Raw genomic sequence first — 72089 nt, 5'->3', positions numbered from 1 at the left:
CCTACACGGACAAACGCGAAGCGATCAACAAGAAACCTTTTGGTTACGAAAACAAATCCATCCAGCTGCATATTGGGTGGAGAGACACTAGAGATTTACCACTACTTAAGACAGTTGAAATTGACCAATTCATTCCAGGTATGCTTGAAAGTAAATCATGATTATAAGAAAATGTGAAGAAAGTGATGGACTGCCGAGTGCCGACTGACCTCACCGACAATCTTGGCGGATCTAACACCGGTTTCTTCCCTCAATTCCCTAATGGCAGTTGCTCGCGGCTCTTCCCCTAGGTCTATCCCACCCTGTGGCGACACAGAACACTCGGAAAATCAACAACGGTTCGATATCACGCGTACCAGGATGCAGCAGCAACGATAGTAGTAATTGATAACTAGGCTGACAAACAACGAGTTTCACTAGCCGTCAGACTGTTGTTTTAGTACTAGTACCTGAGGCATCTGCCATGTGGTGGGGATGTCAATCCTGGACGCGGAGAAGATCTGCGGGAGGAGAGAAGCGATCAGTGAGAGAGGGGCGTGGAGGGTTGTCAACGGGGACTGCGAGGGGGAGGGGAGGGGTGCCTTGGTGAGGGAGGGGTCGGCGAGGCAGATGCCAACGTTGGTGTGGTAATCCTCGGGCGGCGAGTCCATGGAGGCGAACACGGCGAGCGGCGAGGCCGAGTAGGAGGGCGGGCGGCGGCAAGTGATCCGGGGGAGCCGGAGGACGGCGGAGGAGGAGGAGATGGTGGGGTGAGAATGAGGCAGCGTGCGGCGGCCACCATCATCGGGTCCACCCGGAAACCCAACCCAACCCAATCGATTGGGGAGACAACGAGAGTGGTGACGGACGGCTCGCAGCGGAGGTCTGAGGAGGGCGTAGAGGTGGCTGCTCCGGATCTGGGAGGAGGAGGAGAGCGTGCAGCGGCGCCAAATCTGGCAGAAGATTGGGGTGGCGGCTCCGGATCCGAGGTGGGGGGATCTGGTGGCTCTGGAGGAGGGGAGAGGATTGGATCGGGAGGAAGGGTGCGATGGGGGAGTGGGGGTGAGCTAGGGTTTGGGCTGCGGGTGGGGTATGTTTTTTCCTGTAGATAGATGGATGAATGGATGTGGGTTAGAGATATGGATGGATGGATGGATGGACGCCATGTCATCGATCTGTAGGAAGATTTCTCATTGGTTCAAAAAATTAATGATTTAAAATAGTTTTGAAGTACTAAAAATAGAGGAATTTTATGAAGCATCTATCAAAATTATTTTGCAAAAGGGCACCACACAAATTTTCACTAGACCATATTTTTTGGATAAGGACCAATTTGTATGCATTTCCGATCTTTCTAGCTTTTTTAATCATTTTCCGAGTGGAAAATGGGTTTTTTTGTGAAGAACCTACCAAATATTTATTGCAAAACTAGATTCCATCAATTTTCTAAAATATTAGTCCATATTAATATACAATTGACCAAATGGTTGGGTGTCAAAAACTTTTATCCACCTCTCGTGAAAAAGACAAATTAATGCCAATTCAGCACGAAGCTGGTCAAATTTGAAGTAGAGGTACCTCATAGTTTTCTCATGATTTTTTCAAAAAATCATTTTTAGTTAAATAAGTATCTATTTAATCAGAGATCCAACAAAATTTTGGCAAGATTCAACCCCTAGCTATGAACTATCATGCCCGCCGTTTCGACCGCATTTTGAAACAGGCATAACAAATTCAAAAACAAATCAAAAAAATGCAAAACCTTCACGTTGTGTCATCATATGTGACCAAGTTACGAGGAAAAAATTCAACTCATTATGATATTCCTATCTAGTACTTCCATCACAAAGCTGTTAGGTGGACACAAACTACGGACATTTGATGAGAAAGATTTACTAGGAAAATGGTTCCCAAAGTTTTCATGAGGAAATGATTTGGATAGGAAAGAGTGCCCAAAAAATATGAGGGTAATCAAATAAATAGAAATAGCACTTCCTTCACAAAGTGCTATTCTGAACAGAGTAGGAAAATGAATATTGCTGAATTATTTTTGAACTATGGAACGAAGTGTTTTCACATATTTGAGGAATATTTGATCCAAAGTATTTATGAGAATTGTTCGAGAATTTTTGGAACAACAGAATAGTAGGTTGCTTCACAAACTAGGTGGGTTTGGCGCGTGACATAGAATGGACCCACGAGTGACATGTCAACATAGTTAGAACATGTTACGGCATTTTTATAATCGTCGTAAAAGTTATGACGATCTTATCTTATGCGGTTACGACGTTTTGGACTCACATCGTCGTAATTTATATGTAGATTTGATCCCCTCAAATGGTTTACGACAATCTCGGATGAAATCGTCATATATTTATGATGAATTCATCAACGTCGTCTTAAAAAACGTCATGTATGAGCATATTTCTTGTAGTGACTCCACTTTCAGTGCTTTTAGCATCAAGACAAATAGACTCCGAATCATTGGGGCGTTTCTCAACCAAAGTGGATTCATATCCAGCCCCATCATCATTAGGTTTGACATTACAAAACAAGGATTCAATGGGAGTCACACGAAGCACTTTAAGATCTTCGTGATTCTCATCACGAGAACACACCTTTTTAAGCCATTCATGTCTAGCACAAATTTGGGCGGTTCTTTCTTTACTCTCATTCATGGAAACACGCATAGCTTTCAAAGTTTCATCCATATTAATCTTGGTAGGAGCACATCTCAATTTCAAAGCATCAATATCAAGAGACATTCTATCAACGGTCCTAGCCAAGTCATCAATTCTGAGCAGTTTTTCTTCTATGGACGCATTGAAAATCTTTTGCGAGTTGATAAACTCTTTAATATTACTCTCAAGATCAGAGGGTAATTTATTGTAATTTCCATGAGTATTGTTGTAGGAATTGCCAAAGTTATTAGAGGGATTACTAGGAAAAGTCCTAGGAATAAAGTTACCTCTATAAGCATTGTTGTTGCCAAAATTGTTCCTACCAACAAAATTAACATCCTAGCTCTCATTGCTATTCTCCATCAAGGAAGACAAAGGCATATCATTTGGATCAAAGAGTTAATTTCTTCTATATCATGCACTTTTTTACTAGTAGGTGACCTTTCAGTGTGCCATTGAGAATAGTTTTTCATGATATTATCTAGGAGTTTTGTGGCTTCTCCTAGTGTGATTTCCATGAAAGTTCCACCGGAGGCGGAATCCAAGATATTTCTAGAAGCAAAATTCAAACCAGCATAGAAGATTTGTATAATCATCCAAAGACTCAAGCCATGAGCGGGACAATTTCTAATCATCAATTTCATTCTCTCCCAAGATTGTGCAACATGTTCATGATCTAGTTGCTTAAAATTCATGATATCATTACGAAGAGAGAAAATCTTATCCGGTGGAATATACTTAGATATATAAGCATCTTTACACTTGTTCCAAGAATCAATACTATTTTTGAGTAAAGATGAAAACCAAGTTTTTGCTCGATCTCGTAATGAGAACGGAAATAGCTTCAATTTAATCACATCATTATCCACATCTTTCTTCTTTTGCATATCGCATAACTCAATGAAGGTATTAAAATGGGATGCGGCATCTTCACTAGGAAGGCCGGAAAATTGCTCTTTCATAACAAGATTCAGCAAGGCAGCATTGATTTCATATGATTCTGCACTAGTGGCGCGAGCAATCGGAGTTCTAATAAAATCATTATTATTAGTATTCGAGTAGTCACACAATTTGGTGTTTTCAGTCATGGTGACTCAGCAAGCAGACAAGCACACAAGCGAACAGAAAGCAAGCGAAAGAAAAGGGCGAACGAAAAAGGCAAATATTTTTGTAATTTCTTTGTTTTTCAGAAGTGGGGGAGAGGAAAACGAGAGGCAAAAGGCAAAAAAAATTAAATGCAAGAGATGAGTTTGCGATAGTTAGTTGGATATGCTTCACTTAGAATAGTCCGACAACGACGCCAGAAATTGGCAGGTTGAAGGGAGACTATTCTTGACTTGATACTCCCCGGCAACGGTGCCAGAAATTGGCACGTTGACGGAGACTATTCTTGACTTGATCTTCCCTGGCAACGGCGCCAGAAATTCTTCTCGCTACCTCTTTAACTTGCGTTGGTTTTTTCCCTTGAAGCGGAAAGGATGATGCAGCACAGTAGCAGTAAGTATTTCCCTCAGACTGAGAACTAAGGTATCAATCCAGTAGGAGTATCAAGATCAAGCACCGATGTACGTGCGCAAAAACAGCAAACTTGCACCCAACCCTACAAAGGGGTTGTCAATCCCTTCACGATTGATTGCAAGGTGAGATCTTAAGGCGGAAAGTGCAACAAAGTAAAAGTGTAAGGCTGAATATATGATGTGAAGTAGACCCGGGGTCAATAGTGTTCACTAGAGGCTTCTCTCATGATAGCAAATATTACGGTGGGTGAACGAATTACTGTCGAGCAATTGATAGAACTGCACAAAGTCATGACGATATCTAAGGCAATGATCATACATATAGGCATCACGTCCGAGACAAGTAGACCGATACTTTCTTCATCTACTACTATTACTCCACACATCGACCGCTATCCAGCATGCATCTAGTGTATTGAGTTCATGACGAACAAAGTAACGCCTTAAGCAAGATGACATGATGTAGAGGGATAAATTCATGCAATAGATATAAACCCCATCTTTTTACCCTTGATGGCAACAACACGATGCGTGGCTCGCTACCCATTTTGTCACTGGGTGAGGTCACCGCACAGTATCAACCCAAAACCAAGCACTTCTCCCATTGCCAGAATCATAGATCAAGTTGGCCAAACAAAACCTACAACTCGAAGAGAATTACAAGGATATGAAATGATGCATATCAGAGATCACAAGAAACTCAAATAAGATTCATAGATAATCTGATCATAAATCCACAATTCATCGGATCTCGACAAACACACCGCAAAAGAAGATTACATCGGATAGATCTCCATGAAGATCATGGAGAACTTTGTATTGAAGATCCAAGAGAGAGAAGAAGCCATCTAGCTACTAGCTATGCACCCAAAGGTCTATGGTGAACTACTCACACATCATCGGACAGGCAATGGTGTTGATGAAGAAGCCCTCCGTGTCCGAATCCCCCCTCCGACAGGGCACCAGAACATGCCCCAGATGGGATCTTGCGGAGAAAGAAGCTTGCGGCGGCGGAAAAGTATTTTCGTGGCTCTCTCTGGCGTTTTTGTGTTTTTGGAGAATTTATAGGCGGAACAAGTAGGGCAGGGGAGCCACGGGGGGCCCACAAGCCTTCTAGGCCCGCCCCCCTAGGCCGGGGCTAGTGGGCCTGTGACCTCCTCCGAGGTCCCGTGCCTTGGTTCTCAAGTCTCTTGCGTATCTTCTGTTATGGAAAAAATCATTCCACTTTTATTCCGTTTGGACTCCGTTCAATATTCTCCTCTGAAAAAGGTCAAAAACACGGAAAAAACAGAAACTGGCACTTGGCACTGAGTTAATAGGTTAGTCCCAAAGAAGATATAAAATAGCATATTCATGCATACAAATAATCCAAAGTTGACATGATAATAGCATGGAACCATCAAAAATTATAGATACGTCGGAGACGTATCAATAAGCATGAAAACTAAGTGCTAAGCATGACAGTAGCTATGGAAAGATAAAGAACACACAAAAAAAGATAAGCATGAAACCTATGTTGTGTTCTAGGGTGGAATGGAGCGTGTTTTTCTCCCAAACAAGGTAGGCTAGGTTCCGACTTGTTATGAACAGCAAGAAAAACTAAAACAAACTAAAAAGTAAATAGCGGGACGCTCCAAGCATAGCACATAACATATGAAGTGATAAAATATAGCATGGAGATGGACGAACTGATGATTGTTGATAGAGAAGGGGATGCATGGGGGCATCCCCAAGCTTATACGCTTGAGTCTCCTTGAATATTTCTTGGGGGTGCATGGGGGCATACCCAAGCTTGAGCGCTTGACACTCATGTATCTTCTTTCATCATCTCCCATCGCATACTTGAAAACTCCCTTCATACGAAACTCATCATAGGCTGATTAGAGTGGTTACTACCCTTAATAAAATAATTCATTACCTGCTGGAAAGAAAGATTTTCATGAAAAGCTATTGTTTCTCATGATTGCCAAAAGGTTTTTGCAAATAACAAGTAAGCTTAGGATTTGCAAAATAATGAAAACGCAAAACATGGCAGAATTTGTGAAAAACAGACCAACACGTAGTAAATAATTTACTCGTGGCACTTCTGCAACTCAAATCAAAAAACTCAGAACAGATGCCAGAAAGGCAATTATATATATAGAGCATGCCTTCAAAAATATTCAGATTAAAAAGATGATCTCGTGATTTTCTGTGAATTGTTCCGTCAAGCAGACAGAATGTGTTTCTGGACAACATGTCACAACTTTTGAAGTATCTTGCAATCAGAGGCTATAACTTGGCACAAAGCTTGAAAATAAAGATTCAATGATATTGCTACAGTAGTAACAAGCATCAAGACCACTAAAACTGAAAGTAAAAACAAATTGGGTTGCCTCCCAACAAGCAATTTCTTTTATGCCTTTTAGCTAGGCATAATGCAAGAAGATCAAGTATTATCAACTCCAAAAGAATAACTTGCCCGAGTGACGGACTCATAAGGTAACTTAATCTTTTTCTAGTGAAGTGTTCCATTCCCTTTTTAAGGGGGAAATGTAATTTAATGATTCCCTCTTTCATGTCAATGATAGCACCAACAGTGCGGAGAAAAAGGCGTCTCCAAATAATTGGACATGAAGGATCACATTCAATGTCTATAATAAGAAAATCAACGGGCACATAATTATCACTAACAATAATAAGGACATCATCAATTTTCCCTAAAGGTTTCTTTATGGAAGAATCAACAAGACGAACACCAAAAGAACATGGATCATAAGGTTTCCAATCAAGCATATCATGCATTCTTTTGGGCATAACGGAGGCACTAGCTCCAACATCACACAAAGCAAATAAAGAGATATTATTCAATCTGATCTTGACCATAGGATCCCAACCATCTTCTAGTTTTCTAGGAATAGAAGTTTCTAGCTTGAGCTTCTCCTCCCTAGCTTTGATAAGAGCATTGGTAATATGCTCGGTGAAGGCAATATTAAGTGTACTAGTGTGGGGGTCTTTAGCCATTCTTTGCAAAAAAAGGTGATAACTTCGGAAAGACTACAATTGTCAAAATCAAGATTACTACCATTAATTAAAGTGGTAGTGATGTCATCTCAGCTATTCCTTTTAGTAGTCTCTAAATTCAAAGGACCTTCTTGTCCTATAGTTGAGGTGTTAGCATCACCATTAATAGGTCCATTGGGACTAGGAGTGTGATGGGTGCTAAAAGTTTTGAGATCCTCAACAACTTGTATAGTAGCAATGGTAGTGTGTGTAGGAAGGCTCTTAATTGTCTCTTCATCTTCCTTTTCTCTATCCCATCTATCTTTAAGTTTGGCTAGCATTCTTATGTTCTCATTAATTTGGACTTGGGTAGCATTCATGGGTGTGGTGTTCCTTTCCTCAAGTGGGGAAGTTCTAATTTTAAGCATCTCTACATCATGAGCTATGTTGTCCACCTTGAAAGAGAGACTATCTATTTTTTCTAGTTTCTCTTCTACATTATTGTTGAAGGCTTTTTGAGAACTGATAAATTCTTTAAGCATGCTCTCTAATTCATAAGTGGAGTTTTTGGTGCTAGGATACTTGTTGTTGTTCGCATAGTTGTTGGATGGAAACGGTATAGGATTGCCACCAAAATTACTCCTATAGGCATTATGACTGAAGTTGTTCCTAGAGATAAAATTAACATCAACTTGCTCTCTTTCTTGAGCAACCAAGGAATTTAAAGGAACATCATGAGGATCAATAGGAGATTGCTTAGTAAGTAGAGTCATGATCATGTCAACCTTATCATTAAGGGAGGAGATCTCCTCAACAGAGTTTACCTTCCTACCCGTTGGAGCTCTCTCGGTGTGCCATTGAGAATAATTTACCATCATCTCATCCAATAGATTTGTGGCAACGCCAAGTGTAGTTGACATAAAGATTCCTCCCACTGCCGAGCCTAACAGATTCCGCGAGGTAAAGTTCAATCCTCCATAGAAGGTTTGGATAACCATCCAAGTAGTCAAACCATGTGTAGGGCAATTCTTAACAAGAGATTTCATACATTCCCAAGCTTGAGAAACGTGTTCATTATCCATTTGCCTAAAATTCATAATGTTACTCCTCAACTGGATAATCTTAGCAGGTGGGTAATACTTCCCAATAAAAGCATCTTTGCACTTATCCCAAGAATCTATGCTATTCCTAGGCAAAGATTGAAGCCACACTTTAGCTCCTCCTCTCAAAGAGAAAGGAAAAAAGCTTAAGTTTAACAAATATCACCATCCACTTCTTTGTATTTTTGCATATCACAAAGCTCAACAAAATTGTTCAAGTGCAAAGCAGCATCATCTCGAGCACCGGACAATTGATCTTTCATAACGAGGTTCAGTAAAGCAGGTTTAATCTCATAGGACGTAGCCCCAGTGGCGGGAGCAGCAATAAGAGTGCAGATAAAGTCATTGTTGTTGTGACTAGTGAAGTCACACAACTTGGTGTTCTCAGTGGAACCCATAGCAGCGGCAACAAGCAAGAACAAAGCAACTAATTTTTCTGTGGTTTTTGGTATAAGACTCTAAAGCAAAAACTAGAAAGCAAACTAACAAGACTAAAAACAAAGGTAAAGGATAGCATGCAACTCCCCTATCTTGAAGACTGGAGTCCTCGACAACGGTGCTAGAAAACTTTGCTTGATGACAAGATGATGTATATACTTCTCGCTCGTCGTTGGTTACCCCAAGTGGAAGGTTCAGATGTAGTCAGCAGCAAGTTTTCCCTCACACAGAGACTGCAAGATTTATCGAACCAAGAGGACTCTAGGACCAACAAGTAGGTGTCTGCTGCCCTGGCTAGGAGAAGAAGTAGACCTGCACACACACAAATAACTTTTCTCCCGGCGAGTATAGAGAGGTTGTCAATCGCTCCGGCCTTGTAGTTTGCAAAGGATCAAAACAATGATGGTGATATGGGCCGGAGTCACATGATGTTCACTAGTGATGTCTCTCTCCCAAAAGACGATAAAGAACTATGCTTGGGTAAACAAATCCCAGTTGGGCAATTGACAGAATTATGAACGCACCGCAATGCTAATTATGCTACTTGATAGTTAGAGGTTTAATAGTAATGGGCAGTATGCCAAGACAAGTAGACCGTTTATTCATCAACATCTACTTACTAATCATCAACCTTGAGATATCTATCCAGAACATCTCGCCGGTATTAAGTTGCGAGCCCCACCTAAAGTGTAAACTCAAAGCAACAGACAACTGCATTAGCGCACTATGCGTAAGGTAAACAATCCTTGCAACCGTGGTCACAAGAACCGTTGTTTTCTCCCTGGTGGCAATAGCACATCCCCTAGTCTCATGTTTTTGTCACTCAAGCTAGACATCGAGGGGCATGAACCCACAACATGCATAATGCTCCCTCTTGGAGTTACAATCTACTACTCGGCCAAAGCTATAAATAGTAACGGAGAACATGCATGAATCACTAAGGAACATAATATAAAAGGATAATCAAATATATAACTCATAACAATCTGAACATAATCTCATAATCCATTGGATCCCGACAAACCGAGCATAGCAATAGCAAGAGAATTACATAGATGCCTTGATCATGTAAGGCAGCTCACAAGGACTAACCATTGAAGCACACGATTGGAGAGAAGACATCACATAGCTACTGGCCATGGACCCATGGTCCAAGGAGGACTACTCGCGGCAGGTCCGGGAAGCGTCCATGGCGGTGGAGAAGCTCCCGGAGGTCAATCCTCCCTCCGGCAGGGTGCCGGGAAGAGGTCTCCTGACGCTCTCGATCTCGGAAGCGCTGCGGTGGCGGATCGATGGATAAATTCAAGATTCTAGATGTGATGGAAGGGTTTTATCATGGAGGAGTAAATATAGGCCAAAGGAGGGCACCGGAAGAGGTGGGACCCACCCAGACGGCCTTTTGGCGCGACCAGGGGGTAGGCCGCGCCCACAGGTCGCCTGGGCGGCCCCTGGCCCCCCTGGCCCATCTTTGGTGATCTGGAAGCTTCCGGTACGCTGATTTTTTATATATTTTTCTTGGGATTTTTCGGGCATTGGAAAATTGGGTAAAAGCCCCTGCAAAAAAGACATCAACAGACAAGAACTGGCACTGGGTGCACTGAGTTAGTTGGTTAGTCCAAATATGTGTAAAATGATAAACATATAACAATGTCACCCAAAACATCATGGAACAAGCAGAAATTATAGATACGTTTGGGACGTATCAAGTACCGCAGGTTCGGTCGGTGAATACCGACCCTAGCCCACGTAATGGGGCCGGCTACCGAGGGTCCGACTACCGAGGAGCCGACTACCGAGGGGCCGTCGACAGAAGGGGAAGCTGCACAGGGTCCGTCTGCTGATGGGCCGGCTACGGATGGGTCGGCCGCAGGGTGACCGGCTACAGCTGGACCGGCCGCTGAAGAGCCGATTATGGAGGGGGCGGCTGCAGATGGGCCGGCTGCGGAGGAGCCGGCCGTGGAGGAGTCGGTCACAGCTACGGAGGAGCCGATCGACCGGGAGTCCGAACCCACGGTTGTTGAAGAAGCATGGTCGGCAGGCCGGTCCACAGCGCTAGAAGCGCTGAAACCTGGCGGTGTTCCAAGGGCCAACCAAGAACGTCCACCAGAGGGTGGTGTCGAAGGGCTGCCGGTGATCGACGGTGATGTGGCAGCTGCAGGTACCTGCTGAAATGGAAACACCTTCTCGTGAAAGTAAACATGCCGCGAGGTGAAGACACGGTGGGAGACGGGATCATAATAGTGGTATCCTTTGGTGTTGGGTGGGTAGCCAAGGAAGATGCGCGCAAAGGAGCGAGGAGCTGCTTATGGGGCGCGGTAGCGGCGATGCTAGGATAGCAGATACAACTAGAGATGTAAAGCTCAGCATAAGAGGGTGGGGAACGAAAGAGAAGATGATGAGGTGCAAAGTTGTCGCGAGTACGGCAAGGCGTATGTTAAGGAGAAGGGATGCAGTGGCGAGGACGTCAGGCCAGAAGCACAAAGGTACATTGGCATGAAAGAGAAGCGTATAAACATAGTCGTTGAGAGTGCGTAGGACGGGTTCAGCCCAACCGTTCTGTTGCGAAGTATATGGGCAAGTGAGACAAAATATCGTGTCATGTGTGGTGAGGAGAATACGAACAGCCGGGTTGTCGAACTCCTTCCCATTGTTTGTTTGGAACGCAAGGATGGGACGCCCAAACTGTGTAGAGACATAGGAGTAAAAGGCAGCAAGGGTGTGATGGCATCGGACTTGCGCCGCAATGGGAAGGTCCACACATAGTGCAAAAAATGATCAAGGATGACGAGATAGTAAGAGAAGCCTGTATTACTTGCAACAGGAGATGTTCACACATCACTATGAATTAACTCAAACGGGTATGAGGCAACATGAGAAGAAGTACGAAAAGTGAGACGAGTATGTTTCCAAGGCGACAAGCGTGACAAGAGTGATTCTCGTTCTTATTACATGTGAAAGAAAAACTGTGAAGAATATGACGAAGGGTGGCCGGGTTGGGATGACCCAAGCGAGCATGCCAATGGTCCAAGCCGGTGGCGACTGCAACAGGGGTAGCGAAGCTGGAGGAGGCAGTGGAGCCGACCGGGTAGAGGTCTTCAGGACTGTCACATCGGTGAAGCACCATCCTGGTACGAGTATCCTTGACAGAAAAACCAAACTCGTCAAATTCAACAGTAACGGGATTTCACGTGTAAAGTAGCGAACGGAAACAAGATTTTTGATAAAGTCAGGTGCAACTAAGATATTGGATAAAGAAAGTGGGATGGAGGAGGAGGGAAAAGAAGCATGTCCTATATGAGTTGTGGGGAGAGACAAACCGTCACCGACGGTGATGTGAGTAGAGCTGTTGATGGGATAGGAGGTGTGGAGATTACCGGGATGAGCAGCCATGTGGGCCGTAGCGCCGGTATCCATGTACGTGTCACCACCGCCATTGTAGTTTGCTGGTGTAGGCACGGAGTACAGCGTCGCGAGCAGAGACGGCTCCCAGGGGGCGGGGAAAGCTCACCTGACTGCGCCGGCTGCCCGCGTGACTACGTCGTCTGGCCGAGTGACAGAGGGTCGTACGGCGCTACAAATGTCTGGGGTGCGGTGTAGAAGGCATGATGCGACGGCGGCCGGGGGCCGAGGAGACCGGGAGTAGGAGCACAGGGAACCGACATGGAATAAGCGTGCACGACGCCGGTCTACGGATTCTTCCCGACGTACCATGGAGCCGGCTGCTGCTGTGGAGGGCGGGCGGTTCCACACGGAGCGCCGTTTGGCTGCTTCTGCTGACGCCCACTGCGCCAACCGCCATGACGACGACCATTTCTAGATGGGGTCGGCTGCGGGAAGACCGGCTGCTAGGGAGCCGGCCGCGGGGGAGTCGGTCCACCGCGAGTGGTGGTGGTGAGAGCCGTGTGGGTGGTCCAGATCCACGGCATCTTCAGACGGCGTTCCTCAAGCTTGAGGCACGCCACTACCTTGGCAAAGGTAGGCTCCGGGATAAGAGTTAGGTTGGAGTCGGCGTTCCCGAAATCGTCGTTGAGGCCGACGGTGAGAGTGCTGATGAGGAGATCGTCGCTGATCGTCTCACCAAGATCACACAGCGCATCAGCAAGCTTTTGAGGCGCATGCAGAAATCATCAATGGGTGAATCAAGCTGCTGGCACCCATTAAACTCGTCGTGAAGGAGGACCTTGCACTAGAGTTTGTTGTCGGTGAAGAGGCCGTTGAGCTTGGTCCAGACGGTGTAGGCGTCATCCTCATCACACACCACCTTGTGAAAAAGATCTTTGAACATGGTGAGGTAAAACCAATGGATGATGGAGGCGTCGAGGATCATCCAGTCCTCGTCGTTCACCATCAGAGTCGAGTCCACGGTGCCATCGATGTTGTCGTGGAGGAGGTACTAACGGAACACCAATGAGAAGTACCTCTTCCAGGTGGAGTAGGAGACGGTGGGCTGGTCAAGAACCACCGGGACGCGGTCGAATATGTTGAGATCGCGAACGAGGGTGACATCCGGGTTGGCAAACGGGTTGCTCCCGGAGGAGATCGAGGAGCGCGGAGAGGCCATAGCAGCAACTCGGGATGATGGGGTGTGGTGGCGGAAGCGGTGTAGTGGTGAGGTGACGACACGAAGCGGCGGCGGTGGCGCCGAAAAGAGCAGTGGCGGCAGGTGTGGCGATGGTGGCGGCGGCGGGTGCGCAAGAGATGGCGCGACGACGACTGGGTGAGGATCATGGAGGAAACTGATACTATGTAGAGAATTAGGTTTAGGATGTGGAACACACAATATTGATTGGGTGAACTAGACACGTATATATAGGTACAATATGAGTCGTTACCTCAACTATACAAAGAACCATGGGCGGAGACAGGCCCCAAGCACCTAGGGCCTGGGCCCGGGGTGTGAGGCCCAACTACTTTGTTGACTATAGTGTTACCTGAGATTGTGAAGCCCAAAACTAGTGGATGTGCTTGAAGGCGGCCCGGGGCATGCTGCCACCCTGGCTCCGCCCCTGCAAAGAACAAGGAGGTGAACTCAATGACACAATATACATTCACAAATATATATTCAACAAAGTGATCAGAAATATGAGAAAAAAATAAAATGTATGGTTATACGAACGAACAATAAGAGCAACTCTAGCAGACCCCGCATCCGACCGGCCCGCAAAACGTGTTTGCAGTTCGCGCAAAACCGCTTTTGCAGGCCGGCGCAGGGTGGCACAGAGTCAGACCCCGCATAATGGACCCGTAAAAAAGCATATTCGTGGAATATACTTTTTTTACGGGTCGTCTTCTGCGGGTTCTGATCTGGCGCAGCTCCTCCTGGCCCATAAAACTTAGATTTGCAACTTAAATTGATCTAGCACAATGCTTTTCTTTGCCTTTGCAGCAACATTAGATACAAAAGATATTACCAAATCTTTGCTAGAATAGCAAAACGAAAATGAGCATCCATTGTCCTACACTATTAAATTTCTTTCTATCAACAAATCAATGTATTGACCTTCCCAAAACCAAAATGATCATCCATCATCCTACACAAAAGAATGAGCAAGCTCTAAGTGAGCTATGGAACGAGCTACCGCAAGTGCACGTACCCCGTCGTTTTCGCATTTGTAGAACACCCATCCAGGGTGCTTCGGCGTGCCCGAAGTGAGCCGCAACACTTGGGGCGGGTAGTCGTCGTACTCTATGAGCGGCATCGACAGGCCACAAAGACGTTGCGCGAGCGCCGAGCCTGGTGGACGGTCGGACGAGTCCATGCCCGCAAACCTTCGGCGGCGGCGGGCGGACGAACCCATGCCTGCATGCGGCGATGCGCCCTTGCCTGGGCTGCGGGAGAGGCTCCCCGACCACTCCATCGCATGGGGCAGCAACCGGCGTCCGGAAAAAGCCAAATCTGGCGGCCCGCGATGAAGTGCCGCAGATCTGCAAATCCGGTGGCTCGCCCACGCAGGGGGGAAAGGAGGGGAGGCCTCGTGCCCGTGACGGCCTTCCGGCGTGCTCCTGCCGGCTGCTGTCGCCGGAATCTTGGGCGGCGGCCGGTGGCGGCGCGAGGGGGAGAGGAGAGATGGTTGGTGGGAGAAAGCGCAGGATGAAATGTCGCCCCACCAACCGCTTCCGCTTATATGCAGGGCACCGCGGCCGCGAGGGGGAAACCCGCGTTTTGCCTGGTTGGGGTCGGGATTTTGCCGCGCCCCCAAATTTTTTTTGCGGGCCGGGACGGGATGCGGGGTCTAATCGGGCTGGTTTTCCGCCCCGACCCGCATTTTGACGGTTATTTTACGGGTCGGGATGGGATGCGGGGTCTGCTAGAGTTGCTCTAAGAGACATACTCAACCACTAACTGGACGCCTGTGTGACATTTGAGTGAAATTCTTGGAGAGGGATGACAGGGTGATATCGATCGTCGAACTGGAAATAATTATAGGAAAAAGTCTGAAAAAACCTTGAATTCATACCCCAAGTCTGAATCAATCCCTGAATTGAGAATCCCTGAAATTGTTACCTTGTCTTTCTTAATCCCGGTTTATCCCAGCCCATTAGTGCTAACAGCTAGTTTGGGGCGTTGGGATTGATAGCGTTGCTAGGATTAGAAGTTAACTGCACGAATTGTGGACGGACTGTGGGCCTCTTCGGGTATTCACGTACTGTAAGTTGCAGAGCTGGAAAAAACAGAGCTTCATAACCCCCACTACGAACCTGCTGCCTCCCCTGTTTCTTTACCTGGACACCTCCCCTCATAGAGCCAATGGTGATTGGCGGTGATTGATCGCAGAGGCAGCAAGACAATCATGGCGGCCAGAAAAATCTTCGGTAATCCCGTTCCTTCTTGTATTCGTCTTCTTGTCCTTACTTTTATCACCAAAGATTGTCTTTGGTTAGGGTTTCTAGGCGTGGAAAAAACTGGTTATTAGGGCGTTATTAGGGTGTTTACTTTATGCAGAAAAATAGATTATTTTGTACACCTAGTTCGTAATAGTTGTATCAGTCGTTGGTTTGATCAAAAAATCTGTGGCAATGCAGTTTTGTGTTGTCATCATGGATCCTTGGGACAAACTGAATGTGTGGTTTCATTTCGGTGGACAGTTTGTTTGCATTGGGCCTATTTTAGACTATGTCGGTGGTGATGAGGCAATTTCAGAGATTGAAAGGGATAAATTGTCTTTGCCAGAGATAAAAAGCTTTCTTGGTGATCACATACCAATGAAATAAAGCATGAAGATTCACTTCCTGATGCCTGTAAAGAACTAGTGGATGGCTTATTATTTTTGTGTAATGATGCTGGTTGTATGAAGATGTCTGAATACATAACTGGTGGAGGAGTGGCTGAGGTCTATGTGGAGTATTTTGGGAAGCAAGATGATGAAAGTGCAAGTGACAGTGGTAGTGATTTTGAGAATGAGATGGGTAATGAGTCAGAAGGAGAGAATGATGTAGAACCAGATGCAATCATAACTGCAGAGGATGATGTTCACATAATTAGTGTGGATCCATCATCATTGACTGTAACAGAAAATGTGGCTGTACCAACCGAGAGTGGTCTTATTACCCAGGTGATTAGCAGCCCTACAGAGCACAATTTCTATAGGAAACAGAGGATTGGAAGTTCACAAGTTCGGGTACGGAGTTCTCAGTTTCAGACACAAAGTTCCCAGGTTCATATATAGCTCTCAGGTCGTTAATCCAGGAACACATAGTGGTAATGCAGAAGTTCAACAAACACATGAACATGAGGGTGATGACAATGGCTCTGTAATTTCAGACAGTGAGGAGGATGATAGTGATTATGTGGCAGGAAGTGATGACAGTGGACTAGAAGAGGAATATGTGGAACTAAGGGAACAAGCTAAGGATTTTAAGAAGAGAATTAGAGACTCAAAGAGATGGGCTCAGACAAATCCATCTGGTGTTGTTCCAATAGATCTAGTGGCAAATGTGGAAGAAGTGGTAGGAGTGGTAGGAGAAAACCACTTTGACTCAGATGATGAAGATTACTCATATGATGAGGACAGTGATCACGAAGGACTATTTGTTAGGAGAAAGACTAAGTTTCCAAGGTATAACCCTAAGGTAGATATTCCATTATTCTGCTTAGGAATGGTGAAGACCTTCACCTGACTACGACGCGCGCGCGGGAGGGGTGGGGGAGGAAGACATCGCCGGCCGACGGACCAGTCCTAATATGATTCCCCTACTCAAGCTCTGTTTTTTCCACCGCTGCAACTTACAGTACGAGAATACCCAAAGAGACCCACAATCCGTCCACAATCCGTGCAGTTAACTTCTAATCCTAGCAACGTCAGCAATCCCAACTCCCCAAACCAGCTGTTAGCACTAATGGACTGGGATAAACCGGGATTAAGAAAGACAAGGTAACGATTTCAGGGATTCTCAATTCAGGGTTTGATTTAGACTTGGGGTACGAATTCAAGGTTTTTTTCAAACTTTTTCCATAATTACACCCTACCTGTAGGATGCGAGGTTCGACGCGTCACGCAAAATTTTGGATTCTCCACGGAATCCCAGGGCCCGGGCTTGCTCACGCACGGACGCATGCACGTCTGCCCGCTCGGTAACCCACGCCTGGACGGTTAACTCCGTTGTACTGCTACTGGTAAGCACGCCGGATCCTCTGTGCCCTACTCCGCTCCTTGTGATCCTCCCACTGGCGATTCAGGCACTATCCGAGCCACAGCGGAAGAGACCCACCCACTTCTATCACGTACTCCAGTTTGGTTCGACTCGTGTGGATTTAATTAGCAGCCTCGCGTCTCGGCTTGTCTACACTGCATGTGTGTTCTGTGCTTCATTAGGTTTTTTAGAAAAGGAGGCAAAGTTCCGGCCTCTGCATAGAGAGATGCATGCAGTCATATATTAAAATTAAAGCCAAGTATTAACAAAATACATCAAGGTCTAGCAAATAGTGAATAAAAAGATATAAGACGTCTGTCACGTCATAACCGGAGAGACCTAGATGACTAAATACCTATCCTATTAATATGTCGTCATCCAAACCGATTGAAGATACCCTGTGCTACCATCTTTCATGGACACACCCAGTAACCATAAGCTCCATGGCTTCCACAGGAGTGAGTAATGACCACGTGCGGATCAGTGCGATAGCCCTGAAGATAACCTGCAAGAAGTGAATATCGCGTTGTCTGTTAAGCACTAAGTCATTTCTGCAATTCAATACAACCCAAAATAGTGCACATGACCCCACACGAATAAGTTTAGCAGTTTGAACATCAACCCCCTGTAACCACATCCTAAATAACATGTTTATACTATTAGGGGGACTGATGTTGAAAGCAATATGAAGCGAGCGCCGTAACAATTTAGCCATAGGACAATCTAGAAATAGGTGCTTAATAGTTTCTTTATTCTGACAGAAGCTGCATCTAGGATTGCCTTTCCAATTTCCCTTGGCTAGATTATCCTTCATTAGAATAACCCCTTTGTGAACAAACCACATGAAGATCTTAATTCTTAGCGGAACTTTGATCTTCCATATATGCGCTGATTTTGGAATAGGCGTTGAATCTATGATATGCATGTACATAGATTTGACCGTAAAGACCCCATTTGTGGTCAACTTCCAATGCACACGATCGGGTCGATCAAAGAGGTTAATGTCCATCAACCTTCTGACTAGGTGCAGCCAGCTAATCCATCTGTCACCAATTAAGGATCTACGAAATTGAATATTTAGAGGTGTCTCGCAAAGTATTGACGCAACGGACGCCTGTCGATGTTGTGCAATATGGTACAACTACGGATACTGAATAGCTAAAGGTATCTCCCCTAGCCAAGTATCTTCCGAGAATCTAGTTGATTTACCATCGCCTATGATAAACCTAGTCCTGTTGAAGAATCATTTTTAGACCGCATCAAACCCTTTCAGAAAGGAGAGTCAATTGGTCGTGTTGTAACCTGAGATAAGGTCTTGTTTTGTAAGTACTTGTTCGTCAGAATCTGTACCCACATACCTTTTGTTTCCATAGATAGTCTAAACAGCCATTTACTGAGTAGACATCTATTTTTGGTCTCTAAATTTTTGATCCCTAAACCCCCTCGTTCTTTTGGTCTACAAATGATGTCCTATCTAGTGAGCCTATACTTGGTCCTGACCTCATCGCTCTGCTAGAAAAAACGAGATCGATAGAAATCCAACCTTTTTCGCACCCGACAGGTACTTCGGAAAAGGATAAAAGAAACATAGGCATGCTTGATAATACTGAATTAACAAGTACCAACCGTCCTTCATAGGATAAAAGCTTGCCTTTCCAGTAGCTTAATTTTTTTTTCAAATCGATCCTTGATGCATTTCCATTCCTTATTTGATAATTTTCGGTGATGAATAGGAATCCCTAAACACGTGAAAGGTAAATTCCCACTTGCACAACCGAACAATTGATTATAAGTATGTTGTTCATTTTTGGCCTTACCAAAACAAAACAATTCACTTTTATTAAAATTAATCTCCAGCCCAGATAGGTGCTCAAATAAGCATAGGATGAGTTTCATATTTCTAGCTTTGTTCAGATCATGCTCCATAAAAAGAATCATGTCATCTGCATACTGTAGAATAGAGACACCCCCGTCAACAAGATGCGGGATTAGTCCTCCTACCAGGTCCTTCTCATTGGCTCGCTTAATCATATGTGCCAACATATCAGCAACAATGTTGAATACAATAGGAGACATCGGATCCCCTTGTGTGAGACCCTTCAGTGTGTCCGGAAGAAATGACCCACATCATCATTTACTTTAATACCGACACTTCCTTTTTTTTATAAAACAGTCGACATGCTTTCGCCAAAGCTCGTCAAACCCCTTCATACGCAGGGTTTACTGCAGAAATGACCATTTAACTTTATCGTATGCTTTTTCAAAATCCACTTTGAAGATAACACCGTCAAGTTTCTTCGAGTGTATTTCATGTAAAGTTTCATGCAAGACAACGACACCTTCTAGGATATTACGCCTAGGCATAAAAGTTGTTTGCGTAGATTGCACCATCGAATGAGCCATCTTAGTTAGCTTGTCCGTTCCCAACTTTGTGAAAATCTTGAAACTAACATTTCGCAAACATATTGGACGAAATTGTTCAATACGTGTCGCCCCCTCCTTCTTTGGTAGCAGTGTTATTGTACCAAAATTCAAATGAAAGAGTTGTAGGTGACCACAGAACAGATCATGAAACATTGACATGAGATCATTCTTGATAATATGCCCACATTTCTTATAAAACTCAGCTGGAAAACCATCTGGACCGGGAGCTTTACCGTTCTTCATATCCCCAATAGCATCAAGCACCTCTTTCTCCGAAAAAGGAGCGGATAAAATCTCATTGTCGGCCTCGCCAACTTGAGGAATATCCGCTACTTGATGCTCATCCATAGACACAAAACTATGATCAGGAGCACTGAATAACTGTTTATAATAGTTAGAGATGTACAATTTTAGATTCTCATGACCTACTATTGTACCCTCATCTTGCTCGAGCTGCAGAATTCTCTTTTTCCTATGCTTTCCATTTGCAATCAAGTGGAAAAATTTAGTGTTGTTATTCCCATGTATGATTGCCGATACTTTTGCTCTCAGCGCCCATTTCATTTCCTCTTCTCTAAGGAGTACACGTAGTCATTGTTCAGCCTCATCCTTCAAAGACTGTTCTTTCGCGTCCAAAATACAGGTCTCTGCCTTACAATCGAGATCATCTATAAGTTTGATAAATCTGTCATGCTCATCCTTATAAATCCCGGATATGTTCTAGCCCAACCTCTAAGGTCTTGTCTAAGATGTCGAATTTTGTTTTGCCAACTATCAACGTTGGATGTCCCACCCAACTCCTTGTTCCATTCCCTAGCAACCATATCCATGAATCCCTCCCGTGAGAACCAACTTGATTCAAAGAAGAATCCATGTTTGTTACCCATATGGTTTGTATTACCAGAGTCCAGCAAAAGTGGAGTGTGGTTAGAGATAGCTCTTTGAAGCGCACGCACAGTTACTAGTGGAAACTTCTGTTCCCATTCAATACTAGTAAGAACCCGGTCCAATTTTTCAAAAGTTTGGTTTTGTAGGGAATTAGCCCATGTGAATTTCCTACCAGAGAGATCAATCTCCCTTAGGTCCAGGCTCTCTATAATAGTATTACACATAAATGGCCATCTGCCATCAAAATTTTCATTGCTCTTTTCATCGGCCCGCCTAATAATATTGAAATCACCCCCTGCCAAAAGTGGTAATTTCTCATCACAAATCCGAACCAGGTCAGCGAGAAATTCAGGATTAAGCTCCGGCTGAGCAGCCCCATACACAGTTACGAGAGCCCATTGAAATCCATCTCTTTTGGATGTAATCCTGAATTTAACCGCATAATCTCCCAACACCAATTCTATCACTTGAAGGGTGTCACATCGGACTCCAAGTAAAATCCCATCGGACCTTCCTCTTGGAGGGAGACAGTGCTAGTCAAAGTCGACACCCGCTGATAAAGAACTTAAGAACTGTGAAGTAAAATTATCCCGCCCTGTCTCCATAAGCGCGATAAAATTAAGATGATGCTCTAAAGTCGCCTCTGCTAGAAATCTTGTTTTAGACAAGTCTCGAAGACCTCTGCTATTCCAAAAAATTCCTCTCATCTTTCATCATAATTTTTTTAGCAGTCTTAAATCTAGCGCTTCTACGAACCGCAGAAACCGAATATACTTTCCGTTTCTAAGGTCGTTTTGGTTTCTCTCCAAATCCTTGGTCCATATAACTAGGTACTTGTGAGTCGACAAAAAGAGATTGCTGATCAGCAATACCCTGATCCAGTGCATGATCATCTCCTTCCTCCGGATCAGCCACAGGGGCCAAATTATCACATAGAGAATTCAGGCCCCCGAGATTAGTGATTTCAGATTTTTCATTGGTTTCACGGCAGCTAAATTCCGAATAATATCTAGAGCCCTATCTACCTCTAAGTCTAGTAGGTCATTAATAGATTTCAAAATTTCTCTACCCATGTTACCCAAGGAAACCCCAACAGAGGCAGCATTATCTATAATTTCATGCGGAGAAAAATGAAGAATGGAATTGTCTTTATTAAAAGACATACTTGTGAAATTTTCCGCACTCCTCATTTTTGCAGCACGCATTGCACGCCCCAACTGCATGTCATCCGCATCTGGTTGGTTCTGAATACGCTGACTGGACCTCCTCTCTGGTGTCATCGGATTCGGTATACCGCCAAAAGCTATGACTTCATCAACACAGAATTGTGCAAGGCCCTGCTCGGTGCCCCCATCATGCTGTTTTTTTGTCACCGGCATCGCTACTGGAACTAAATCCTTCGCCGCGACAGACTGTAGCGTCTTGGGGATACACGAGAGAACTCGATAATGCATCGCCCCTGAACCCTCGAACCTTGCATCAGAAAGGTATTGGTCAAGCGTAACAGCCGGCAGCCCCTCCAAAGATAGAGACGAACCGAGAGAAGAACTGATAGGCTGCTTCCCACGGATCTTGACGTTGACAGACCGAACCTGCCCCTCCAATTCTGCTGCCCGGCGGTCTCCTCCAACCCTGGCAGGCACCGAAGCAGGTTCAAAAGAACCAAATCTAAGCTGTGCCAAAGGAGCTGAGACAGAATGAGTAGCACCTCCAACCGACGATGCTGCATGCGGGAGCTCCTTATCCTTTATGGTCTTGGGCGATTGGATCCTTTTATCCGACTCCCTTGACCCCGACGCATCATCCCCATCCGTCATATCCCCATCCGTCATATGAACATCTTTGTCTTCAAACAGAGGTGGACTCTCGATCTCAAGCTGAAGGGTATATCTCATTCCCGCATGAGTCCATACCACTTCATCTGGAACAAGCTCGATATCAATGACACTAACCAACAACCGTGCAACTCCTTTAGCTCGGGTAAACACCATATCCACCTTTCCGGTCTTGCCTATCAATGACCCCAAGCTCCAAGTGACCAGAAAGTCATTAATAGCCTTGGACGGGGCGCCCGTAAAGCGAACCCAAATCTGAGGAAGAGGCACACCTTGTGGCTCCTCACTCTTCCACGCATCGAACTCTAACAGACAGCTAGTGCTAGGCACTCTGCACATGCCAAACTTGAGCAACTGTGCTAAATCCTCCTTGGTAGGAAAGACAACTTTGAACACATTCTCTGCAATCAAAACTGGCTCCCACCGAAAAGTCAAAGAAACTAGCTCCCGAAGCTGCTGCACCACCTGCTCAACAGTCATAGTCCCACGCGCCATGGTAACCGTCCCAGTAAAGGCCACATCTGGCGCATGAACCGATGTCGTAGCAGTTGGTGACTCAAAAAACATCAGTTGCTGGCAACAAACGCCATAGATAGTCACCACCGACATCGGTCCAACCGTAAGAGGGCACTGAGCCGAGCCATGTTTGGGCTTTAGAAAAAACTCACAAAGATCCGCCTTGCATTTGGAAACAAAGTGACCCGTCTCTCCGTAACGATAACAAATCATCTTCTCTTTCTTGCGCGCCTATTTGGAAGGTCGATCACCCCCCCCCCCCTCTAGCTTCCCGTGAGCGTTGCTCTTATCAACCGTGGAGTCCACCCCAACATCTTGAGCCTGAGTCTGAGTTTGTGTTAGAGACATCCTTCGGCGGCCCCATCTTGGACTCAAGAGAAGCATCGGCTGCAGCAGGAGCATCCTGAGGCGGAAGAGGTGGCCTCGGCTTCCTGCCCCCTCCTCTGCCACCCCAATTCTGCCTGAAACCTCCGACGTGGGGGGCCCGATACCCCCGACGCAAACTTCCGAGGAGGACCAGAGAAACCAGTACCGTTTCCAGCATTGCTTTGCCACGCATATCCGCGCCCACCCCCCGAGGAAGAAGAGCCACGATACTGCCCTTTCCCGTAGGCATTGAAGCCATCATCTCCCCAACGACCGCGCGGTTGTTGCCTATTGCATCAGCCACCGCAAGAGCGCCGGCCGCAGCGGTAGAAGCCGCCGTCCTAGCAGGTTGGGTAGGAGGGCGCTGGCCCTAGCCTGATGGTCAGCAAGGAGGTTGCACCGGCCCCTGGTTCTAAGGGGCACCCCTCCCCGCCATTGCCGCCGAGGGACACAGAGGAGGGACGCGAGCAGCTCGTCCCGACCTCAACTTTGGAAAACCCGGCGTCGATCGTGAAGGAACCCTAGCTAGCGGCGGTTGTAAAACCTCTGACAGCACGTCGGTACTGCATGTAGGCAACATATCAACAACATGGGCTCCTTCCTGGGACATATACCCAGGTTTTAGTAAGCCCATATCGTTTGCATTGACCTCAGGCCCAACATCCACTAGCACAGCATTCAAAAACTCCTTCCTGGAATCACACAATGACGGCACCATCACCGCCGCCGGCGACGGCCGACCATCGCGTCCGAGTTTCTTCTTGTTCTTCGAGACTAACGTCCAGCATTCCAGCTTAAAGAAATCGGACAAAGAGACAGGGAGAAGGTTCACCTTTGGGATCGGTCCAATCCACGGCTTACCTCCTTTAGACACCACCGTCTTCTTTGTTAGTTTGAAATCCGACTGGATCTTGCGTTCTTGAGACTCCGCAGCCGGCAGCACCCGGTTAGGGAGTGGTGATGGCTCATCGATCTGAAGCACGCATATACCTTCCGCATCTTCTTCATCATCCTGATATGCAAGAACCCAAAAACGCCCGCCAAAACGAGTAGGAGGTGAGGTTAGATCAACACATACTGCAACCTTCTCGTGAATCTTTTGTGCCGATGAAGGATTCCATGCGATCAAATGGAATCCATCGATCTGAAGGACCTGTCCAACCTTGGGACACTCGTGCTTTTGCAGGTATCTACCTGCTAGGATATCATCCTCCTTATCCCTAACCGTAATCCATAGAGAAGGCAGGTGGAGGGAGATGAAACCATGAAGAACCCTCCTTGTTTCCAAGGTTGTATCTTCGTAGGTAACATCCCACCGGCGATGAGAGGGCACGCCTGCTCCTAGATCAGCAGAATGGACCTCGCTATAGGTCGCCCCACCGGCACCTTCGCAACGCAATCCGCTCGTCGCCTCACCGATCGCCCCCCCCCCCAGTCGCCTCACTCGTCCTGACGGTCGCCATGCCCGGCGCATCGCCGCTCAACCCGCTGATCACAGCACCAGTCGCTTCACCACTCGGCTCGCCGATCGCCTCGGGAGGCATCAGGAGAGAGAGCAGGGTCGGCCTTGAGGGGGGCGGGAGGGGTGGCCACCCCGAGCCCCATGTCCAAGGGGGGGCCGACAGTGCATGTCTGGCCCAAGGAGAGGCAGCGACGAGTAGGAACGAACGGATGTAGCCCACGACTAGTCCAGGTTGTCCAACTGCTAGAAGTTGCAATGGCCAAAAAGTTTCAGAGTGCCACGATCCCTATTCTATTTCCAAGATCCCAATCGTGAGTTGATGGCACTGGATGAGCAGCCACAATACGCTGCCGAACACCGCTCTCTAGGTCCCCGCTTTATTCTCCTTATTATATCTGTCTCGCTGACTCACCAAAATTAGTTTTCCACAAACCCTAAATACCTAATCCAAGGCCACGATGGTCGATGGTAGGCTGCAGGTGATCTACAATTCATGTCGCCCTTTAATTCATGGTGATCTACAATTCACCATGATGGCACGCGGTCTGCCCTTGATGCCTCTCAGCCTCTTCTTCAATCAAATCTATCTTGGCTGCTCCTACGAGTGCTCTACAATTCTGGTGTCGTTCCTCCACAGCCAAGCCATCAAGGTGTATAATTTCTGTCCTTTTAAGTACAGAATGGATATGTACCATACCTAGAAAATATATACAGTATATCATATGCTATTTTTCTTGATTAGACTGCGCTACACAATTCTATCATTTGCTAGGACTGGGAGATTTAATGTAGAAATGTCTGTAGCAAAAGTTCATGTTTAGTATGGAATTGTTAGAGGAAATCGATATTGATAAATTGATAATGATTTGCATCTCTATTCGTCACCCTGGGTGAGGAATCCTTATTCCTCACCCCACCTCCTCACACATCCTATACTCACCGTAATAACCAAAATGCATGTGAGGTAATATTATGGTGTGTACTTAAGTGCTTCTTAACACCCATCGTAAGAAACAAGTATGTCATGCACGCGAGATAATATTACAACATGCATGTGTGAGGTGAGGTAAAATTATAACACTCTCGGAAGAATTTAATGCATGTGAGGCAAGATTAGTCCACGTTGGTGAGGTAAGATTGTGAGGAGCGTGTGAGGTAAAATTATGACATCCAGCAAGAAATATATTTTGAGAGGTTATACACCTGGGTGAAGAATTACTTATTCTTCACCCTGGATGACGAATAGACTTTCTATATATATATATATATATATATATATATATATATATATATATATCAGTTATGTTGTAATGAAATGTTTAATTTGATCGCATTTAAATGTTTGCTAGTAACATTTCCTATACATAGATTATTATAGCAAAAATGCCCGTGCGTTGCAACGGGAGAAAAAGTATACATGATCCTCGAAAAAACAACAACACATCTAAGTTGATAAACATGAAACTGAAAATTTGTTACAACGCCAAGCCAAATTTGGTCATGCGTTTGTGCTAGCAAAACGTTGGGCCATGTAAAGCATCTCTTTTGCAGCATAACCCGAACAAATACAAAATACGGTGGCATCTAAATCTATCAATAAATTCAGTTGCATACCTTTGAGTCGTTAATTAATATTGTACCACTGTTCTTTGATAGATTACCATGCCCCTTCCTGAACTGAAACACCATAAAACAAAACATAGGACAACAGCAATCTTCATTTATCAAACAGAACAAAGAATGGTACTTAAATAAAACAATAAATTTGGTCTCATACTATCGATATTACAAATGAAAGGTTTTTCAACCATTAAATATCAAGACACTAATTAGTATCACATGAGTTGGCAAACGTGGAAGGATTAGCCGACTTGACCTACCAATATTAGACGCATCAATATTTTATTTGGCTAAGAGCAGTGAGCATGTCCATTGGCGTTACAAACCAAAGAATTGGTGTTTTTTCACAGAAACTCATGTGAAGTGCTGAGACATACCAGATTCCTAAATCAGGATTGCTCAAACCCCACCATAGTGTGCCTGTGCAACGTCAAATTCAGAAAATAAATGACAAGATATGACAAGAAAGAAAGGAAAATAAATATAGAAATAATCGCTGAATTTACAACACTATAGTTGATCGCAATAACATACTTGTGCCCCATAGCCATTAAAATTAGCTAATTTGGCCCGCAGTTATTGAATTTCTTGCCCCATCAAAATTATATTCTTTTCCATTACTTTCACTTGTTCCACCAACTCAAAATTCCACTTCTGCATGCTCTAATTCACACGCATTCTTGCAAATAAATAGAATTATACAAACCAATGATATTCAAAGTTTCCATTCAACAGATTTACCGAGATACTTGAGAGTCTGGTCCTGCAAAAGAGACTGCGTGTCGAGGTGTGTACCTTGCATATGTAAGTTCCTGTCATCTATGTGATTTGTCCCTACTAAGCTCATGCATGAGTGATGCAACCTTTGCAGAGAGTTCTTTCCTAACGGCGTGGAGCTTCTCGATTTCAGCACATAGATGCACAACCTCATCTCTCCAAGACTCATTTGATCTAAGTTCAGCTTGAAGCTTCCTTCTCTTGTCAACGAGCTTGTTGATATAAGCTCCATTATTGTCATTAATCTCTTCAATGATCATGTTCAGGTGACGGACTTCCTCCTTTTTTTCTTGGTAACTCCATCCGTTCCTCGGCTAAAGCATGACGATCAGCCATAAACCTGCAAAATTCAACCTCGTGCAACTGCATTGGCACTTTGCAAACTGATTGGGCTAGATTTACCAAACATTCCTCTTACCTAGTGTTGACACTCAAATGAAAAACACAACAGTAAAGGAGTGCACACCCGTCCTTGGTACCATGCAGTAACTTTATCTTCTCTGCAAGATTTAACATGTTTCACAACCTCACTTAACTAAGTATCAAATATTAGATATTGTTCACTTAAATGGTCAAATAAGAATGATTACCCTACTGGAATAATAGAGGGATTCACACACATCTAGCAGAACATATCTCTACCTAAAATTAAGGGAGTGACCTGGACTTTCAGCTTGATTCGGAAGTTGACATTGGTGGGGGTAGAGGAAGGGGCGGCTTGCTCACAAGGGATTAGAGTTTAGGGGCTAATTAATTTTAGATTTGGTGAGGAAATCATAGACAAATGAGTGTCGTGAAACCTGTTGTCCTTGTTATCTTGAAGTCGCAGTGCACTGTTGTACCACTCCAGACGAAAATAAATCAAGGGGGCTATGATAATCGTGCTATGCTAATCCTAATCCTTCTCTGCGAACAGCATCAGTTCCACTCACTTTTGCCAGGTTCTGGCCCAATCTGAACCAGGAACTACAACTGCCAGGGATTTTGCATCATGTACCGTATTACCGAAGTGGACAAAATGGAAAATCCGCAGACGAACAGAAATTCAGAAACCGTTGTCAATCAAAACTACTGAATGCTCTGATGGGTAGCTAGCTGAAGAAGGATGGGTGGTATCCATGAGGGGGGGCAAACGGACTTACAGTGGAAGACGTGCTTGGCGAGGGTGTCGTTGGGCATGAACTCGGCGACGAGCAGGCGCTCGTCCCCGTCGCAGCAGTAGCCGATGAGGTTGGCCAGCCGCCGGTGCCGCAGCCTGCCCACCCCCCTGGCCTCCTCCTGCGCACCAAACGAAACCGAACTGAAGCTGTGAGCTCGCGAATTTTTCCGGTCCGCGGCAGACAGAGAAAGACGGAGTGACGGACTCCGGGGTGTTGCAACGTACCGCGAACTGCTTGGGGTCGGGCCAGGCCATCTTGGCGAACTTCTTGACGGCGATCGCGCCGCGGCGGCCCTGCCCCTGCTGCTGCTGCAGGCGGCCTCTGTAGACGAAGTTGGGCGGCAAAGTCCCGCAGGTGCTCACCTAGATCCGGACGTCCCCGTCGTTCCGCGTCTAACGAAACAGAATTGGACCAAGCAAAGCCGTTCAACCGAGCGCCCCCTCTGAACATTCCTGAATCGGATCAAAATCTCTGTTTCACATCGTCACACTGACACATGTATCAACTCAAAAGCAGAGCATTGGTGATTTCCCTGCACAAAGCATTGACACACACGACAATTCGTAGGAATCACCCGCGGCAATAGGAGGAGACTTGAGCTGTGTGTCATTGGTAGTGCATCTCGTCGAGGACGACGGCGAGCGCGACGATGAAGGCGTAGTCGATGCCGGCGTTGACGGTGACGCTGTAGGCGTTCTTGCCCAGCAGCGCGCTGACCACGATGGAGCGGCGGTCGATCCTGGCGATGAGGGTGTCGGATTCGCCGAGGGAGACGGAGCAGGCGCCCTCGTGGTAGCTGTCGGTGATCCAGAAGTCCGGGGCCTGCTCGGCGTCGTTGCTGGCGAGGAAGACGCTGACCTTGGTGGACCACCGCAGCTGGATCACCGACGGCTTCACCACCGTGAAGAGCAGGTCCCGCCGGCTCGTGCTGTCCCCGCGGTACACCTTCCACCGCGTGTTCATCACCAGCGCCTGGAACCACCGGCCACCAACCATCCGCCGCGCGTCAGGGTCAGACAGTTGGAGAAGAAGGAATCAACGAGCTTGGAAACAGAGGGGGGGCGAAACGGAAAGGGAGAAGAAGACCCACCGATTCTTGGACGGTGAGGACGGGGCGACGGTGGGCGTCGGCGAGGAGGCAACGGCGGCGGAGGCTGAAGAGGACGTCGTCGACGCGCAGCAGCAGGGCGCCCGTGGCGGCGTCCGTGACGGTGAAGTCGTTGCCGGACATGCTGAGCGTCTTGGCCACCGCCAGCGCCGCCTCGTCCCCCGCGCAGAAGCGCGCAGATAGATCGGGAGAAGACCCCGATGCTTGACCCAGCCTGCCGCCTCCGCGTGCGCCTCCCGCCTCCCGCCTAGCTGTCGTCGAGGAGGTCGTCGGCGTCGTGGGCCGCGTCCCTGAGGCGGTGGATCCAGGCGGCGAGGGTGGGGTCGGAGGGGCGGCGCCGGGCGTGCTCGACGTCGGCGGCGGTCACCTTGAGGCGGAGGAGCTCATCGGAGAGGCGCGCAAGGTCGGCGCGCGCGTCCCCCGCTCCTCCCGGGAGGTAGCGCGCGAGGTCGTCGGCGAAGGACCTGGCCCGGTCGCCCAGGAACTGCAGCAGCGGCGACACCAGCCAAAGAAAACATATAGGGTCTTAATCATAAAAGTGAAATGTTTTCCTCACTAAAGAAAGGATTGCGGGTTTATTAACAGAAAACGGAAGGACATTTTTACAAAAATGACATGACGGACGACCAGAAACCCTATTTGCTTTATTATTAGGGAGAGATTTTGATGATTATACTAAGGCTCGTGGTTCTAGTCTTGCCCCGGACGGCTGGTGTGGAACTGATCGAGACTAGTACTTGCATGAAGTATACCGCAAAAGAATAGGTAAAAAAATTTCATATGTGTGTGCAAACTAATTCTCTTCTGTGCTTCATTAGGTGTGACGGCTTTTTTGCTGTCCATCTGTAGATTTTGCACGGGGTATATATTCCTTGGAGTTGCTACCGGTAGGCCAGTATGGGCGAGGCACCGTATCCACCAGTGTGCGTGGTGTACCAAAGCGCAGACGATCCCGGGTTTGGTCGGGCCCGACGGTCAGGGAGGCAGAGGGCACGCACAAGGTTACGGGGACAGCTATGGCCCGGCATTGACAAAGCTGACTGCGACTGGCCACAGATGTGGCCCCAACCTGGTTCCGGTTTTCTCGTATGATTTTTATTAAATGATCCCAAATTTATGGGAAACGCTTCTCGGCGGTGCGCCGGCCTCGGCCGGCCGCACGCGACCGCGCGGGCGTTCGCTGACTTGGTATGCAACTTTCTTCGTCTAAAATTGTTGCAACCGGCGTCATATTTGCTGCAAGCGTTTTGTTTTGCTACATCTGTCCGCTAAAAAAGCTGCATCCACGATTGGTTGCAACTCCAGTTTGTCGGATTTTCGTTACAATCGCTGTTTTTTTACTTTTGCTACAACCGTGTTAATTTTTGCTACAACTGGCTTCATTTTTTGCTGTAACCGTTCACTAAAAAAGTTGCATCCACGCCACGTAGATATTTGCTACAACCGGCGTTTGACTTTTTCTACCACGCACCATCAACTTCGTTTTTTTGCTACGATCACGGAGATATTTTTTGCTACAAATTTTGTTTTTTGTTGTAACCGTCGAAAAAATTGCTGCATCGCGTCGAAATTTGCTGCATCGTAGGAAAAAATGTTGCATGGAAGATCCAACGGTGCGGACGACGCGGGGTTGGTGGATCCTGTAGCTCGCGCGCGGCCGGGCGAAAGTTTCGGCCGACGCGCCGGCGCAGATCAGTCCCCCAAATTTATTATGTCGCACACTAAACCAAAAAACTTATTTGGTCGTCTCACCTCACCATTCACGCTTAACAGTTCTGCATGTAATATACATGTTTACGTGTCTTCTTTTTATGGGCATTTGATCGGTCGTGGTCTATGGTTGTCGGTCACGTCGCGAGGGTAGCTCTGAAGCGTCGGATGAAACGGTGTTGTATTGGCAGGATTGTGTGTGTTTTTTCTAATCCCGAGCATCATCGCAGCAGAACATCTGTTGTTCTAGTTGGATGTTCTAACGATCGTCTGATACACGTGATATATAGATGTGACACCATGAAAGTGAACCCGACATTCTGTTTGTCGTTTCCTCATTGTGCTCGTCTTATCGTTTGACGTTTCTCTTGCAATGCATAGCACGCCCTGCTATTTGGCATGGCTGATTATATATGTGGCGCCGCCTTCCAAATAGACATGTCATGTGATCGGCTGTGGCACGTGTAAATTAGGCGTGGCATGTCTTCTTCGGTGTCGTCTTCCAATTCGATGTTGCAGGCCGGCCTCGTCCGCCTCCTAGTTGACGAGTTTGTAATAGGCCCTCCCCCGAAACAAGTCGCCCTTTCGTAGCATCACTTTTCGAATCCAGAGAGCCACACTCGCAGGTCCATGTCCCCTTCCACTCCTCCCCTTGTTCCCCATAGACCCCAAGCCCATTCCAGGCAGCCCATCGTACACCGACGACTGCCCCTGGCCAAAGCAGCCGCTTGGACGCAACCCCTCATTGTATGAACCTCCGCCCAACCGTAAATCCCCAGCAGTCAAAAAGTGGAGACCATGCGGCATCAACCAGATCGGCCCAAAGCAGCAGGTAATCTTCTTATGAATCAACTTGGCACGATGTATATCATTTGTATATGACATACATTAGGTAATAGGAGGGTGCCAAGCAGTGCACATCTTTTTATATATTATGGCATGTCAGACCTGTCACACATGACATGGGTTAATGTTGGCTTTGTTACCTTTTTATGTAGGATGTTGTATCGTATTATAGTGCATTTACATCACGGCAACGCTCTTAACATGCAATCTGGCAGCGCTTGTGTGGAGTTTGTGAACACCCAAAGCCTTGCATTGTGTTTCCCTAAGGATCCAACTCTTGCTGAACTTGTTGATAAGGTGACGCAAGTGATGGATATGGAAAAACGTTCTGTAGTAAGGTTGGAAGCAAGGTATGACGCCGACACATGTCATAGGTTATTGTGCATGATGATCCCTCTAGCAAGGCTTATGCTTGGGCAAACTACAAGGCAATGGTCGGTGAATCTTGCGTGAAGATCCTTGTTGTATATGCAGTTGTCCAGCCAGATCATAACCTCTATGATATAGACCTCAACTGCGTGCCGACAGGCTGTGATTGCCGCGGCCATAGGTCAGGAGTAGGCAACCATAGTGTAGGCAGTCAAGAGTTCTACGATACCATGACCACGAGTCACCCCACGACAAAAGTTAGCACCCCTCTAACACATGATGTTTGTCGTGGGGATGTGGGTGCTTATTTTGATTTGAATAACGTTCCGGTAGAAGATCAAGGCAGCAACGACGACGGTGATGTAGGTTTGCCAGAAAGGACTCATTTGTTGATGATCCACACACATAGGATGGCCCGTGAGGTAGAAGAGGCTGCTGAAGAGGTGGATGCATATCTGGATGGAGATGGCACACAAGCTGAGCCATGTTTGGAAATAATGGCCCCAAAGCTTCCTCTCATAGAAATCTCAATGGAGTTGCACGCTCAGTAAACAACTTTTGCATAGGACGGACTTAACGACACAAGTTATGCAGCTTCTGAGGAGGAGGCGTCCGGCTTAGAATACCCGACGACACAGGCAGAGGACTCTGATGACAAAGATCTGGAAGATGAATAAGAGTTCACCTTGTTGGAAAACATACCCTTCCGCACCATATACTAATACGTCTCCAACGTATCAACTTTTTCGAACACTTTTGCTCTGGTTTTAACCTCTAATTTGCATGATTTGAATGAAACTAACCCAGACTTACGCTGTTTTTAGCACTACTACCTTGGTGTTATTTTTGTGCAGAAATAAATGTTCTTGAAATTGGGTAAAACTCAATGTGAATTATTTATGACATTTACAAGGAACGCAGCCACGGGCGACAAGCCAACAGGGCACGCCCCTAGGCCGCCCCCTCATGGCTTGTGGAGCCCACGTGGCTCCTCCAACCCTAGTTCTAGTCCTATAAAATCACATCTTCGGAGAAAAAAAATAAGAGAGAAGTTTTCATTGTGTTTCATGAGACGGAGCCGCCACCACCTCCAGTTCTTTCTTCACGGGGCTGATACGGAGTCCGTTTGGGGCTCCGAAGAGGGGGATTCGTCGCCGTCGTCATCACCAACCCTTCTCCATCAACACTGCTATGATGCTTACCACTGGGAGTGGGTAATTCCTTGGTAGGCTTGCTGGACGGTGGTGGGATTGGATGATATTGATCATGTAATCGAGTTAAGATTGATAGGGCTTGATCCCTAGTATACACTATGTTCTGAGATCGATGTTACTATGACTTTGCTATGCTTAATGCTTGTCACTAGGGCCAGAGTGCCGTGATTTTAGATCTGAACCTATTATGTTTTCATGAATATGAGAGTGATTTGGATCCTATCTTGCAAGTTGTAGTTGCCTATTACGTGTCTTGATCCGCAAACCCCAAGGTGACAATAATTGGGATTCTTTCTGGTGATTGCCCTAGCTTGAGGAGTTCATGTATTCACCATGTGTTAATGCTTGGTTCTGGTTCTCTTTTAAAAGGAGGCCTTAATATCCCTTAGTTTCCAATAGAACCCCGCTGCCATGTGAGGGTAGGACAAAACATGTCATGCAAGTTCTTACCGCAAGCACATATGACTATATACGGAATACATGCCTACATTATATTGATGTATTAGAACTAGTTCTGTGTCGCCCTAGTGTGTAACTGTTACATGATCAATGTCATCTAAATCATTATTCATCATCGATCCACGTGCATATGCTTTACATATACTGAATCTTGCTAAGTTACTGCTATTCCTCCTACTGTCACACATGCTACTCAATTGTTACTGCTACTACTGTTACCAAAATTGTTGTTATTATCGTTACTATTACTAGTATCATTTTGTGTGCTACTAAATCCTTCCTATAGAGAGATATTCCAGCTGCGGTTGAACTAACAACTCAATTGTTACGACCAATAAATATTCTTTGGCTCCCCTTGTGTGAAATCCATAAATTTTGGTGAAATACTACTCGTGAAGACTGTCGTGATCCCCTATACTTGTGGGTTGTCAAGACCTTTTTCTGGCAATGTTGCTGGGGATCATAGCTTTATTTATTGTGTTGACTTGAGGATATCCAATTGTCACTATGAAGAATCTGAAATATAATTGAACTAAGACAATCCCCTCTAGCACGAGAGGAGGTAAGGAACTGCCATCTAGCTCTGCTTTTGATTCACCTACTGTTTTGAATCAGCTTGTTACACCACCACCTGATGATCATCCTTATATATCACATGAACTTGATGATGCTACTTATGAAATTAATCATGATACTATTGCTACACATGTTGAAACTAAAACTGTGCCCCTGAGTGAATTACTAGATGCTCATATTGCTAGAGCTAGTGAACTTGAAAATGCTGAAATTGATGAAGATTTTGAATCACCTGTTACACCTCGACCACCTAATAGATATGAATCACGTTATGTACCTAAAGGTTATGTTATGGATGGTGGGGTAGCTAGAGACTTTCTTGCTTGCAAAGATAGAGATGATTTGAAAAAGTTATTATGCAAACTAAAAGAAAAATCTTTGATGGAGAAAATGAAACGTGATCCTAAATTTTCTAATTCTCCTATATTTTTGACTAATAAATACTATGAATTTGCTATAGACCCTGAATTAATTCATATAGTAGAGTGTGATCCTTTCCATGGTTATGGAAATGAAACTATGGTCGAACATCTTGTGAAACTGAATGATATTGCTGCTTTGTTCACCAATGATGAAAATATACAATACTATTACATCCTTAAGATTTTTTCCTTTCTCGCTGAAAGGTGAGGCCAAGGAATGGTTTCTTTCTCTTGCTCCTGGTTGTATGCGTATTCCCCAGGATATGCTTTATTACTTCTCTGGAAAATATTTTCCTGCTCATTAGAAACAAGCTGCCTTAGAGGAAATATTTAACTTTGTGCAGATTGAAGAAGAGAATCTACCTCAAGCTTGGGGGAGGCTTCTCCAGTTACTTAGAGCTTTGCCTCATTGTCCTCTTGATAAGAATGAAATTCTTGATACATTTTATAATGGATTAACCAATGCTTTCACATACTTCATTGATAGTTGTGTTGGTTATGTTTTTAGGGAAAGAACAATTGCACAAGCAGAAGAGTTACCAAATAATATATTGCAAAATGATTGATTGGACACTCCCTCAACAACCATCGGAACCTATTCAAAAGAAGAGAGGTGCTCTATTCCTCAGCGATGAAGATATGCAGGAAGCAAAAAGATCTATGAAAGAGAAAGGTATTAAAACTGAGGATGTCAACAAAGTACCACCGATTGAAGAAATACATGGACTTGATACCCCAACACGGGTAGTAGAGGTAAACTCTCTCCGTTCCTTTACTGAAAATGATATATCTTATGTTAAGACTCGTGATGAATGCATGGATGAATTTGATAATTATATTGTTAAACAAGTACACTTCAATAACTAAGTTAATGATCAATTGAATAATAATGCCATGTTGATAGATTGCTGAAGTGACTTGATGTTTAGAATTTCTAATGATGTGAAAGGCCTAGGTACATGCCTCTATGGTTCACACCCAACTAGATCAAGTAGCCAAGTCACCAAATTATTTGCTTGCTAAAATGAACAATATGAATGATCATGTTGTTAGATTAATGACTAGAGGAAGTAGAATGACTAAGGAACCCCTTTTCCCTAAAGGTTATCCTAAAATAATAGAATAGGATTCTCACAGAATTACTAATGAAACTCCTAGTCCCACTAAGAAGAAAAACAAAAAGAAAAATGATAGAACTTTGCATGCACCTATTGAACCTGATATTGAGAAACCCACTGAGAATCATAATGATGTTTCTATTTCTGATGCTGGGACACAATCTATAGAGAACATGAACTTAATGATAATGATAATGATAAACATGATGTTCATGTAGAAGATTCACCACGTATTAATAAGGAACCTAATAATGATGTTGATATAGAACCTGCCGAGGATCTTGATAACCCACCTCCTAAAAATAAACGTTATGATAAGAGTGACTTTGTTGCTAGAAAACATGGATGGGAAAGAGAGTCGTGTGTTCAAAAACCGATGTATTCCCTCAAAAGTCTTCTAAAAGTAGAGACCATGAAGAGTTTGAACGATTTACTGTAATGATTAGGCCTGTCTTTTTGCGCACCCGCTTGACTCATATATTGAAAATGCCTATGTATGCTAAGTACATGAAGGATATTATTACCAATAAAATAAAGATACCCAAAAATGAAATTCTACTATGCTTGCTAGTTACTCTTTTGATGGTGGAATACCTAAGAAGTTGGAAGATATGGGTATACCCATAATACATTGCTCTATTAAAAAAATTATGTTAAAACTGCTTTATGTGATTTAGGAGCTGGTGTTAGTTTTATGCCTTTCCCCCTTTATAAAAGACTTGAATTGGATAAGCTTACACCAACTGAGATATCTTTGCGAATGGCTGACAAATCCACTGCTTTACCTATTGGAATTTGCGAGGACGTCCCCGTTGTCCTTGCAAATGTTACTATCTTAACAAACTTTCTTATTCTTGATATGCCCGAGGACGACAATATGTCGATCATCCTTAGTAGACCTTTTCCAAATACTGTAGGGGTTGTCATCGATTAAAACAAAAGCAGGGCCACTCTTCATGTTAATGGCAAGCAATATACGGTGCATTTTCCGAAGAAGCAAACTTTGGTTAACAGTATTAATGTCATTGAGCCTATTCCTACGATCATCATTGGAGATTTTACCTTTCCTCTACCTACTGCCGAGAAAAAGAAATAGTATAATCTTATTGTGGGGGATATGCAAATTCCCATTGAGTTAACCTAGTGATATACAAAAATTCTCTGGTCTCATGTTAATCGGGAACGATAGTTAATAAGACTTGATCAACCTTATTAACGGATACTTTTCGAATGACGTGTGATTGATGAATTGAGTATTCACAACTGTGTGTACCCCAAGTTTATTCTCTGTTCTCTTAGCTATAGAAAAATAAAATGCCATGATCACCCTGTTTTCTGAGTTTTCCGTACCATAGAAAAATGACCCAAAAATAAAAAGTCTCACAATGTCCTAAAATTTTAACATGAGTTTTTCTGGATTAAATAAGAATGTTGGCATAAAAATAATAGCAGGGAGACACACGTGTGGGCCACAAGTCAATAGGGTGCCCCCTGGTCGTGTCGTGATGGCTTGTGGGACCCACAGGCCCCCGTGCCTTATCCCTTTAGCTCACATCATGCCCTACCTCCAGAATTGTTTTCCTAAATATCTCTCTCATGTTCTTCCTCCAGAAACTGAAATATTCATTCTCTTTGCTCGGAAACCCGTTTCTGAAACTGTTTTTAGCAAATTGTTCCTTCGTATGCGACTTCTCCATCTCTGCAGTTAGTTTTTGCCTTAGTGTTTTATATTTGGCATAAATTGATGCACTTGGTGTTGCAGAAAATGATCTTGCATGTTAAATTCTTTAAGTTCCAAGTAGCATGAATGCTTGATATATCTTCTCAGTATCCATATGATTAGTTGTTATCATTCTCATAAAGTTTTATTGACATATTTTTATGGTCCAAAAATTTCAGAAATTGTGTGTAGGAAAATGAACTTCTTAAGGGGATGTTCCTCTAGCAAGGGTTCTTTGAGCCGGAGTCCCAAGGGAGTTGCGGGGAGGATGGAGGATAGTGACATCAAGATCTTTCACAACACAGAGGTTAGGCCTTGTGAATGTCCATATACACCCTTCATGAGTGAAGCTAGTTTTTATGAAGAATTCATGCTATTGGTCGCAAATGCCGGCAAACCAACTTCCTCGCAGATAAGTGTGATCAGTACTATCTCCTTACTAATTCCTTCGTTCAAAACTTCTATTTCATAAACATGCCCGATGCTCCCACATTACGTTTTGACTTATATGCAACAAACTATGAATTGCCTCTTAATATATTTTGTGAAATATGCTTGCTTCCCTATGATGGGGGAATGCGTTATCCTAATCCTGACGATTTTAATGGTTTCCTCCTCACCTTAAATGTGGGGGAAACTAGGGGCATATCAAACGCCAGGGCCACTAGTTTGCATTTTCCTTCTGTGCATTATTTCTCTCTTTGTATAGGAAAATGCATAACTGCTATGGAGCAGGATGGTGGCCTCAGTGCCCCAACTCTGGCTATTTTGCGCCGCACACTTTATGGTGATAACACCTACAACCTAGGAGCTATTGTCGCGGGCAGCTTGCATCTTAATCGAAGCAAAGGCAAGATTCATCGTGGTATTTCTGCCACACGCCTGGCTAAATATTTTGAAGTGGCTATATGCCCCACTAATTATTTTTGCCCCACGTCTATCTCGATCACCAATCTATGATAGAACATAAATTCACTCATGCAATTGATATACCGTAGGTCATTCACTATAACTTACTATACAACGAGATTACTCGCGATATTATTGTGTTACCTGCACCTTCTTTGTTTAACTTCCATGCCACGAATGGGCACACCATCATGCGAGAAGACATAATTGCACACCATAACGAGTTGGCTGCTGTGGAGGTAGAGGCCCGGGATTGAGATGCTCAGGTGCCACCACAAGAGCACTTTCCTCGACCTAATAGTTACTACCAGTGGTGATTACCAAGCTAGGCAAAAGCCTAAGATTGGGGGACTACGTATTACATTCATGTTCACACACTTCATATAAATTGTCGGTGCTCATGCTCTTGCATTGTGTATCCATGTTAGATTTATTTTTCCGCTTTCTTCTTGTGTGTTTGAAAAACTTTAGACAATCCAAAAATATTCCTCGCTTCTTCTCGGTTTTTATTTCCCATTTAGTTAGCTATAGTATTAAAACAAACCCAAAAAGATTTCCTTTTGTTTGTGGGGGCTTTCCCGTGTAAATAGTTGTTCTTGTTCTTGTTTTCCATTAGTTTATTTCGCTTGCTTAAGGAAAACAAATACTCCAAAAATATTTTGGTATGTTTCTCTGAATTTCTTTTCCTTTTGTTGAGTCATGAATTGGAAGCCCATGATGAAAATGATGAGTGGCTCCCATATGCTTTATTGCTGATCTAACGAAGAGCCAACATTACCATGTATTCCCCTTTGTCTAAAATTATCGTGCAGATTCCAGCTTAGTCCACGACACACTTGCACTTTTATCATTATCACATCATTTGGTCGTGCTAGTGAATGGAAATAATGAAGATATTTGATGAAGTGATCGTGGCAAAGGAAATGGGTATGAACTCTACTTGTTTTTCCTTTTTGTAAATATGTTGGCTTGTTCGATCTCAATTCAGTATATCATGAGTGAACATGTTTGTGGTGACAATTAGAGATCATAGCTTTTCATGCCATGCTTAAATATCTTGGAGTAATAATGATTTACCTTGTGTGTCAACATGCATTAAAATGGTTATGATGTGATATGATAGTATGATATTTTCCTCCAAGTAATTTGACTGGTTTGACTTGGCCCATGTGCAAACATGTGGTTGATTCAAAACCAATGCAACATTCATAATATTTAAATTCAGAGTGTTTATATCCTACTTATGCTTTGCCCAAAGTTGATTATTTTCAATGCATGTTCATGACCGTTGTTTCTCTCTACCTGGTCATTTCCCAATATTTTGCTAGCTTCCACGTGTACTAATCAGGAATGCTGCTTGTGCATCCAACATCCTTAAAACCAAGTTATGCCACTTGAGTCCACCATACCTACTTATATGCAGTATTACCCTGTGATACGTCCATTTTTCATCATGTTTTTCTACTATTATTTATAGTGTTTTTATGCATTATACCACTTTATGGAGTAATTCTAATGTCTTTTCTCTTATAATATGCAAGGTTTACACCAAGAGGGAGAATGCCGGCAAATGGAATTCTGGACCTGAAAAAGCTACGTCACAGATACCTATTCTACACACCTCCAAATGGGCTGAAACTTCACAAGGATTTTTTAGGGATTAAATAAGAAATATTGGTGGAAAGAAGCACCAGAGGGGGCTCCAAGTGGCCACTAGGCACGAGGGTGCGCCAACCCCCTAGCGCAGCCTCGCGGGTCGTGGCCCACCCAGCAAAGTTCTAGTATATATTCTCTCTTGACCTGAAAAAGGGAGGAGAGGACTTTTGGGATGGAGCGCCGCCGTCTCGAGGCGGAACTTGGGCACGAGCACTTTTTCCCTCCGGTGGAGCGATTCAGCTGAGGGAACTTCATTCCCCGAGGAGGATATCGAGGCCATCGTCATCACCAACAACCCTCACATCTTGGGGAGGCCAATCTTCATCAACATCTTCAATAGAAAGATGACCCACAAGTATAGGGGATCAATCGTAGTCCTTTTGATAAGTAAGAGTGTCGAACCCAATGAGGAGCAGAAGGATCTGACAAGTATTTTTCAGCAAGGAAATATCTGCAAGCACTGAAATTGTCGGTAACAAGTGATTGTGTGGTGAGATGATTCATAGCAAGCAACAAGTAACAAATGTAGCAACAGTGCAGCAAAGTGTCCCAATCCCTTTTGTAGCAAGGGACAAGACTGGACAAAGTCTTATAGGAGGAAAACGCTCCCGAGGACACATGGAAATTTCTGTCATGCTAGTTTCATCATGTTCATATGATTCGCGTTCGTTACTTTGATAGTTTGATATGTGGGTGGACCGGCGCTTGGGTACTGCCCTTACTTGGACAAGCATACCACTTATGATTAACCCCTCTCGCAAGCATCCGCAACTACGAAAGAAGAATTAAGACAAAGTCTAACCATAGCATTAAACTAGTGGATCCAAATCAGCCCCTTACGAAGTAACCCATAAACTAGGGTTTAAGCTTCTGTCACTCTAGCAACCCATCATCTACTTACTACTTCCCAATGCCTTCCTCTAGGCCCAAATAATGGTGAAGTGTTATGTAGTCGACGTTCACATAACACCACTAGAGGAAAAACAACATATCAAAATATCGAACGAATACCAAATTCACATGACTATTATTAGCATGACTTATCCCATGTCCTCAGGAACAAAAGTAACTACTAACAAAGCATAATCATAATCATGATCAGAGGTGTAATGAGTAGCATCAAGGATCCGAACATAAACTCTTCCACCAAGTAATCCAACTAGCATCAACTACAAAGAGTAATCAACACTACTAGCTGTTGGGGAACGTCGCATGGGAAACAAAAAATTTCCTACGCGCACGAAGACCTATCATGGTGATGTCCATCTACGAGAGGGGATGAGTGATCTACGTACCCTTGTAGACCGTACAGCAGAAGCCTTAGTGAACGCGGTTGATGTAGTGGAACGTCCTCACGTCCCTCGATCCGCCCCGCGATCAGTCCCACGATCTAGTATCGAACGGACGGCACCTCCGCGTACAACACACGTACAACTCGACGATGATCTCAGCCTTCTTGATCCAGCAAGAGAGACGGAGAGGTAGAAGAGTTCTCCGGCAGCGTGACGGCGCTCCGGAGGTTGGTGATGACCTTGTCTCAGCAGGGCTCCGCCCGAGCTCCGCGGAAACGCGATCTAGAGGAAAAACCGTGGAGGTATGTGGTCGGGCTGCCGTGGAAAAGTCGTCTCAAATCAGCCCTAAAACCTCCGTATATATAGGTGGGAGAGGGGGGGGCCTTGCCTTGGGGCTCAAGGAGCCCCAAGGGGGTCGGCCGAGCCAAGGGGGGAAGGTCTCCCCCCCCAAACCGAGTTGGACTTGGTTTGGTGGGTGGGAGTCCTTCCTTCCCTTCCCACCTCCTCCTTTTTTTTCTTTCTCTTTGATTTTTCTTCCAATGCGCATAGGGCCCTTTTGGGCTGTCCCACCAGCCCACTAAGGGCTGGTGCGCCACCCTCAAGGCCTATGGGCTTCCTCGGGGTGGGTTGCCCCCCCGGTGAACTCCCGAAACCCATTCGTCATTCCCGGTACATTCCCGGTAACTCCGAAAACCTTCCGGTAATCAAATGAGGTCATCCTATATATCAATCTTTGTTTTCGGACCATTCCGGAAACCCTTGTGACGTCCGTGATCTCATCCAGGACTCCGAACAACATTCGGTAACCAACCATATAACTCAAATATGCATAAAACAACGTCGAACCTTAAGTGTGCAGACCCTGCGGGTTCGAGAACTATGTAGACATGACCCGAGAGACTCCTCGGTCAATATCCAATAGTGGGACCTGGATGCCCATATTGGATCCTACATATTTTACGAAGAACTTATTGTTTGAACCTCAGTGTCAAGGATTCATATAATCTCGTATGTCATTCCCTTTGTCCTTCGGTATGTTACTTGCCCGAGATTCGATCGTCAGTATCCGCATACCTATTTCAATCTCGTTTACCGGCAAGTCTCTTTACTCGTTCCGTAATACAAGATCCCGCAACTTACACTAAGTCACATTGCTTGCAAGGCTTATGTGTGATGTTGTATTATCGAGTGGGCCCCGAGATACCTCTCCGTCACACGGAGTGACAAATCCCAGTCTTGATCCATACTAACTCAACTAACACCTTCGGAGATACCTGTAGAGCATCTTTATAGTCACCCAGTTACATTGCGATGTTTGATACACACAAAGTATTCCTCCGGTACGCAGAAAATAGTAGCAACAAAATGACACGATCAACATGCTACGTCTATTAGTTTGGGTCTAGTCCATCACGTGATTCTCCTAATGACGTGATCCAGTTATCAAGCAACAACACCTTGTTCATAATCAGAAGACACTAACTATCTTTGATCAACTGGCTAGCCAACTAGAGGCTTGCTAGGGACAGTGTTTTGTCTATGTATCCACACATGTAAATGAGTCTTCATTCAATACAATTATAGCACGGATAATAAACGATTATCTTGATACAGGAATTATAATAATAACTATATTTATTATTGCCTCTAGGGCATAATTCCAACAGTCTCCCACTTGCACTAGAGTCAATAATCTAGCCCTCACATCATCATGCGAATTACATTGTAATAAATCTAACACCCATACAGTTCTGGTGTTGATCATGCTTAGCCCGTGGAAGAGGTTTAGTCAGCGGGTCTGCTACATTCAGATCCGTGTGCACTTTGCATATATTTACGTCCTCTCCTTCGACGTAGTCGCGGATGAGGTTGAAGCGTCGTTTGATGTGTCTGGACTTCTTGTGAAATCGTGGTTCCTTTGCTAAGGCAATGGCACCCATGTTGTCACAGAACAAGGTTATTGGATTCAGTGCGCTCGGCACCACTCCAAGATCCGTCATGAATTGCTTCATCCAGACAACCTCCTTAGCCGCCTCCGAGGCAGCCATGCACTCCGCTTCACATGTAGAATCTGCTACGACGCTTTGCTTGGAACTGCACCAGCTTACCACACCCCCATTAAGAATAAATACGTATCCGGTTTGCGACTTAGAGTCGTCCGGATCTGTGTCAAAGCTTACATCGACGTAACCTTTTACGGCGAGCTCTTCGTCACCTCCATACACGAGAAACATCTCCTTAGTCCTTTTCAGGTACTTCAGGATATTCTTGACCGCTGTCCAGTGATCCACTCCTGGATTACTCTGGAACCTACCTGCCATACTTATGGCCAGGCTAACGTCCGGTCTAGTGCAAAACATTGCATACATGATAGAACCTATGGCTGAAGCATAGGGGACGGAGCGCATATGCTCTCTATCTTCATCAGTTGCTGGGCACTAAGTCTTACTCAATCTCGTACCTTGTAAAACTGGCAAGAACCCTTTCTTGGACTGTTCCATTTTGAACCTCTTCAAAACTTTATCAAGGTATGTGCTTTGTGAAAGTCCTATCAGGCGTTTTGATCTATCCCTGTAGATCTTAATGCCTAGAATGTAAGCAGCTTCTCCTAGGTCCTTCATAGAGAAACTTTTATTCAAGTAATCCTTTATGCTCTCCAAAAACTCCACGTTGTTTCCAATCAGCAATATGTCATCCACATATAATATTAGAAACGCCACAGAGCTCCCACTCACTTTCTTGTAAATACAAGATTCTCCAACCACTTGTATAAACCCAAATGCTTTGATCACCTCATCAAAGCGTTTGTTCCAACTCCGAGATGCTTGCACCAGTCCATAAATGGATCGCTGGAGCTTGCACACCTTGTCAGCATTCTTAGGATCGACAAAACCTTCGGGTTGCATCATATACAATTCTTCCTTAAGGAAACCGTTAAGGAACGCCGTTTTGACAAATAATCGAAAAATGCAGCTATTGCTAACATGATTCTGACGGACTTAAGCATCGCTACGGGTGAGAATGTCTCATCGTAGTCAACTCCTTGAACTTGTGAAAAACCCTTTGCCACAAGTCGAGCTTTATAAACGGTCACATTGCCGTCAGCGTCCGTCTTCCTCTTAAAGATCCATTTGTTCTGAATAGCCTTGCGGCCCTCAGGTAGTACTTCCAAAGTCCACACTTTGTTCTCATACATGGATCCTATCTCGGACTTCATGGCTTCTAGCCATTTCTTGGAATCTGGGCCCACCATTGCTTCTTTATAATTTGCAGGTTCATTGTTGTCTAACAACATGATTGATAAGACGGGATTACCGTACCACTCTGGAGCAGCACGTGGTCTCGTCGACCTGCGTGGTTCGACAGAAACTTGAACCGGAGTTTCATGATCATCATCATTAACTTCCTCCTCAACCGGCGTCGCAACGACAAAGGTTTCCCCTTGCCCTGCGCCACCATCCAGAGGGATGAGAGGTTCGACAACCTCGTCAAGTTCTATCTTCCTCCCACTCAATTCTCTCGAGAGAAACTCCTTCTCGAGAAAAGCTCCGTTTTTAGCAACAAACACTTTGCCCTCGGATTTGAGATAGAAGGTGTACCCAACTGTCTCTTTTGGGTAACCTATGAAGACGCACTTTTCCGCTTTGGGTTCCAGCTTTTTAGGCTAAAGCTTTTTGACATAAGCATCACATCCCCAAACTTTAAGAAACGACAACTTTGGCCTTTTGCCATACCACAGTTCATATGGTGTCGTCTCAACGGATTTTGATGGTGCCCTATTTAAAGTGAATGCAGCTGTTTCTAATGCATAGCCCCAAAACGATAACGACAAATCGGTAAGAGACATCATAGATCACACCATCTCTAATAAAGTACGATTACGACGTTCGGACACACCATTACACTGTGGTGTTCCAGTCGGTGTTAACTGTGAAACAATTCCACATTGTCTTAAGTGAGCACCAAACTCGAAACTCAGATATTCACCCCCACGATCAGACCGTAGGAACTTGATCTTCTTGTTACGATGATTTTCAACTTCACTCTGAAATTGCTTGAACTTTTCAAATGTCTCAGAGTTGTGCTTCATTAAGTAGACATAACCATATCTACTCAAATCGTCAGTGAAGGTGAGAAAATAACGATATCCGCCGTGTGCCTCTATGCTCATCGGACCACACACATCGGTATGTATGATTTCCAACAAGTCACTTGCACGCTCCATTGTTCCGGAGAACGGAGTCTTAGTCATCTTGCCCATGAGGCATGGTTCGCACGTGTCAAGTGAATCAAAGTCAAGTGACTCCAAAAGTCCATCGGCATGGAGTTTCTTCATGCGCTTTACACCAATATGACCTAAGCGGCAGTGCCACAAAAATATGGCGCTATCATTGTTAACTCTAACTCTTTTGGTCTCATTGTTATGTATGTGTGTATCGCTATCAAGATTCCATATGAACAATCCTGTCACATTGGGTGCATGACCATAAAAGATGTTACTCATAGAAATAGAACAACCATTATTCTCTGACTTAAAAGAGTAACCGTCTCGCAATAAACAAGATCTAGATATAATGTTCATGCTCAACGCAGGCACTAAATAACAATGATTTAAGTTCATAACTAATCCTGATGGTAACTGAAGTGAAACTGTGCCGACGGATGATTGCATCAACCTTGGAACCATTTCCTACGCGCATCGTCACTTCATCTTTCGCCAACCTTCGTCTATTCCGCAGTTCCTGTTTCGAGTTGCAAATATGAGCAACAGAACCGGTATCGAATACCCAGGCACTACTACGAGAGCCGGTTAAGTACACATCAATAACATGTATATCAAATATACCTGATTTTTCTTTGGCCGCCTTCTTATCTGCCAGATACTTGGGGCAATTGCGCTTCCAGTGCCCATACCCTTGCAATAGTAACACTCTGTTTCAGGCTTAGGTCCAGCTTTGGGTTTCTTCGTCGGATTGGCAACAGGCTTGCCGCTCTTCTTTGAATTACCCTTCTTGCCTTTGCCATTTCTCTTGAAACTAGTGGTCTTATTCACCATCAACACTTGATGCTCTTTACGGAGTTCACACTCTGCGACTTTCAGCATCGCAAACAACTCACCGGGTGACTTGTTCATCCCTTGCATGTTGTAGTTCAACACAAAGCCTTTATAGCTTGGCGGCAGTGATTGAAGGATTCTGTCAGTGATAGCCTCTTGCGGGAGTTCAATCCCCAGCTCAGCTAGACGGTTTGAGTACCCAGACATTTTGAGCACATGTTCACTGACAGACGAGTTCTCCTCCATCTTGCAAGCATAGAATTTATCGGAGGTCTCATACCTCTCGATCCGGGCGTTCTTCTGAAAGATAAACTTCAACTCCTGGAACATCTCAAATGCTCCATGACGCTCAAAGCGACGTTGAAGTCCCGGTTCTAAGCCATACAAGACTGCACATTGAACTACTGAGTAGTCCTCCTTACGTGCTAACCAAGCGTTCTTAACATCCTGATCAGCCGTAGCGGGTGGTTCATCTCCTAGCGCAGCATTAAGGACATAATCCTTCTTCCCAGCTTGTAAGATTAGCTTAAGATTACGAGCCCAGTCTACAAAGTTGCTTCCATCATCTTTCAACTTAGCTTTCTCTAGGAACGTATTAAAATTCAGGGTGACTGTCGCGTGAGCCATGATCTACAACACAAATATATTCAAAGTGGACTTAGACTATGTTCAAGATAATTAGAGTTTAACTTAATCAAATTATTCGCTAAACTCCCACTCAAAAAGTACATTTCTCTAGTCATTTGAGTGGTTCATGATCCACTTACACTAGCTCAAGTCCGATCATCACGTGAGTTGAGTATAGTTTCAGTGGTAAGCATCCCTATGCTAATCATATCATCTATACGATTCATGATCGACCTTTCGGTCTCATGTGTTCCTAGGCCATGTCTGCACATGCTAGGCTCGTCAAGCTTAACCCGAGTGTTCCGCGTGCGCAACTGTTTTGCACCCGTTGTATGTGAACGTTGAGTCTATCATACCCGATCATCACGTGGTGTCTCGAAACGACGAACTGTAGCAACGGTGCACAGTCGGGGAGAACACAATTTCGTCTTGAAATTTTAGTGAGAGATCACCTCATAATGCTACCGTCGTTCTAAGCAAAATAAGGTGCATAAAAGGATTAACATCACATGCAATTCATAAGTGACATGATATGGCCATCATCACGTGCTTCTTGATCTCCATCACCAAAGCACCGGCACGATCTTCTTGTCACCGGCGCGACACCATGATCTCCATCAACGTGTCGCCATCGGGGTTGTCGTGCTACTCATGCTATTACTACTAAAGCTACATCCTAGCAAAATAGTAAACGCATCTGCAAGCACAAACATTAGTATAAAGACAACCCTATGGCTCCTGTCGGTTGCCGTACCATCGACGTGCAAGTCGATATTATCTATTACAACATGATCATCTCATACATCCAATATATCACATCACATTGTTGGCCATATCACATCACAAGCATAGCCTGCAAAAACAAGTTAGACGTCCTCTAATTTTGTTGTTGCATGTTTTACGTGGTGACCATGGGTATCTAGTAGGGTCGCATCTTACTTATGCAAACACCACAACAGAGATATATGAGTTGCTATTTAACCTCATCCAAGGACCTCCTCGGTCAAATCCGATTCAACTAAAGTTGGAGAAACCGACACTTGCCAGTCATCTTTGAGCAACGGGGTTACTCGTAGCGATGAAACCAGTCTCTCGTAAGCGTACGAGTAATGTCGGTCCAAGCCGCTTCAATCCAACAATACCGCGGAATCAAGAAAAGACTAAGGAGGGCAGCAAAACGCACATCACCGCCCACAAAAACTTTTGTGTTCTACTCGAGAACACATCTACGCATGAACCTAGCTCATGATGCCACTGTTGGGGAACGTCGCATGGGAAACAAAAATTTTCCTACGCGCACGAAGACCTATCATGGTGATGTCCATCTACGAGAGGGGATGAGTGATCTACGTACCCTTGTAGACCATACAGCAGAAGCGTTAGTGCACGCGGTTGATGTAGTGGAACGTCCTCACGTCCCTCGATCCGCCCCGCGAACTATCCCGCGATCAGTCCCACGATCTAGTACCGAACGGACGGCACCTCCGCGTTCAGCACACGTACAGCTCGACGATGATCTCGGCCTTCTTGATCCAGCAAGAGAGACGGAGAGGTAGAAGAGTTCTCCGGCAGCATGACGGTGCTCCGGAGGTTGGTGATGATCTTGTCTCAGCAGGGCTCCGCCCGAGCTCCGCGGAAACGTGATCTAGAGGAAAAACCGTGGAGGTATGTGGTCGGCCTGCCGTGGAAAAGTCGTCTCAAATCAGCCCTAAAACCTCCGTATATATAGGTGGGAGAGGGGGGGCCTTGCCTTGGGGCTCAAGGAGCCCCAAGGGGGTCGGCCGAGCCAAGGGGGGAAGGTCCCCCCCCAAACCGAGTTGGACTTGGTTTGGTGGGTGGGAGTCCTTCCTTCCCTTCCCACCTCCTCCTTTTTTTTTCTTTCTCTTTGATTTTTCTTCCAATGCGCATAGGGCCCTTTTGGGCTATCCCACCAGCCCACTAAGGGCTGGTGCGCCACCCTCAAGGCCTATGGCCTTCCCCGGGGTGGGTTGCCCCCCCGGTGAACTCCCGGAACCCATTCATCATTCCCGGTACATTCCGGTAACTCCGAAAACCTTCCGGTAATCAAATGAGGTCATCCTATATATCAATCTTCGTTTCCGGACCATTCCGGAAACCCTCGTGACATCCGTGATCTCATCCAGGACTCCGAACAACATTCGGTAACCAACCATATAACTCAAATATGCATAAAACAACATCGAACCTTAAGTGTGCAGACCCTGCGGGTTCGAGAACTATGTAGACATGACCCGAGAGACTCCTCGGTCAATATCCAATAGGGGGACCTGGATGCCCATATTGGATCCTACATATTCTACGAAGAACTTATCGTTTGAACCTCAGTGTCAAGGACTCATATAATCCCGTATGTCATTCCCTTTGTCCTTCGGTATGTTACTTGCCCGAGATTCGATCGTCAGTATCCGCATACCTATTTCAATCTCGTTTACCGGCAAGTCTCTTTACTCGTTCCGTAATACAAGATCCCGCAACTTACACTAAGTCACATTGCTTGCAAGGCTTATGTGTGATGTTGTATTACCGAGTGGGCCCCGAGATACCTCTCCGTCACACGGAGTGACAAATCCCAGTCTTGATCCATACTAACTCAACTAACACCTTCGGAGATACCTGTAGAGCATCTTTATAGTCACCCAGTTACGTTGCGACGTTTGATACACACAAAGTATTCCTCCGGTGTCAGTGAGTTATATGATCTCATGGTCATAGGAACAAATACTTGACACGCAGAAAACAGTAGCAACAAAATGACACGATCAACATGCTACATCTATTAGTTTGGGTCTAGTCCATCACGCGATTCTCCTAATGACGTGATCCAGTTATCAAGCAACAACACCTTGTTCATAATCAGAAGACACTGACTATCTTTGATCAACTGGCTAGCCAACTAGAGGCTTGCTAGGGACAGTGCTTAATCTATGTATCCACACATGTAAATGAGTCTTCATTCAATACAATTATAGCACGGATAATAAACGATTATCTTGATACAGGAATTATAATAATAACTATATTTATTATTGCCTCTAGGGCATAATTCCAACACTAGCAACCTTACAAGTACCAATCGGAGTCGCGAGACGGAGATTGGTTACAAGAGATGAACTAGGATTTGGAGATGAGATGGTGTTGATGAAGATGTTGATGGTGACGTGTCCCCTCCGATGAGAGGAGTGTTGGTGATGACGATGGCGACGATTTCCCCCTCCGGGAGGGAAGTTTCCCCGGCAGGATCGTCCTGCCAGAGCTCTAGATTGGTTGTGCTCAAGTTTCGCCTCGTGGCGGCGACGAAACCACGAAAAAGCTCCCTTCTGATTTTTTCCTAGATGAAACCCTCCATATAGCAAAAGAGGGGGGCCAGTGGGCCAGTGGGCTGCCCACAAGCCCCCATGGCGCGACCTAGGGGGTGGCCGCGCCGTGCAGGCTTGTGGGCACCCCCTGGTGCCCCTCCGGCACTTCTTCGGCCCAGTATTTTTTTTTATAAATTGGGAAAAAAATCTCCGTTGATTTGCACGGCGTTTGGAGTTGCGCAGTATAGGTATCTCAACTTTGCTCCACTTTCAGGCCAGAATTCCAGTTGCCGGTATTCTCCCTCTTCATGTAAACCTTGCAAAATAAGAGAGAAAAGGCATAAGAATAGTATCGTGAAGTCAAATAACAGCCAAAGAAGCGATAAATATCAATATGAAAACATGATGCAAAATGGACGTATCATAGCACCATGTGCTCTCAAAACCCTAGTTCATCTCTTGTGCTCATTCTTGTACCGGAACCTCAGGTTGGTACATGGGGGTGTCTAGTAGTGTTGATTACATCTTGTAGTTTATTCTTTATGGTTTATTTGGTGGAAGATCATATGTTCAAATCCAATATGCTATTTAATACCTCTCTGATCATGAGCATGTTTATCACTTGTGAGTGGTTAGTTTTATTCTTGAGGCCACATGAGAAGTCGTGTCGCAAGTAGTCATGTGAAGTTAATATTCGATTGATATTTTATGATATGAATGTTGTGATTCCCTTAGTGGTGTTATGTGAACGCCAACTACATAACAGTTCACCATCTTGGAACCTAAGGGAATGCATTGTGGAGTAGTTATTAGATGGTAGGTTGCGAGAGTGACAAAAACTTAAACCCCAATTTATGCGCTATTCCGTAAGGGGCTGATTTGGATCCCTACGTTTAATGCTATGGTGAGAATTTATTATTAATACTTTTTCGTAGTTGCGGATGCTTGTGGGAGGGTTAATCATAAGTTTGAGGGTTGTTCAAGTAAGAACAATACCCATGCACCGGTCCACCCACATATCAAATTACCAAAGTATCGAACGCGAATTAACCCGACATGACGAAAGTGACTAGATGAAATTCTCGTCTGCCCTCAAGAACGCTTTGCCTATTATAAGAAACCGTTCTGGCCTATCCTTCACCACAAAAGTATTGAGCTACCTTGATTCACTTATTTTTACTATTGCTACTCTTTACTTGTTACAATTATCTTGCCATCAAACAACTTGTTACGACTATTTTAGTGCTTGCAAAAATTACCTTGCTGAAAACCGCTTGTCATTTCCCTCTGCTCCTCGTTGGGTTCGACACTCTTACTTATTGAAAGGACTACGATTGATCCCCTATACTTGTGGGTCATCACCCTACCATTCCATGTAAATTAGGATTTGCCACCTCTAAAATCTTCAAATAAACATCCGTTTTGTGCACTCGTACCACTCATGGAGCGACGGGGCAATCGATATCTTCCATGCTAAGTAAGTTACTCTCATGACAAGCGTTTATTCGTCGTCATTGCACGAGAGTGGTTGGTAAGAAGGATGCCCAGTCCTGCTTAATCAAAATTAAATTAACACAAAACTCTTTGGGGAAGTTGATATGTTGGAGGGCACCCGTGGACTTGGCTAGCCATGGTTGTGTATGGATGGTGGATAGGAGTAAAATCTTTACAATTCTATTTGGGAACAACCAATGATGAGTTTAGCATGGAAGATACTGAAAACCTTTGTCGTAACGTTGACAGTAAAGAACACCAATCAAGACCATATTTGCAAGCAAGCTTTTAAAAACTTGAGCTCTGGCACCTCTGCAAATCAATGCTTCCTCTGTTAAGGGCCTATCTATTTGCTTCTACAATTGAGTCATCACCCTCTTACTTACCACACCAGACTATAAAGCATTATTGTCATTTTTATGCATTTAGTCTAGCCAATGTTGGATATGAGTATGATTAGGATCTTTTCTATTCTGAATTATAATATTTAGTCACTACTGAAATCTCACAGGTGCTCTACATTTATGTTTTGCAGTCTCAGAAAGTGCTAGCAAAATAGCATGTCACCATATTATATCGTGATTGTTTTGATTTTTTTTGCATGTGAGATATCTTATTATTGCTTGCTAGTTGGTTATGTATTGCCATGATTGGATATGATGCTTAAAATATTATCATAGATGAATTTATTTATGATTTATGCTGAAAACTTGAACACTATCTAAGCATATGAATAATGACAAGAACAAAAGAGTTTGTAAAAGTTTTCTTTCTCACTTTCAGTTTATCGACTGAATTGCTTGAGGACAAGAAATGAGTTAAGCTTGGGGTAGTTGATACATGTCCAATGTATCTACTTATAAAAACAATGTTGCTCTGGTTTTGACCTCTAATTTGCATGATTTGAATGAAACTAACCTCGACTGATGTTGTTTTTATGACAACCACCTCGGTGTTATTTTTGTGTAGAAATAAAAGTTCTCAGAATTGGAAGAAACTTTTTGAGAATTATTTCTGGCATTTATAAGGATTGATGGAGCAAATACATGCTGGAGGAACGTAGCCACGGGTCCACAAGCCAACAGGGCGACCCCAGGCCGCGCCCTGATGGCTTGTGGGGCCCACGTGGCTCCTCCGATCCTAATTCCAATCCTATAAAATCACATCTTTGGAGAAATAAAAGAGAGATGTTAGAGCATATTTATCCGAATGTGGTTTTGGTAATTGATGACAATCCCTATGGACTAATGGTTGCCTTAAGTTACATTTGTAGGATTTGTCCATATGCACTCCTTGAAGTCCATGTGTTGGTTTCAAGGATTTTATATGATGACCAAGGTGGCATTAAAGGTTTTATCCAAAGATTGGTCATAAAGAGACAAGGTTGATCAAGACTAAGTCAAAGAGTGAATCAAGTTGATCAACACACAAAGCATACAAGATGTACCGAGAGGGATCAAGTGATCCAATGGTATGGTAAGCATTGTCCATTACGCTTTTGTGTATTAATCCATGGTCTTCGTGAGAGTTCTATGTGGAGTTAGATGTGTTTCCATGGGCTTGCATCAAAAGGAAGATCTCATTCAACCCATGAAGGATAACATCAAGTGGTGATCGTCATCAAGATTGCAGTGTGCAAGTTCAAGTGGAGCATCACGAAGATATCATGCTTGATGCTTTCCGTCCATTGTGGTGGCAATGGACTTGTGAAGATGTGCTGAAGAGTGGGTCACTCATGGTGAGTATGGGGAGCGATCAACTAGTCTTCATCAAGCCAATGCAATCAAGAAAGTGTTGGGGAACGTCGCATGGGAAACAAAAATTTTCCTACGCGCACGAAGACCTATCAACAGAAAGGTGGTCCATCTTGAGGAAGTCTAGATCGTCATCATCTAGCTCAAGTGGACTATGTGCAAGGTATAGGTTTGCCTCTGATAGGTTTTTCTATTTACTGTCAAGGGGGCTCTCAAGTGAGTAGCTTGATCGTATCATTCATTGAGATCTCAAACCATTTGCATCCTTGCATCATATTTCTTGGTTCTTGTTTGGTGATTCTCTTTGTGAGTTGTAGATCTTATGGACATCTTCAAGACAAGCTCGAGTTCATCGAAAACGGAGTCCATATGCATCTTCTATGATGTTTTTGATGTTGGGAGTTTTTGCCAGTTCTTCATTCATAGACGTTTCACATCTCTATATCATTGGCATTTTTATACTGCCTCTTCTCACTATGCAAAAGTTATGGCACTTCAGGGCAAGTTTTCTCTCTCAAGCGGAAGTACCGCTGGGGCAGAGCGGTAGTACCACTCTCGCAGTAGTGCTGCCCTCCCCTGTCGGCCTCTCTTCCGCTTATATTTCTGTTTTGGCTTCTTCGGGGTGTTTTTCCATTTTGAGCGGTAGTACCACTCCAGCGGCACTACCGCCCCGAGATCTTTGTCGTTTGCACGTTTTTTCTTGAAAGCTTCGTTCCAGCGGAAGTACCGCTTGCATGAGCGGTACTACCGCTTGTGCACATGCTGAGTGCATAACGGTTGGATTTCGAGGGACCTATTTAAGGGGGTCTTCTTCGCCAATGGTTCCCCATCCGTTGAGCTCATCTTATTCCCCCATTGTTGACCTTCTTAGAGCTTGCTAACTCTCAATACCTCCAATGATTCTTGCTAGTTCTTGAGGGAAAAGAGAGAGGAGATCTAGATCCACATTTCCACCAATCACTTTCTCCTGTGTGTGAGGGGAACCCCTTGGATCTTGATCTTGGAGTTATTTGTGAGCTCCTTGTTCTTCCTCTAATATTCCTCCTTAGCTTTTGTTGTTGTGGAAGGATTTGAGTGTGAGGGACTTGACCACTTTGTGTGTTCTTGCCATTGCATTTGGTGCATCGGTTTGACTTCTCCACGGTGATACGTGGAAGTGAAGTTTGAGAAGGTTATTACCCTTGGGTTCTTGGTACCCTAGAAATTATTCTTCATGGATGCTTTGGCGTCCTAGAAGCTTGGTTGTGCCTCGGAGCTCAATCATTATGGTACAAAGCTCCGGGCAAGCATCAGGGTCTCCAATTAAGTTGTGGAGATTGCCCCGAGCATTTGAGGTAATCACGGAGCCACAGTCCACTGTCGTGAAGCTTCGTGTTGTTGTTGGGAGCCTCAATTAAGTTGTGGAGATTGACCCAACCTTGTTTATACGGGTTCGGTGACCACCCTTAAGGGTCCCATAGTGGAATCATGACATCTTGCATTGTGCGAGCGTGTGAGGAGATTGCGGTGGCCTTGCTGGCATCTTGTGGAGAATTATGCCTCCATACCGCTCCAAATGAAGATTAGCATCCGCAAGGGTGTGAACTTTGGGATACATTGTCGTCTCTGTATGCCTCAGTTATCTCTTACCCGAGCCTTTTACTTATGCACTTTACTTTGTGATAGCCATATTTTTTCTTGTTATATATATTGCTATCACTTAGTTGGTTATCTTGCTTAACATAAGTTGTTGGTGCACATAGGTGAGCCTAGTTGTTTTAGGTTTTGTGCTTGACAAATTAAACGTTCTGCATTTGTTCAAGCCTAAACCATAATTATTTTAAAGCGCCTATTCACCCCCCTTTAGGGAACATCCACGTCCTTTCAAGAGAAGTTTTCATCGCATTTCATGAGATGGAGCCACCGCCACCTCCTGTTCTTCCTCTGGAGGGCTGATCTGGAGTCCGTTTGGGTCTTCGGAGAGGGGGATTCGTCGCGGTCGTCATCACCAACCCTTCTCCATCAACACCTCTATGATGCTCACCACTCAGAGTGATTAATTCCTTTGTAGGCTTGCTAGAAGGTGGTGGGATTTGATGAGATTGATCATGTAGTCGAGTTATGTTTACAGGGCTTGATCCCTAGTATCCACTATGTTTTGAGATTGATGTTACTATGGCTTTGCTATGCTTAATGCTTGTCACTAGGGCCCGAGTGCCATGATTTCAGATCTGAACCTATTATGTTTTCATGAATATGAGAGTGATTTGGATCCTATCTTGCAAGTTGTAGTTACCTATTACGTGTCTTGATCTGCATACCCCGAGGTGAAAAGGGATTCTTTTTAATGATTGTCATAGTTTGAGGAGTTCATGTATTCACCATGCGTTAATGCTTTATTCCGATTCTCTATTAAAAGGAGGCCTTAATATCCCTTAGTTTCCAATAGGACCTCGTGATTACCCACAAATATAGGGGATTGTTTGACTCCCTTTTCGATAAATAAGAGTGTCGAACCCAACGAGGAGCTAAAGTTAAAACAAATATTCCCTCAAGTTCTATCGACCATCGAGACAACTCTATGCACATTTAACGTTTGCTTTACCTAAAACAAGAATAAAACTACAAGTATTTAGTAGGTGTACTAGATACGTTTGCAAGATAATAAAGAAAAAGTAAATAAAAGTTAGGAGTTGTTTTGCAAGAAAATAAAGAGCATGGAAATAAGAGTTAGGGGCTGTTTAGTAGAAAGCTTTTTGTGTAACGCAAGAAAAATATTGTCCATAGGAAATTGTATATAACATGATAGATACTTATCATGTGCAATGAGGTAGAGGCATACGCTAACACACTTTTCGTACTTGGATCTTATGCACTTATGATTGGACCTCTACGAAGCATCCGCAACTACTAAAATCATTAAGGTAAACCCAACCATAGCATTAAACATCAAGTCCTCTTTACTCCCATACGCGCACTACTCCCTTACTCAGTTGTAAGTTTCTGTCACTCTCGCCACCCACTATAAGAGAATCATGAACATATTGCAAACCCTCCAGTGTGTGCCTCACGGAAGGCACCTTACGACAACACAATATCAACACACCACTCATATCAATAAAATCATATCACAATTAATATGTAGGAGAAAACTAATCTCCTCAATCATCATAGGCTAGCCACATATCATTGGGAAATAGTATGCAGTGTTGAGAACCATGTTTAAATAGAGAGTTACAGCGGGAAAAGAGGTGTTACACCGCTGCATAGAGGGGGAGAGTTGGTGTTAACGGCCGCAAGATTGTTGATGTTCATCATTGTCATGCTCCTTTCCCCGGCGGCACTCCGGCGCCACTGGGAGAGAGGCGAGAGATCCCCCTCCTCCTTCTTCTAACTTGGCTCCCCTAGATGGGAGGAGAGTTCCCCCTCTGGTCCATGGCCTCCATGGCGGAGGAGGGACAGGAGCCCCTCTGAAATTGGATCTCCCTCTCTGTTCTGTTCTATTTCGCATTCGTGTTTTCAGTCTCTTTGCCTATTCTTAAGTTCCCGGAGATCCGTAACTCCGATCGGGATGACATTTTTACACGATTTGTTTGCATAAATTATCTTTCTTGTGCCCAAAGAAGAGCCCCAACCGACTCATAGTGTGACCAATAGAGGGAAGGGCGTGCCAAGGGGTACGGGTCAGGCCCTGGTGGGCGGCTGTGGGCCTCCTTTACGTTGATTCGACCTCTCAAAAATCACTTATATTCCAAAATAATTCTCCGTAAATTTTTATCATGTTTGGACTTTGTTTGATATGGATATTCTACAAAACAAAAAAACATGCAACAAACAGGTACTTTCACATGATACTGGATCAATAGCTTAGTCCAATAAATCATATAAAATGTTGTCAAAAATATGTGAAAGTTTTATAATATTGGCATGGAGCAATAAAAAATTATAGATACGGTAGACACGTATCAGCATCCCCAAGCTTAATTCCTTCTCATCCTCGAGTAGGTAAATGATAAAAAAATATAATTTTTGATATGGAATTCTACCTAGCATAATCTTGAAAACATATCTGATTGTGGCATGAATATTAAGATACAAGTGATTCAAGGCAATAGTCTATCATTTGACATAAAGACATTAATACTCACGCATCGGAACAAACAATCGTGTCTTTCAAAATATCGACGTTAAATAAAGTTATCCCTACAAATCATATAGCGTGTCATCCTTGGTCTTCCTAGCATAAGGTATAAATCATGAGCACCCCGGTGTCAAATCAAGCAATTGGATCGTCCTTTTTAATTCGCTTCAACTTTTTATTACTCACTCTATACATGAGCGTGAACCATGGATATAGCATAAAGGTGGAATAGAATATGGTGGTAGGTTTAATGGGGTAAAAGGGAAGAAGAAAGTCCCGCACAACTCAGCGTATCAACGAGATATGGAGGTGCCCATCAATAGATATCAATGCGAGGAGTAGGGATTGCCATGCAACGGATGCACGAGAGCTATAAGTGTATGAAATCTTGACTAAAGCTAAGTGGGTGTGCATCCAACTTGCTTGCTCATGAAGACACGAGTATTTGAGGAAACCCATCATCGGAATATACAACCCAACTTCTATATGAAAAATCCCCACTAGCATATGCAAGTGACAAAACAATAGACTCTCTATATGAAGAACATGGTGCTACTTTGAAGCACAAGTGTGGAATTAGCATGCTGATACATCTCAAACGTATTGACTTTTCCAAACACTTTTGCTATTGTTTTGGCCTCATTCTTGCATGATATGAATGAAACTAACCCGGACTGACGCTGTTTTCAGCAGAGCCGCCTGTATGGTTTTCTTGTGTGCAGGAAAATGAATATTTAGACGCCCCGAAAAAATCCCATAAAAATAGAGAAAATCCACGCACCGGGAGGGACCTTGGGCCAGAAGATGTCCAAAGGGGAGCCACAGGGCCCCCAGGTGACCTGTTGGCGCGGCCTGCCCCTGGCCGCGCCGGGAGGCTGCCTAGGCGGGGCCCACCCCCTCTGGTTCCCTACTTTGGATCCTATTTTTACCCATGACGAGAAAATTCCAGAACAGAAGTCGTTTTGCAAGTTCTCGACGCGGAGCCACCGCCACCCTCGGTTATTCTTCGGGAGAGCTAATCTGGAGGCTGTTTTGGCCTCCGGAGAGGGGAAATCGTCACCATCGTCATCATCATCACTACTCCATCATCCTTCCATGGCTTCTCCCATCATGTGTGAGTAATTCCCTGTTGTAGGTGAAGGGGGTGGGAGAGATTGGATGAGTTAGATCATGTAATAGTTCGTCGGATTGTTGGGGGCATCTTGCATATCATCTACTATGGTGTTTATCATCTTTGCTACTACTTGTTACTCTTAATGCTTCTCACATTGGGCCCGAGTGCCATGATTCCAGATCTGAATTCATTATGTTTTCATGAATATATTTGTGTTCTAGATCCTATCTATGATTTGTATGCACCTATTATAGTCCGGAACCGACGATCCCAATGGTGACAGCTTGGGACACCAAAGGGGATAGGCTATAGTTTGAGGATTCCATGTATACATTGATTGTTAATGCTTTGTTCCGGTGCTCTTTGACAGGAGCACCTTAATCTTCATAAGTTCCTTTTGGCCCCGTTGATAGCGTTATGGTAGGACAAAAGATGTTGTGCAAGTTCTTGTTGCAAGCACGCACGACTACCTCGGGATACATACCTAATGTTTGATATATGCCTAGATGATCATTACTTTTCTATGTGCCTTGCCCCAAGTTAAATGCATGATATCTCTCATCCATGACCAACCATCCATCTCCTTAGCCTACAGTGTTTTAATCCTGCTAGTCACAAGTTACTTTACTTTCGCCGTTTTACTTTGGTTGCTTTGTCACTATTATTTTCGTTGCCACCATCACTCCATATCACAGTTGCTACTAATATTTTGTTGCCAAGCAAGTATCTTTCAGGTGCGATTGAATTGACAACTCAACTGTTAAAGCTTATAAATATTCTTTGGCTCCCCTTGTGTCGAATCAATAAATTGGGTTAACTTACCCGCGAAGACTGTTGCCCTACACTTGTGGGTTATCACATGCCCGTTCTATCTTTTCTCTTATTTTTTATCTTTTTTTCTTTCTATTTTTTCCTTTTTCTTTCCCTCTTTTTTTTTATTTTTTTTGTGGTGGGCTCATTTGGCCTCCCCCATTTTTTATTTTTCGTCCGGAGTCTCATCCCGACTTGTTGGGGAATCATAGTCTCCATCATCCTTTCCTCACTCGAACAATGCTCTAATAATGATGATCATCACACTTCTATTTACTTACAACTCAATACTACAAATCGATACCCAGAACAAAGTATGACTCTATATGAATGCCTCTTTCAGTGTACCAGGATGTGCAATGATCTAGCGTAGCAGGGACATCAAAAAACAGACAAGCCATGGAAATATCATGCTAGCTATCTTACGATCATGCAAAGCAATATGACAATGAATGCTCAAGTAATCAAAACGGAAGTGGTGGAAGTTGCATGGCAATATATCTTGGAATGGCTATGGAAATGCCATAATAGGTAGGCATGTGGATGTATTGAGGAAGATATAATAAGGTTCATGTGTGATAGAGCGTATCATATCACGGGGTTTGTATGCACGTGCAAAGTTTGCACCAACTCTCGAGGTGAGAAAAGGCAATCCAGAGTACCGTAGAGGCTAGCAAATTGCGAAAAGGTAAGAGTGCGTATATCTATGGATTCACATTAGTCACAAATAACTCACATACTTATTGCAAGATTTTATTAGCTCTCTCGAAGTAAAGCACTACTTTCATGACCCTAGGGAGAAGGTTGGGAGGAGTTAACCATCGCGCGACTCTGATTATAACATCAGAAAGGATTTCAATGAAGGATAAATTATGCTCCAACTTCATCGCATAACTAGAGACTATACTTGCATGCTTATGGAATCACAAACCTTAACATCAATATTCTTAATAATCCACAATCATCAACTAGAGCACCCACATACTAGTATCTAAATGTCGCAAAACTATTGCAAGGAATCAAACATATCACACTCTTGCAAGGATTGTATGACTAACCATGTAAATGACCAATTCCTTTTGACTCGCTAAATAGATATAAGTGAAGCATGAGAGTTTAAATATTTGTAAAAAAGACTAAACTCTAATAAATATAAGTGAAGTAGTAGAGCATTCTACAAATAACGGGTTTCTATATTTGGAGAAACAGGAAATCCAAACTTCAAATGATATAAGTGAAGCACATGAAGCATTCAATAAAGCCATACTCAAAAGATATAAGTGAAGTGCAATGATCATTAAACCGTGGACTATCTCATACCACCATGGTGCATAAAATAAAATTGAAAAATAAACACAATAGACGCTCCAAGATTTATGCATATCACGTGAACGCGATGAAGACAAAAACATATCGATACTTGTTGAAGAAATATTGGATGCCTTCCGAGGCATCCCCAAGCTTAGATGCTTGAGTCCCCTTGGATATTTACTCGGGTGTCTTGTGCATCCCCAATCTTGAACTCTTGCCTCTCCTCCATCTCCTCATATTGGGACCTCCTCGAACTTCAAACACTTCATCTACATAAAACTTAACAGAAAACTCGTGAGATTCGTTGGTATAATAATCAAATTACTACCTTAAGTACGGTTGAAAAACTTTTCATATTTTGTTTTTTCATTATATCTACTGTAATATAACTTCTCCATGGCTTATACCATCGATACAATTGATAGTTTCATCAACACGAGCAAAATAATGCATCAAAAACAAATTGTGTCACAATTAGGACAGTCTGTAGTAATATGAACATTGAACATACTTCTGTAACTTAAAAACTTATGAAAAGTTAGGACGAAATAAAATAATTTGCATAGCATTACTGTGTAAAAATTAAGAAACTTTTGATCTTCCAGGAAAAAATGTAAATTCACGCACGACATCCAAAGTTTCTGTTTTTGCACCGAACATACCAACAAGCAATCTAATCATCCTAAAGGCAAATCTTGGCACATTATTTTTATAATACAATGGATTTGTACAAGGGGATAATTATTTTTGTGAGAAACTCATGAAAAATTCTACATTGTTTCCATGAGCATGAACACAAGTGTTCAAGGTCGACCCTCACTTCTCCAATGCATAACCTTCCAATCGCTTCTCTTTGTGAAAAAGTTTTAGGGTCCCCTCTATTTTTTGTTTTTTGTTTTTAAACCTTTTAAAAGCACTCAACAGAAATAAATGACTATTTTGAAATTCTGGGTTGTCTCCCTTTAAGCGCTTTCTTCAAAGCCATTAAGCTAGGCACAAAGTGCTCAAGTAATGGATCCACCCGGATCCCAAGGTATATCAAAGCCAGTTTTAATTAACAATGATTTGTAATTTAGTAGTGAGCACAAAGCAACATATATCATGCAATTACAAAGTCTAAATCTCTTCCTATGCATCGGCATGTCATAAAAGAACAATTCATGCAGATCAAGTAAAGGCCAGTACATAGCATAAGCAGCTTCTTGCAAATTTATCGTGTTGGAAACATAAAGAGCTGGAGATGTAGTTCCTCTCTCATAATAATTGCAAGTAGGAGAAGAAAGCACATGGGTATTATATCCATCAAAATTGTCATGTGTAATGGTAAAACGCAACCCATCAATATAACCCTTAATAAGAGCAAACTGCTCCGAAATAATGAAGTTGGGAGAATTCAAAAAGATAATGGGACTATCATGTGTGGGTGCAATAGCGACAACTTCATTCTTAACATAAGGAAACAGAGCAAGTTCATCTTCCCAATCATAATTCATATTGGCATATTGGCCACAAGCATAACAAGCATCAATTTCATCAAAAAAGGATATTTCAAAAGAATCAACGGGATCATAGCATTCATCCTTCGGTATGTGCAAAGGGAAATTAAACAATGTATGAGTTGAAGAGTATCCCTCATTAGAAGGTGGGCACGGGTAGCTAATCCTCTCTTCATCTTTTTCATCTAATGAGCTCACAGTATCAGCAATTTCTTCTTCCATAGATTCCTGCAAAATATTAGTTTCTTCCAAGATAGCAGACACTCTCTCGATAAATTCATTAATATGGTCATTGTATTCAAAATTATCATAGCAATATTTAAGGATGGCAAAAAATGTAGATTCATATGGAATACCATCATAATTTACAATCAAAGAAGCAACTTCATATGCACCATTGAAAGCAACAAGTTCTTCTATTTTTTCCGCATCATAGTAACCATATATACCTTTAGCATAAGAGGCCAAGGTTTCATTATCGTTAAATTCACATTGAAAGGGAAGTTGTGAAGTCTCCATCTAGAGCAACAAGTATCAATAGTAGAAAATAAAGCTATAATCCTGGTTGGGAAGGGCCTTTAGTGCCAATTCACCAACCATGACTAATAAATAGAGAATAAAGCCCCACTTTAATACCGGTTGGCCAGGAACCGGGACTAAAAGTCCCACCATGTGGCAGCTAGCATGCGCCGATGGATAGGGCTTTAGGGTTTTAGGGGTTTAGGATTTTGGGGTTTGTGGTTTATTTTTTCTTTTCATTTTGTGTTTTCCATTTAATTATTTTCCATTTCAGACATATTTTATGCTACTAAATATACTATACATTATGCATATATAAAAGAATTTCTCGTACGACCAATCATATATCATTGATTTTCTCATACGACCATGCACACACATTTTATACAATTTTGGTATATACAATTTCTCCTACAATTTTCAAATCATTATAGGAAGGTGTTAGATGTAATGATATTCTTTGCCGGGAGATATGACCCGCTAAAGCAGAAATCCCGTAATTTCCTCTTGAAGTTCCCGTACGCGGTCCTTTGGTAGGAGCCTTTCCTTCATCTCCGTCATCTTTAAAGAAGGAGACCAATATGAATATATATTAGATCATGATAAAAAATTGTGAATAGTGTTTACATACCCAACGATGTCTTTCATCTCTGCGCCGTTCGGTCATAAAGTGAACGTTCTCGCAAACGTAATATGCACATAAATTAGTCCCTTGTTCCTACTTCTTCACTTTACGAGAATATAATTCAACCAGATAATAATCAAACATGAGAATGGTATTGAAACTAGAATTAAAGAGATGCGTGAACGTAGCTAATACTACTTAATTACCAGCTTGGACCGTCTCCATTTCAACTTTGGTTGCCATGCACCGACTTCCTTTTTGATGAACTTTGTCCAAACCCTGACCGACAAAGAAAATGTATTAATGAGTTATTAATTAGTTGATATCAGTAAATGAACTAAAGAGTGATCATTATTGAAATTACCTATCGAGCATCAAAACCAGTCTCTTATATTCATTAGGGTCTTTACGTAGTGAGTCTAGTGTTTCAACACTTCCCCCGTCAACTCTAATGATTACCAGGATCTAGTGGAAATTGTGCACATGTTTATATAAGCGGGCATGCATAACTCATCAATTAAACTTAACATCGAGTAAGCAAAAATAGAATTTGTAGTACAAGATAGTAACGCTCACTTGAAGTTATACGAAAATAGTTTTTATATTCACGTATTTAGTTCCTTCAAAAACCTTAGCAAGTTATGCTTTGAGTCTTTGTCGTGGTTTTTGAACGTAATTTCATAAACATTATTTGGGTCAATGAACCCAATGTCATAGACTCCATCTCTTTTGCATTCAAAAATCTTCATTCTGCATAATAGCACCCAAAAGAATATAGTGAGGATAATTATAGGCAATGAAATAGCTGAACTAGAGACTTAAATTACAAAAAAAGAAATCACTAACAAACAATAGCAGCTGACGATAGTACAGTCGAGTGCGTCTTGATTGAATAACTGAAAAAGTTCTCAAAACTCAATCTATAGATCCTTTGCATGGAAGTAATGCTCTTGCGGGACTTTCACCATGAGCCACTGTCACCCCAGCTTTACTTCTCTCACGTACTACTCATGCAATTCGTGCATTTGTGTTGATAGAACCAAGACCTCCTCCAGCCTGACTAGAGGTTTCCCGTGGACATATTTCCATGCAAATTTTGTAGCAATGGGGATTTGCTCGATGCCTAGGAGTTGATCAACACGGAGACCTGATTGTTTAGCGAGAGTATTGGTTGTCGCCTTATCGGTACTCACCTTGAGCGAGGGGATCGATTGCACTGCATGTTCTTTGAGCCGAGGAACAGTTTTCCCGCTTTTATTACTACATGTAAGGCTCCACTGTTGATGTTCCTTTGCATGAAATGACTTGCTAATAGAGCGTTCATAGTTGTGAGATAGCCTTTGCGCCAGGGGTCGCTCTATGGGTTCCTCACGTATTTTCTCCTTTGGTGGTTTCGGTGCGAAATGGGCCTTCAATTCCGCATCCACTATTAACCTGTTTTCCTCCTCGGTCATGTCGTAAGCCAACTTCTTTTTGGCAGGAGGCTCGGTTTTCTTCTTTGGTGCTCTCTTCCGATTTGGAGTCCGTGACGTGGTCGAGATCGATATCACGGACTCGCGCTGGGCCCCATCTCGGGGAGGGGTACTGGAGTTGGTTCACCCGGCAGAGATCGACGTGGACTCGCGCTGGGCTTCATGATATCTATGTGGGATACTGGAGTGAGCTCACGTGGCAGAGATCAATGTGGACTCGTGCTGGGCTCCATGACATTGATGTGGGGTATTGGAGTCGGCTCACGCGGTGGAGATCAAGGTGCATTACTCCTTGCGGGAGTGGGTCGCCTTGGTGCCGAGTTTGGAAACACAATGCATTCCTTTCTCCATAAAATGATAGAATGTGCAACTTCTCCTAGTCTCTCCTCCCCTTGACCTCCAGGAATGTCAAGCTCTAGTGACTCATATCCAGGAAGAATGTCATCCACCCCGACTTTAGCATAACCAGCTGGAATCGGATTGCCATGGATGGTTGCTCCAGGTCCACTTGGTAAAGCAAAGCTGTCCGCGGCCTGCATGGATATGTTCTTCATTTTCTGGTGTAGCTCATAACTTGTCCTCTCTTTGATATTATCCATGGGGTAGTGAGTCAGGAGTGCATCATCGGCGAGGACCCCCGCGGAACCCATGCTGCTTTTCCGTATAGATGGGACGGCAGTGTCATCCAATGATGGATCTTGTTGCTCCAGCTGTTGAGATGCCCTTTGCTGGCTAAATGTGTCTAGTTTCTCCTGTTGCCGCTTTACTATGTGGAATAACTCCTGGTTACTTATTTCTACCCTTTGAATTCGGTCTGCATCCTGCTTATTCTTTCTTGCATGACTTCTTTAAGTTTCCTTCCACTCCACAAACCCCTCAAACCACGGAACAAGACCTTTGCCTTGTGTTCGTCCCGGGTGTTCAGGATTCCCAAGGGCGCGTGTAAGCTCGTCGTTCTCTCTATTGGGCTGGAATGCCCCCGTTGCAGCATCTTCTATCGCTTGAATTAAAGCGTCCGAGGCATCTTTAAGATTTACGTTTTCGAACATTTGCCTTGTGTTTGGGTCCAACTTCCCCCCATGCGCATAAAACCAACCCCCGCACCTGTCGGTCCAAGCCACTGTTTTTGGAGTGACACCTGCATCAATCATCTTGGCTACATATTCTTCCCACTTAGACATGGCATTATTATAACCACCTCGCCCCCGAACATTGTGAAACTTTTTTTGTCACCATTTATCTTATTTTTTCTCAATCGTTCGCCCGTTCTGTTCCTTTGTTGCTTCCAGTTCCTCGAACTGCACAAATAAATCCCAGTGATATTTACCTCCTATAGTGCTCTAGTGAATTCGGTAGTCTTCTTTCCTCCACTGACGTACTCGGCGCATAATATTTTCTTGCACGTCTGGAATTGTGTGGTCATCATCTTAAGAGCAAATTGCTTGACTCCCCACAGTTCGCGGTCTGTGAAACCCTCTGGTAGGTCGAATTGTGACATGAGAATATCCCCAAGAAATTTTTTGATCTTTCATCGACAAAACTAACTCCTCAATCTTCCCTTGGCTTATTCCATTCTTGACTGGTGATCGGAATGTTGTCCCAACAATAACTCCACACTGAGCTATAAATTTGTAGGCATTGTTTTCAGGAGCAATCGGTTGGCCATCTGCTTTGACTTGATCGATATTGTACTTTATGCCATGGGGCAACCTTTTGGCCTCTCCTCGTACTACCCGTGTAGAAAATTTGCTCGATCTGGAGGGCTAAAAGAAGAAAGATTTGTTGACACACACACACACAAATTAATTAATACATGTAATGAGATGACGAGAGGCCTTATATATATATGTATATATATATATAAATAAATAATTCGTCGGACTTTATTAATTGAAGAGCATTTCCTTCGCCATCATCTTTTGTATGCCCTTCATCTCTTTGTTCTTCCTCAAATATTCCCTCACTGGAATCGTTCAGATATTGTGTGTCGTCATCTACTACTTCATTCTCTGGGTTTTGGGAGCATATCATTTCGAAGAGGAGATCCTCTTGATCATTGTCGTATCTTCCGCTATCGTCCATAGCTTAACAAATCCAGAAAAAAGATAAATCAATTTAGTATTCAAATTAGAATGCTTTCAAGAAGCAAATTAGAATGCATCCAATAAGCAAATGGTCCATAGCTTAACTAATACATCTCGAATAATCCAGTTAATGCATCATCGAATATTATCACTAATACATCTCAAATATTATGATATAATATCACTAATACATCGCGAATATGTGCCGCTATCAAACTAGTCACCCAAAGAGTTGCCGCTGTACTGAGCCGCAGGCGGTGGACACCCAAAAAGAAGGAAGCATCACATGATCATAGCTCGGGTGAGATCCCTAAAGAAGTTGTAGGTATTTGAGAACCTAGCGTCCAAATCAGCCATGTAGCGACGGACGTGCTCGTTCACCTCCGTGACACGGCGACGTACATCCTCCTCGGGGGTCGACTGCCTCCGCCACGATAGTGGTCCACGGGACCGCTACCAAAGAAGTTCCGCGTCAACGACGAGCCATGATTCCTCTCCAACCTGCGCGCCCTGGATGGTAGCACCTCCTAGTGCCAGCCCGTCCAAACCCAGTCCCGGACATGGCACCTCTCAAACAGGTTGTTGTCGTCGATTCAACGACGAGGATGCGGGCCGGGCATTGTCAACTATATAGTAGATACTCATATTTAATAAACTTTATCACTGTCCAAATAAGATATTAACATGTTTTGAATACATCAAAAAGTTTTTTTGAGAATTTTCATGCATTTGATGATTTTTTGAGGTAAATGATAATTAAAACAACTTAAAACAATTAAAACAAAAATAAACTAGAACTAAACCTATAAAGGACTGAAATAGTACTGTTTTGTTTAAAATCTAAAGAATACTAAAACTAATCTAATTATTATATCGCCTCCATGAAAAAGACTTATATTTAGTTTCATACTAAAATTTTGGATGATAAAATTTTTTGGAACAAAGAATTCATTCAAAAAAAATATGTATTTGAATTCCTAGCAAGAAGATCTTCATAACAAGATAAATCACCAATATATTTGAACTAGTTTTAATAGCTTAACTTGATCATTGTACTACATACCAAGAAGATCATCATAACAAGATCAATCACCAAGAAAATCTATGTAGCTTAAGTTGATCATTGTATAAGAAAAATGCATACATACAAATATACATACTACAAAATGCATTCACACATACATACACATACATAAATACATACATATACTACAAAATGCATCTAAAATTAAGAAAAGATGAACACAGATCGGAGGGGAGGCTCACTATCGGGATCGTCGGGGCATAGGGAGGGGGGAGGATGTCGGAGACAGAGGAGCGACGCCGGAGATGGAGGACGACGCCGGAGACAAAGATGAGCGGTGCTGGTGCGGGCTCGGCTCGGGCCGCGGGCGTGTGGAGGAGCGGTCGTCGAGGCGGGCATGCGTGGAGGAGCGGCGGCGCCGGCGTGGGCTCGGGCGGCTTGGGAGCACAACGGCCAGACGATGATGTCGAGGGCGCGCGCGGGGCAGCCTGACGTTGTCTTCGAGCGACGGGAATACGAAGGTGATTTGGGAAGGAAGGACGAGCCTTTAAATAGGACGGGACATTTTGTTCCAGTTGCAGCCCCGAACAGGGACTAAAGGTCCTTTAGTCCCGATGCGTGGCTGCAACAGAGATTAAAGTGTGGTTGCAACCTGGAAGGAGGACCTTTAGTCCCGCTTGGTTGCGGCAAACGGGACTAAAGATATTTTCATGATATCTGTTTTTGTTTTATTTTTTTACTTTTATTTCTCATTACGACCAAATATTTAAGGTTTTTTGGTGAATCTTTTTTGCTTTATGTCAAAAAATTTATAAACTTTCTTTTAATGCGAGTAGTTTACAAATTTGAATAGTTTAAATTTGATTTCTTTGAAATTTGGGTGAATCACTAGTTTGTGAATAACTTTAGTTTAAAAATAGATTTTTGAGTATTTCTTACTCCTGTTGTTTAATATTAGTGTGTTTTATCACTATGCTCAATTTGTGAATTTTTAGGATATCTTAAATAGGTGTTTTAATCAAAAACAAATTATTTTCAGCTCTTTTAGTTTTATACCTTTTCCTTTGTTTTAATTATTTGAAAAATCCAATTTTACAGATCGAAGTTAATTCTTGTAAAATGCGTAACAATTTGAAACTAAACCAAATGAGTTGATTCAAATTTTTGTAGATTCATCTTGAAGATTTCTATCAACTATATAGTATCATTTTGAGACGAAATTGCATAATTAATTTTGCACTTATTAATCCGAAAATCAATACAAATGAACTCTAAAAACATTGAAATTTGGCATGGTATCATCATTTCACCCACATAGCATGTGCTAAAATGTTGAGACGGTTACGACAAAAACTGGATGCACTTCGTGTACAAACTAGTCAATCTCTTTCAAAGTATTAGGGTTCCGAACGAATACTCATCTGTTACAAAGGCATTTCATTTTTAACCTTATTTCAACTCCAGAATTTTTGTGCATTCAATATGCACCATTCAAAGTCACCTCATCAATTTTCAACCCTTTCCGACTTCATTTGCTATTTTCATGCATTTAATGATTTTTTTGAGGTAAATGACCCTAAAACTGAAAATCACTACAAATGAACTCTGAAAAGGTTGAAATTTGGGATTGTATCATCATTTCACCCGCATAGCATGTTCTAAAAAGTTGATAGGGTTACAGCAAAAACTGGATGCACTTTGTGTACGAACTGCACAATCTCTTTCAAAGTATCACGGTTTCGGACGAATACTCATGTGTTACAAAGGTATTTCATTTTTATGCTTATTCCAACTCTAGACTTTTTGTGCATTCAATATGCAGCATTCAAAGCCACCTTATAAATTTTCAACCCTTTCTCACTTCATTTTCTATTTTTCATGTATTTAATGATTTTTTGCAGCTAAATGACCCTGAAATTGAAAATCACTACAAATGAACTCTGAAAAGGTTGAAATTTGGCATGGAATCATCATTTCACCCACAAAGCATGTGTTAAAAAGATGAGAGGGTTATAGAAAAACTGGAGGCACTTCGTGTACAAACTGGATAATCCCTTTCGAAGTATCACCGTTTCTGACGAATACTCATGTGTTACAAAGGCATTTCATTTTTTAATCATATTTCAACTCCATAATTTTTGTGTGTTCAATATGCACCATTCAAAGCCACCTCATCAATTTTCAACCCTTTCTGGCTTCATTTGCTATTTTCATGCATTTAATGATTTTTAAGCTAAATGACCGTGAAATTAAAATCACTACAAATGAACTCTCAAAAGGTTGAAATTTGGCATGGTATCATCATTTCACCAACATAGCATGTCCTAAAAAGTTGAGAGGGTTACGGCAAATGCCAAAATGCCAAAACACATATATACCCTAACTCTTACAAAGATACCCTCCGATTTGTCCGAACTGGGACTTTCCATCTATAAGTCCAGAAACTCACATCCCAGAGTGGGATCTTGGGGTATAAAACTTTTTCTTCATGTGTGTTCCTTTGCACCATAACCATGGACAATCTTCATCATTTAACAGGATGCTTGGGTCAGTCTTCACTTTGAAGGGAGGAATTTCATGAAACTTTTCATAATCTTGTGACATGTCTGTCTTGTCCTCCACTCCCATGACGTTTCTTTTCCTTGAAAGAACTATGTGGATCTTTGGCTCATCGTATGATGTATTCACTTCCTTACCTTTTATTTTTCTCAGTTTCGTAGACATGTCCTTCACATAGAAAACCTGTGCCACATCATTGGCTAGGACGAATGGTTTGTGTGTGTACCCGAGATTGTTGAGATCCACTGTTGTCATTCCATACTGCGGGTCTTCCATTACCCCGCCTCATGTCAGATTGACCCATTTGCACCGAAACAAAGGGACCTTAAAATCACGTCCATAGTCAAGTTCCCATATCTCCTCCATGTAACCATAATATGTGTCCTTTTCCCTATTGGTGTTTGCTGCAACAAAGCGGACATCACTGTTTTGGTTGGTGCTCTTTTTATCTTGGGCGATTGTGTAAAATGTATTCCCATTTGTTTCCTACCCTTGTAAAGTCAATACAGTCGAAGATGGTGTCCTCGACAACAAGTACAGGTCATCTCCAACAGTGTTGTTACCCATGAGATGTGTTTGCAACCAACCCCCAAAAGTCCCCATGTTTTCATGTGTAATCCAGTCGTCAGACTGCTACTGGTGTTTGGAGCGTAGAATATTCTTGTGTTCATTGATATACGAGGCCACCAAGGTGGAATTTTGTAGAACTTTGTAGAGTGCTTGCGCCCAAGAATGCCCGTCCCTACAAATTACCGAATCCTTTCCTAGCATGCCTTTTCCACTAAGTCTCCCCTCATGCCGCGATTCAGGAACACTAATCGGCTTAAGGTCAGGAATAAAGTCAACACAAAATTGAATAACCACCCCTGTTTCATGGCCCTTAGGGATGCTTCCTTCTGGACTAGCACGGTTATGAACATATTTCTTTAAGA

General features: G+C 43.6%; 1 protein-coding gene, 1 long non-coding RNA gene and 1 pseudogene across 3 annotated transcripts; all 3 read right to left on the bottom strand.

Moving 5' to 3' along the window:
* LOC123441484 overlaps nt 1-784 on the bottom strand; it is a 3082-nt pseudogene extending 2298 nt beyond the window's left edge.
* A 25459-nt stretch (nt 785-26243) lies between these two features.
* LOC123442969 lies at nt 26244-28446 on the bottom strand. Of its 2 annotated transcripts, XR_006630545.1 has the most exons (4): nt 28359-28446; nt 27235-27556; nt 26817-26859; nt 26244-26496 (listed from the first exon to the last, which is right to left on the bottom strand). It is a non-coding gene; the product is annotated as an uncharacterized LOC123442969 (long non-coding RNA). The 2 variants fall into 2 exon arrangements; XR_006630544.1 differs by lacking the exon at nt 28359-28446 and having other exon boundaries at nt 27235-27628.
* Nucleotides 28447-28816: 370 nt separating this feature from the next.
* On the bottom strand, nt 28817-66140 carry LOC123441483 (protein LURP-one-related 15-like). Its single transcript, XM_045117900.1, has 4 exons — nt 65888-66140; nt 29883-30009; nt 29467-29830; nt 28817-29348 (listed from the first exon to the last, which is right to left on the bottom strand). The coding sequence occupies exons 1-4, from the start codon at nt 66138-66140 to the stop codon at nt 28983-28985; spliced, it is 1110 nt and encodes a 369-aa protein (XP_044973835.1). The 3' UTR covers nt 28817-28982.
* Between the last annotated feature and the right edge of the window lie 5949 nt (nt 66141-72089).

This window comes from Hordeum vulgare, chromosome 3H (assembly GCF_904849725.1).
Source record: "Hordeum vulgare subsp. vulgare chromosome 3H, MorexV3_pseudomolecules_assembly, whole genome shotgun sequence".
Taxonomy (NCBI): Eukaryota; Viridiplantae; Streptophyta; class Magnoliopsida; order Poales; family Poaceae; genus Hordeum; species Hordeum vulgare.
Note: the sequence above shows the minus strand (reverse complement) of the source record. Positions and strands in the feature narration are given on the sequence as shown.

Bases quoted from the DNA above. Each gene is read 5' to 3' on its own strand.
- LOC123441483 (XM_045117900.1), bottom strand. From the start codon at position 66,140: ATGGGTTCCGCGGGGGTCCTCGCCGATGATGCACTCCTGACTCACTAC. The intron at 30,010-65,887 runs GTCAAGGGGAGG...TTTATGATTAAG, and splicing joins AGAGCTTGACATTCCTGGAG to ACCCTATATGTTTTCTTTGG. The intron at 29,831-29,882 runs GCGCCTCTCCGA...GCCGACGTCGAG, and splicing joins GACGCGCGCGCCGACCTTGC to CACGCCCGGCGCCGCCCCTC.